The sequence below is a fragment of the Brassica napus genome, chromosome C9 (assembly GCF_020379485.1).
Source record: "Brassica napus cultivar Da-Ae chromosome C9, Da-Ae, whole genome shotgun sequence".
NCBI classification, from domain to species: Eukaryota; Viridiplantae; Streptophyta; class Magnoliopsida; order Brassicales; family Brassicaceae; genus Brassica; species Brassica napus.
The window spans coordinates 43,723,275-43,795,363 of NC_063452.1; the positions used below are offsets into that span (position 1 = coordinate 43,723,275).

Genomic DNA, 72,089 nt, shown 5'->3' on the forward strand with positions numbered 1-72,089 from the left:
TAATAACTAAATTATGTACAAAAATAATAATAAAAATATTAGTGAGGTACTCTACTTGCTATTTTACCACTAATGATGCCCTAACAATGTGATCTTAGAATTCTATTCATTATTTTTTTTATAATATAGTTTTCAATCCACCATGATTTTTAAATGCTTCATAAAATTAATATAAATTTATATAAAAAGTTTTTATTATTAACTTTTCGTCCGTAGGGCGGACCGATCCTAGTATATATGTATAACATAAAATAATTGTAAATATAAAACTTAATTTAATTTAAAATAAATTTTCATATGACATCATTTATTTTAAATAAAATATAAAATAAACATTAAAGATAACAAAATTATTTAACGAAAAATAGCAAACTTAATAAATATTATAATTTTTCATAATTTGAAAATAGAAACTATAGTTTTAATTTTAGTTAATTATAAGATTAGTCAAATAATAATGAAAATTTGAAATATTAAAGGGAAATATCCTAGGACTAGGTGATTTGCCTGCACTTACGGGCTTGATAATCTTACAAATATTTGTAAATAGATATATTACAAAGTTTTTATGTAGGATAAATTTTTTTTTTATTTTAATAAAATATATTTTATTATCTAAAATAAATTTGAAAACATTCATATATATATATATATATATATAAAACTATATACATGGATTTATATTTATTTTTAAAATATTACGATGTAAAGTATTATTGGATAACATAATATAGAATCTTTTTATTTTATGGAAATTATATATTTATTAAGGATACTGAAGATTTTAAACTCTTTAACTTTCAACGTGAGAGAAAAAAATCACTTCGTAAAAAATATATAAATATTTTCGAATCTTTGCCAACTTTTGTCAAAAAATATCAAAATCAAAAATATCAAAATGAGTGTTTGATTCTCCTAATAACTTTATCTTAAAAGATAGATAATTCATTCAATCTTACATGATATATATACTAAAATTAGAACCAATTTAATATTACTAAACCAAATATAATGTAAACATATATATAATATTTTAATATTATTAAAGTAAATATAATATAAATTTAACTATGAAATTATTGTTAAAAAAATTAATTATTTTGAAGATAATGATAAATTATGAGCTAAATTACAAAAACCATTTATTAAAATTAGTAATTGAGCATAAAATATAGAGAAATTCTCTAGGATAGACCTAAAAAATTTTTTATCACAAATATAGACCTTAAAAATAAAAATGACCAAAATAGACTTAAATGTTTTATCAAAAGAAGTAAATATACACTTATACCCTTAGGGTTAATTAATCTAGACATTAGTATTTAGAGTTAAGGGGTGGGGTTTAGGATTTAGGGTTTAGGGTTTAAGGTTTAAGGTTTAGAGTTGAGGAGTGGGGTTTAGGGGATAGGATTTCAAATTTTAAAAAAGAAATTTTTTTATAATTTTCAAAATAAAAAAAAAACTATTTTGGTCATTTTAGTTTTTAAGGTCTATTTTTATGATAAAAAATTAAAAAAAATCTATCCGAGAGAATTGCCCCAAAATATATCTAAACCCAATCCAATGTGTATATCCTCGTATCCAGCGAATGAGAAATATGTTTTCAAGCAACTAAATAGGTTTTAAAGAATTATTGGATTTCCACATTATTTTAAAATCATGAATCGGTAACCTATAAATTTCTTCTGCATGTCAATATGAAACTTTTTGATGGTCATCCAATCACTTTCATTCAATTCACTGGTATATTAAAACATGAGCAAATTCCTTTTTAATATCATCATCAATATTCCTTTTTAATGCGTGATCTATCTTCTCACCGTGTACTATTAGAAAACAATCAATATTTCAAAACTTTATAATTGTTATAAACGTAAAAAGAATCAAACGTAAATATTTACGGCCGAAACTTTTGACATTATAAACGTTGTGGAACTCACTGTCACTATGCGTGCACAGTAACTTCACTTTTTCATTTCTGTATAAACGATCGTTCCGATCGTTTGTAACACACAATTCTTTCTACTTCTAATAACACATCTTCTCTTGTTATCAGTGTTATCTTCTCCTACGGGTATAAATTTTTGCCCTTATTTAAATTTCTCAATACTATAAAATCATAAGTTATTTTATAACACGTTATCAGCACGATCACTCTGCGATTCGGTAAAATTTATTTGTATCATTTATACCATGTTATAATGGTCGGTATACCGCCTCTACTATTATTTATATCATGTTATAATGGCCGGAATACCGCCTATATTATTTACTAGTAATTTAATTTATTTATTGGTCGGCCGAGCCGCCTTATATTCTGTTTATTATTTATTGGTCGGCCGAGCCGCCTTATATTCTGTTTATTATTAATTAGTCGGCCGAGCCACCGTATAATTTATTTATTACTCTGCATTGATCGGCTGAGCCGTCGCATGATTTGTTGTCATAACATAAATATTTCATTGCCATAATTTTTTTTTACTTTTATGAAATTTTATTGATTTGATTGACTGTTTAATACGATATTTTCAGACTGATTTTTGGTGCACTCGATTTAACACCAACGGTCACAAAGAAAATTTTTCCTTTCTCCAACGGTCATGAACAGTAATTTTCATCTATAAATACAACTCATTTTCACTCACTTTCTCCAACGGTCATGAACAGTAATTTTCATCTATAAATACAACTCATTTTCACTCCATTTCATCATCCAAAACATTTCATCTTCTCTCAAAAATTTCAAATCGCTCTCCTCCGATTTTTCATTTCAAGAAAGATGATTCGCGCACTTTTGTTTTTATGTGCCATTTTTATTTGTGTTTCTATTTATGGTTTATTCGTTGGAGAATTTACTCCGAGTGAATTTAAGATGAATATCGGTTTAATTTTCTTTACATCGCTTCTCCTTGTAATTGCTTGCATGATTAATGTAAACGGTTCTTTTTAATATGAATAATATTCTAATAATTTTTATTTATGTGGTTTAGAAATACAAATGGCAAACATCGAGAAACTCCAGTTCCCGGCTCTGAAAGTAACCGGCGAAAACTATGTCAGATGGGTCACAAATGTGAAACCTTATCTTGTAATAAAAAAGATGACCGAAGCGATAAAAGTCGGTAACAAATCGCCACCCGAGCATATAGCCGAAGCGATAATCTTCCTGAAGAAGCACTTAGATGAGAATCTAACTCATGACTATGGAGACGTTGAGGACCCAGCCGTACTATGGCAAGCCTTGAAAGACAGATTCGATAATCAAAAGGAAATCAATCTCCCTCACGCTCTTGAAGAGTGGAAAACCCTGAGGTTTCAGGATTTCCAAAGGGTTAGAGATTACAATTCCACTATCTTGAGGATAGTTGCACAATTAAAATATTGTGGTAACCCTGTCACCGAAGCAGAAATGCTTGACAAGACATACAATACTTTCCACAAAGAACACAACGTCTTATCCCGAATTTACAGAAAATATGGGTACACCAAATTTTCTGAATTAATGGTAACACTCATGTTGGCTGAAAAGAACGATGAGTTACTAATCAAAAACCATAATTTCCGACCTACGGGAGCCAAGGCATTTCCCGAAGTGAATGCTACGGCGGTAGAATATTCGGGAAGGAGAAATCAGACCAACCGAGGTCGTGGTCGGCATTTCAACAACAAACGTGGAAAGCCTTACTATCCTAAAAGTATTAGATCTAACAAATGGGTTAGATCTGAACAACCTCCTAAAGGCAAAGAAACCGAAGAGGATACCACAAAGAAAAGTGAGACTGTATGTTACAGATGTGGATGTAAAGGACATTGGTCCCGTACCTGTCGTACTCCCCCACATTTGTGCAAGTTATATCAAGAGTCCGTAAAAGGAAAGGCTAAAGAGGTGAATCTCACGGAAAACGTTGAAGGGACCTCATACCTTGAATCCTATGATTTCGCAAATGAGCTGGACTAGAATACTCTTGAAGAGTACATAAATGTTTCTAATAAGACTACTGAATAGTCCTCATTTGTAATGTATAATAATTATGTTTTTCAAAGAATAATGTTGTTTTAACAACAATATATGTATAATTATTGTGTGTTTTCTTTATATAATCAATGAATAAATTTCACGTTTCACTGTTGTTTAATGTTTATGATAATTTCAGAAATGGATCAAAACGCAATGGAACAAACTCTAAGAAAGAGATTAAAGAGATATGTATACTAGATAGTGGAACAACGCACACTATCTTGAGAAAAAATATATATTTCTCAGATATAAAACCAAAAAGAATTACTGTCAATACAATATCAGGTCCTGCAGACGTGATTGAAGGAAATGGTAAAGCAAACTTTACATTGCCAAATGGAACAAAAATTTCAATAAATAATGCACTATATGCTCCAAATTCCAGAAGAAATTTGTTAAGTTTTAAAGACATATATCGTCAAGGATATGATACTCAGTCTGTAACTGAAAATGGAAAGAAGTGTATATATATAACTTCTGATAAATTTGGCAAAAGACACATATTGGAAAAGTTTCCAGAACTTCCTTCGGGATTACACCATACTTATATCAATGCAATCGAATCAAATTTTATGGTAAAACAAAATCCAGAAGATTTTAATTTATGGCATGATCGCCTCGGTCACCCGGGCACCACAATGATGCGTAGAATCATAGAGAGCTCACATGGTCATTCACTGAAAATCCAGGAGATTTCTCAAGGGAATAAAATGACATGTGTTGCATGTTCTCTAGGAAAATTGATCGTAAGGCCATCGCCAACCAAAATCGATAAAGAATCACCAAAGTTCCTTGAAAGAATTCAAGGTGATATATGTGGACCGATACATCCACCATGTGGACCATTCCACTATTTTATGGTATTAATTGACGCATCCAGTAGATGGTCACACGTTTGTCTATTATCATCTCGAAACATGGCATTTGCGAGATTTCTAACTCAGATAATCAAACTGCGGACACAGTTCCCTGATTATAATATTAAAAAAGTTAGATTAGACAACGCTGGTGAATTCACATCCCAAGCATTCAATGATTATTGTATGGTAACGGGAATTGAAGTTGAACATTCTGTGGCTCATGTTCATACACAAAAATGGTTTGGCTGAATCTTTAATTAAGCGTCTGCAAGACCATTGATCATGAGATCAAAACTTCCAACCTTTGTATGGGGACATGCTATTTTGCACGCAGAAACACTCATTCGAATCAGACCGAGTGCACACCACAAATATTCCCCACTACAATTAGCGTTTGGTCGAGAACCAAATATTTCTCATTTAAGAATCTTTGGTTGTGCAGTATATGTGCCTGTAGCATTACCACAACGAACAAAGATGGGACCACAAAGAAGGTTGGGAATATATGTTGGTTGTGACTCTCCATCAATTATAAGATACCTAGAACCACAGACTGGTGACGTCTTTACAGCACGTTTTGCTGATTGTCATTTTGACGAAAATGTATTCCCAGTTCTAGGGGGAGAAAACAAAAATGTTGGAAGTGATATAAAATGGAGTGTACCATCATTGTTATATCTTGATCCTCCTACTAAAGAGTCAGAACTAGAAGTTCGACGAATTATGCATTTACAGAGTATAGCTAACCAGCTACCTGATGCATTTGCAGATACCAAGACGGTAACTAAATCTCATATACCAGCTGCAAATGCTCCTGCTCGTATCAAAATGCCAAATGAACAAGAAAAGGAGGATGACACACGAGAGCCAAAAACACGCCTGAAGCGTGGTAGACCTGTTGGTTCTAAGGATAAGAATCCTAGGAAACAGAAGAAAGCTGAAATATATGATGCACCCAAAATAGCAGAAAATATTTTGGAAGAAATAAATGATAAGGACTCTGATGAATCAGAGCATCATGAATCGAAAGATAATCATGAGATTTCTATTAATTACATCCATAATAAAAGGATATGGAAAAGGAATGAAAATGATGACATTGGTGATGTTTTCTCATATCTTATGTCAAATGAGGTAAATGGAGATACCGATGATCCAGAACCAAAATCCATATATGAATGTCAAAAGAGACATGATTGGAATAAATGGAAAGAAGCAATACAAATCGAACTTGATTCGCTTAACAAACGAAAAGTGTTTGGATCTATTGTACTCACACCTGAAGATGTGAGACCAGTTGGGTACAAATGGGTTTTCGTTCGAAAGCGAAATGAGAAAAATGAGGTTACGAGATACAAAGCTCGTCTAGTGGCTCAAGGTTTTTCTCAAAGACCTGGAATCGATTATGAAGAAACGTATTCTCCAGTTATGGATGCAATCACGTTTAGATTCCTGATGAGTCTAGCAGCTGATAAAAATCTAGAGATGCGTCTCATGGATGTTGTTACAGCTTATCTATATGGATCATTAGATATTGATATCTACATGAAAGTTCCTGATGGATTTAAAATGCCAGAAGCATTAAGTTCCAAACCTAAAGAATTATGTGCAATAAAATTGCAAAGTTCATTATATGGGTTAAAGCAATCTGGACGTATGTGGTACAATCGTCTTAGTGATCATTTAATAAAAGAAGGATACGTAAATGATCCTATATGCCCATGTGTTTTCATCAAGAAAACAATATCCGGATTTGTAATAATCGCGGTATATGTTGATGATCTTAACATTATCGGAACTCAAAAGGAAATACAAAAGGCATCAGACTATCTCAAAGGAGAATTTGAGATGAAAGATCTTGGACAGACACAATATTGTCTTGGCCTACAAATAGAACATTCACAAAATGGTATATTTGTGCATCAATCCACATACACTAAAAGAGTGTTGAAACGATTTAACATGGATAAATCAACTCCACTTAGCACCCCGATGGTCGTTAGGTCACTTAATATTGAAAGTGATCCATTTCGACCACCTGAGGAGAAAGAAGAGATACTTGGTCCGGAAGTACCATATCTAAGTGCAATTGGAGCACTGATGTACCTTGCAAATTGTACACGGCCTGATATATCATTTGCTGTGAATCTTTTGGCAAGATTCAGCTCATCCCCAACTCGAAGACATTGGAATGAGATTAAGCATGTTTTTCGTTATCTCCAAGGGACCATTGATTTATGCTTGTTTTATCCTAAAAGCTCAAAAGGTCAAATGGTTGGTTTTGCAGATGCAGGATATCTTTCAGATCCACACAAAGCTCGATCACAAACAGGATACGTTTTCACGATTGGAGGCAATGCTATATCTTGGCGTTCTCAGAAACAAACGCTCGTGGCTACTTCTTCAAATCATGTTGAGATCATTGCACTCCATGAAGCAAGTAGAGAATGTGTATGGCTAAGATCAATAAGCCGACACATCTGTTCAAGCAGTGGAATTGACGAAAATATAGAACCAACTATTTTATATGAAGATAATGCAGCATGTGTTGCTCAAACAAAGGACGGATATATCAAAAGCGATAGAACGAAGCATATTCATCCGAACTTCTTCTCATACACTCAAGAGCTCGTGAAGAAGAAAGAGATTGAAGTAAGATATGTCCAATCATGCGACAATGCAGCTGACCTCTTCACAAAATCACTTCCGACTTCAGTATTCAGAAAACATGTCCATAACATTGGAATGCGTCATCAGAAGGATCTGTGACTGCTCATTCGAGGGGGAGCTTACGTAGTTGTACTCTTTTTACCTTACTATGGTTTTTCCCATTGGGTTTTCCTAGAAAGGTTTTTAACGAGGCAACATAGACGTTAAGCAAGAAGCGATAGTGACACTGGTCTCCAAGGGGGAGTGTTATAAACGTAAAAAGAATCAAACGTCAATATTTACGGCCGAAATTTTTGACATTATAAACGTTGTGGAACCCACTATCACTATGCGTGCACAGTAACTTCACTTTTTCATTTCTATATAAACGATCGTTCCGATCGTTTGTAACACACAATTCCTTCTACTTCTAATAACACATCTTCTCTTGTTATCAGTGTTATCTTCTCCTACGGGTATAAATTTTTGCCTTTATTTAAATTTCTCAATACTATAAAATCATAAGTTATTTTATAATAATAATATAATAGTATAACTAACTATTAAACCTCAAGAGTCAATGAACATGTCAATTCGTATTACAAAATCAAGAGTTTCAAAATAGTAAATGAACATCAATACGTATAGCAAAATCAAAGATTTCATTATGTCCATCAATGAACAGAAATATGTATATACATATATCTACTGACGCTAACATCCACTAAAACAAAATCAAGGGTTTATAAACTTAACGTTAAATATTATATAATCGGTAAAGTCAAACATTATGCATTTAGTTTACAATAAATAAAATAATATCAAATATTTATATTGATGATGATTTTTAAGTTTTAAATAGTAATATAGATCGATTATTTAAACTAATGATTCAATTAAATTAATTAAAATATGACAAATAAGAAAATTATTAACTAAAATTTTTGAAAACATGACAAATAAACAAAATATCCTAAAATCATAGAAAACATGACAAGTAAGCTAAATCACTTTTTAAATAATAGTATAGATAACACTAAAAAAGTTTATGTCACAAATATAGACCCTAATGATCAAAATGACCAAAATGTTTTATTAAAGAAGTAAATATACACTTATACTCTTAGGGTTAACTAATCCAAACTTTAGGGTTTAGAGTTGAGGGGGTGGAGATTTGGGATTGAGATTTAAAATTTTATAAAATAAAAAATAAATATTAAAAATTTGAAAATAAAAATTTTAAAAATAGTTTCAGAAAGTATTTTCAAATTACAAAAAGAAAATTTGAAAAAATAAATAAATAAAAAATTTCGAAAAAAAATTAAAAAAAAAAATTTATAAAAAATTTCGAATTTGAAAACATATAATCTAAAGCTATAAAAAAAAATTATTTTTTTTTTACTTTTTTTATTTTATTATTATTTTTATATATCTAAGGTATTAGAGTCTTTTTACCTATTAAATGAAATATTTTGGTCATTTTTCTCCTTGTGGTCTATTTTTGTGATCAAAACTTGAAAATGATCTAAAGAATTACCCAATATTAAATGTGAATACATTAAAGTTTATAGACATTTATTAAATTTGAATAAATTCACTTATTTTGTTCTATTTTGGGCTTCTAGTTGTTTTAATGGTTTTTTTAAATAAGTTGGAGGCAGATTGATAAGATTTAATTGACTAATTTTCTAGGATCTGTTTATTGGTGCCAAACATACTGCTTATAATGAAAATTAGATATTCATGCTGTATGGTCGTACAAACGGACAAATCTGAGTTTAGTCAGAATCATATATTTAGTTCATAGTTGAATTTGGTCTAATTGCCATGTTGGTCTGATTTAAAAACACCGATTTTACCGTAACGCTGTGTAAATTGTGTAGATTTGGACTTGACTATGGAATTGTATAAAATTTGACTTTTTGGAAGAGTTGACTATGGAATTTTGTTCACTGCCATTACGCGGCATTAACTCATCCACGTTAACGAAAAGAAATAGTTACATTGTGGTTCACTTTTCATCTTTATAATAACATAATAAGTCACTTCCTTCTACCCAGACATTTTTTCTTGACTTCTTCACATTTCTTTTTAAGTTTTTCAAGTTAAAACAGAACTATCTAGAACTATCTAGAAAACAGTAGGACCTACTATCACCTCTCTCTTATTTTATTCATTATGAACTCTCTTTTATAAATTTTTTTTTATTGATGGGCTTCTACAGACTCTTTATTCAAAAGATGGCTCTGAGGTTTTCATCGATTATCTTTTTCAATTCTTTTTCAATAGATCGATGTGAGGTCTTGTCATTGGACGGCGTCATCAAGAAGGTGGCACTCAGCCGTGGCAATTTGGAACAAAACGTTCAGCAAATCAAAAACTAAAAAAAACTTTTGTTCGAAATTTTAAATTTAAAACCATGAATTAGGATTGAAATCTATCAGATCTGGACAAAATACATAAAAAAAACAAGTGTGGAATGTAAAGAATCGTGAAAAATAGGCGAGAAAAGCACTGATTAGGGTTTCTGGTCGACAATGGCAAAAGAAGAAGACGAGATTATTTCGTAATTTTCCTTCATTAATGAAATGTGTACAACAAAATCGAACACATCCATGTGTACACCCGATCTCGTGTACAACTATACATATTTCACAATTTCCTTATAATACACAAAGAAAAACATATTTCAAACACGCTTAGTTTTATTTACAATCAACAGTCATAGCTGCTACTTCTCGTTACATACCAAAAAAACATCCAAAAAGATCTTAGTGTCATACACTAGTGATAAGTCGCTGACATTTAAAATAGCTTCAATTCAAGCTTGAAACACACAACTTCTTCATTTGACATTCTTGTATTACCGGCTCATGCCTCCTACATCAACAAACCACAACATATACATGTCAAAACATTCATCTAGTATTGTGTACACATCACATATGTACACATTCCTAGTTGTACATATACATGATTGTACACATGTGCACAATCCAAGTCACATGTATACACGTGTTAATGTACACCATAACAAAGCTTTCCAAAACACCCAAATCCTCAATTTGAATGTGTTAATGTACACATGTGATATTTGGTCTGCCATAACTATTCTCAATTATCACATTTATTATATATTACGTGTTAGTGTACACATTTGTTTTTACGTAAGAAACTTGAGTTTATCCATGATAACGATATGTACATATATTCCATGACAGAACGATCAGGTGCTTGTACACGATGAGATTGGTGTACATATGGACATCAAAAAAGGTGGACACACCAACTAGTAAACACACACTACACTGTATCCTGCATCGCTGCCTCCAAGAGGTATAATTCAGCACAATATTTACATTTCAAAACATTCAATTACATTTCTGTACACACCATCACAACTAGCTGCACGATACCATAATATAATAGTGTACATACACGTTATTACCCATGTGTACTGGCATGAAAGTGTACATGCCTTTTTATTTATTTTTCAATTTTTTAATAAATGGCATTTTAGTAAATATGTCATCGTCTTCTCCAGATTTTTAGGGTTTTCTGCAACCATTTTTTGCGGCCGCCATTTATTTCTTTCACATAATCTTTTATTATTCCATGTTTTAGTTGTAGGTTACACTTCAAAATTGTAGTTTTATCATTTATAATTTGATTTTTTAACTTCAGATTTCAAAAATAGTAAGCTTTTTGTGATATTTGGCCATTGTTGTTCAAGCTTCACTGAGCAGCTAAAACGACGGCAACTGCGGCAGATTTCATGTATCACAACCACCACGAGCTACTTGTGTTGTGCCAAGGAAGATGAATTGCAGAGTACGACGTGGAGGAGGAATCTGTGTGTGTTGATTTCACGGGGAGGAGAAGTACTGCGACAGTTTCGTGATCGAACTCAGCTCGAGATCAGCTGAGGTTCACCGGCGGTCAGAAACTCATCCATCATTCTTGCAAAGGTGGTCTGAAACTCAGTTAGAAAAAATGATGAAGAAGATGAAATAAATGAGTGGATCCTACTGATATGATTCAGTTATGTTTTAGTTAGAAATGAATTGAAAAGGTTAAAGAAAGTGTCCAAGTAGTAACATGTGACCTATAGTGTAACACAAACTCAAAATATGACTTAGGATGTAAATGACTAGCGAAAATTCCTACACACTGTATTAATGGAGCAGAAGAAAGAAAAAATGTTGGTGGGGTCTTCCATATTTAACTGTTGATTTTCTCATGTTTCATTAAAATATATATATATATATATATATATTTTTTTTTTTTTTTTTTGACAGCAAACAATCACAGACTCATGTAGACTCTATAAACCAAATTGGTAACTCTGCATCCATGTGTACAACGAAAGACGATTGTTGCCGGGCACTGCGTGCTAAGCTATCCGCCTTTAGGTTCGCCGTCCTGGGTACATGAATGATTTCCGAGTTGAGAAAGCTTCTTCTTAAAAGCTTGATGTCTTCCATATAGGTTCCAAATGCTGGCCATTCTTCCGGTTCCGAAACCATCTTCACCAATTGAGAACAATCTGTTGCAAACGTAACATGAAACTGTCTTAAATTCCTCATACATTCCATTGCCCATATCAATGCCTCCACCTCTGAATGCAGAGATGATAGACATGCCCGTACATTTCTTGCCCCTAACAAACCATCAAAACCCGGTAAAGTACTAAACCAGCCTTGCCCTGAAAAAAGATCCTTATCTTTCCACGAGCCATCTATAAAACACCATCTTCCTGAGTTCGCTTGAATGGGGTTTCTCTGTACTTCCTGTACCAGCCGCTGATTTCTTAATACATGTGCCTCAGCCCAAAGTGTTGATTCCAATTCTGCTATTTTGAGGGTTTCCCTCGGATCAATATCAATATTGCTAAATACTTTGTTATTCCGACCTTTCCATTTATATCATAATATCCATGCGAACTGATAGTCATCCATTTTTGGATTAACTCTCCAAAAGAGATGATCCATATTGGCGAAGATGGAGCTCATAGGAAAGATATTTGGGTTCGATGGTATCTTAGATAGCGCCCACACTTGTCGTGCTGGAGGACATTCAAAGAACACATGGTTAATTGATTCCTCCTGATCTCCGCATCGTGTACAACATATATCTCCTTGTATTTCTCTTGCTTTTATATTTTTCATAACCGCTATACATCCTGATAGTAATTGCCATAAGAAATGCTTTATCTTCGGGGGACACTTCACTTTCCAGCAATAGGCTTTAAGTATATCCACCGTTGGTCCATAAAATTCCGGTGGTTTTTCCTTATCTGGATAGACTCGTTCCACTTGATACCCAGAATGTACTGTATATTTTCCGTTGTTAGTGAAATGCCATCCATTTCTATCTTCCATCTGATTTCTACTCAAAGGAATACTTGCAATGATTTGAACATCCTCAGGGTCCACCAAAGTCCTAATAGCCGATAAATTCCATGTACGGGATTCCGAATGAATAAGAGAATCCACTGTAATGTATGGGTTACTGTGAAGAAGGTTTTTGTTTGCTGGTCTCGGGCGAGTGGATGGGATCCAAGGGTCGTTCCACACAGAGATAGATGACCCCGTTCCTATCCGTTTAATTAGTCCTTTACAAACCAAAGATCTAACAGATATAATACTCCTCCAGCCATATGACGGGGAGTATGAACGGATCGGTTCCAGGGGTGAAGCATTCCTGTAGTACCGTCCTTTGAAAACTCGAGAAAAAAGAGTTTAATTTTTCTTTTTTTTTACAACAAAATATATTTTTCTGAAAGGGTTTAATTTTCATAAATTATAATTTACATCCTAACATTTACATTAACAATAATCACATTTTTTTAATGTTAAACTTTGCTTCAGAATTCTTTGACTTGCTTACTTTAAAAGTCAACTATTCAAACTGGAGATGGTTTATGAATTATGAGAGATACCCCCATCAAAATGGTAACGAACAAATATTTGACCTATCAGCCGAAATATGAGTTTTCTGTGGCGTATTGTCTGCCAAATCTTTATAAATCACTTCATAGACTCAGTTTCCTGTTTTAGTATTAATAAAATTTATTTTGACGGAAAAAATTATGGGCAGAAGAAGGGTGTTCATAGACTTATAAAAAAAACTGTAGAATGAATAAATTTGTAAATCAAAATTTTATCTCCTTTGTATTCTGTATCATTAGTTAGTTAGTAACCTATGTAAGTAATTTTCTTTTAATCAATAAAAATATTGGTGATAAAAATCCTGTATATAGTTCATTTTTCTGCATCTATTTCATTTTTTCCGGGTAAAGATCATAAAGTAAAAAACAATTTAGCGGTGATAAACTGATAAGCTAATCATTGTGGACTTGTTATCCCAAGCCCCATACTATTATTTCTCACCCAGGCCCTATACCAATTACAAAAGTGGATGTCAAAGCTTCAATCAAAACCAAGCTGGAATCCAATACGACCGTTGAATGTGGATGTTGAATGTGGATGTGAACCCCAAATCAGAAACCTCCGTTTTTGGATATCGCCATGGTCATCTTATCCCTCGTCTCTTGCTCTGTTTCCCTCTTCTCACCGCCCATTAGTCTCCGGCTTCATTTCCCCCCTGCGACATCTCTCTTTTCCCATGGAAGCTTCCCTGCTTCTACATTTAAGCCTGAGTTACGGCCGTTGTTTGTCTGCTGCTTACAACGTCGGGAAACCGCTCATATTCACCGATGTAACTGCCTTACTTGTACGATTGATGGGGAAACTCAAATAGGTAGGTGAATTTTCGTACTTCCTATGCATTTCCCTCTCTGAAGCATATTCGCGAACACTTGGTGTGCGTATTATAAGTCTCACCTTCTTCCTTTGCAGAATCTCTGTTTTCGCTTTTCCGAGATATTGGGTTTAAAGAGGAAGAAACGGAGATGATTCTGGCGAAGAACCCAGATGTAAAGTCGACGCCTTTGGATAAGATCAGCGCTCGTGTCGCTTCTCTTCAGTCTCTGAAACTCGATGGCTTCGCGCTTCAAGGTTTGATTGCAAAGTGCCCTTCTTTATTGACCTCAGAAGAGTTAGATCTCGTTATTACCTTCTTGGTTGGCGAGCTCGAAGGAAGGCTTGACCCTGAGCTAGTGGAACGCATACTCGCTGTGTCAGACACTTCTTTCTTGCTTAGTTTCAACCAGAAGGTGAGGCTGCTTATCCACCATGGGATACCTAAAGAAAAGATCTCTTACGTGTTGAGCAAAGTGTACCTGAATAAACTCATGTATCAGAAATCAGTTGAAGACATTGAGAGATTGATTAGTTACTTGGAACCTTTTGGTGGAATCGGTATCATTGCGAGGCGGCCAGTTATCCTCAACAGTGACTTGGATACTCAGTTGATTCCTAGGGTTGAGTTCATTAGGAATCTCAGCGGGGAAGACGACTTCGCCACTGGAACCGTGCTACGTAGACTACCTGCTATACTGAGTTACAGCGTTGACCATATGAACAGCCACGTTGAGTTCCTCAAGTCTTTTGCTGGCTTGACGAGCGAGCAAGTGTTTAAGATTGTTCATGTGTTCCCTAACGTGATCAGCACTAGTAAAGAGAGGAAACTGAGGCCGAGGATAGAGTTCCTTAAACAGTCTGGGTTTGATTCCCCCGGCATGTTCAAGTTCTTGAGTAAAGCGCCGTTGTTTCTAGCTCTATCAGAAGACAACCTCTCGCATAAACTAGGGTTTCTGGTGAAGATTGGATACAAGCATAGAACAAGGGAGCTGGCGTTTGCGATGGGGGCTGTGACCAGAACTAGCTCTGACAATATGCAGAGGGTGATTGGACTGTACTTGAGTTACGGTCTTTCGCTTGAAGACATTCTAGCTATGAGCACAAAGCATCCTCAAGTCCTGCAGTATAGTCTTACTTCTTTAGAGGAGAAACTGGAGTATTTGATCGAGTACATGGGTCGTGAAGTGGAGGAGCTTTTGGCTTTCCCTGCGTTTCTTGGGTACAAGCTTGATAGCAGGATCAAGCACCGGTATGAAGAAAAGCTGAAGAGCAGAGGTGAAAACATGTCTCTTAACAAGCTTTTGACAGTCTCAGCTGAAAGATTCTCTAAGACAGCGGATAATATTGAAGTGATTTGCTTGTGATTTGAGTGACAAAAGATTTTAGTGAACCGAGTTTGAGGTCATTGAAAACTTACAATAGTTTAAAAAGCTGAGAGTTTATATATCACAATTTCTCACTTGGATATCAAACATTCATTCCTTTACTTGCCTTGATTTTAATATAGTGTAGCTAAGCTTTTTTATGTATATGTTCCTTAAATGTTCTTTGCTCAGAGGTTGGTTAGTGTATCAGTTAATGAATTGGTGAACAATGCAAACAAATCTTTCACTACCTTTTATTAATATGAAAATTCTTGTTGTGTTTTGTTTTGTTCTCATGCTTCAACTCTGTTACTATACTTTTGCTAAACCAGATGATTTCTACAAAATTTGTTAATTAATTAGGACTATTTTGTGTAACTTTGAGTTTTGACACATATAGATAGGCGTTAAATACCTCCTGGGCCTTCACCCATCTATGGTCTTACAAAAGTATTGTTTTTCATCTGGATTAGCATCCCACATCGCTGCTTTGGCGAAGAAACTCGTAGTATATGTTAGGCTGAACGAGCGATGATGGTCACGACCTTACTTGAACAGGATCTGTTCTATAGGCCGTACCTCTGTGTTCTTGATCTCTAAAGAGACAAGCCCTTAACCCTGGTTGATGGTTCATGGCCGTGCGATTAGAGCGTGATTAACTGCTGCGACCATCGTAGGATGTGTTCGGTGCTGTAGAGGATCGTTACTCGGCTCGATTCTATCCTTGCCGGGGTGGTTGCACGGCAGTCTGACAGGCTATCCTTTTTGCTGTGTTTTTTTGTTCTTGCTAAGTTAGGTAAGTACGTTGGACACGAAAAGATATGCTGTCTATACGTTTTTATATACTTCTTCAAACTCTTTCAATTTCTTGCAAATGTTCAGTTTTTTTTGCAGTAGTCCTTCATGTTGTTTTGCGTTTAACAAAGACTTCTCTGCTCTGTGATTTGTTGCTAAGGTTTAAAGTCATATTTGACTCTGTATGTTATATATAACCAGAATCTAAACAAACCAACCATCCATATATGCATGTCTTATTGTGAATAAAGAAACTCTTGAATATTGGAGATAGAAGAATAAGCTTACTGGAGCGAACCCTGGTTCGAAACCGCTGGCCACACGGATATGAGCTATTGCTTTCGGCTCATTTGAATGCCCAGGAGAGGGTCTATCCGTGGGCTGTACCTCCACCCGGGGGTTAGGTCTGTGTCTTTAATAGACCCGGGTTTAACCCTTTTCATTTACAAAAAAAAAAGAATAAGCTTACTGGATTCAACGGAAACATGAATTAGTCTCAATGTTAAATCCAAGATTTTCTCAGTCCAATTTAGATATATGATCAAATTTAAAGATATGACTTGAAATACGCATTTGGAACTCCTAAATAAAGAAAATGATCAATTAGGGGTTTTTTTTTTTTTTTTTTTTGGATGAATCAATTAGGGGTTCTTAAATATCGAACATCTTAAATCAATTGTTATTTATCAAATTTATTTTTAAAAAGGGATTTATTTGGTTTGTCAACAAAATAGAATTAGCCAACACAAACTCAAAGTTGGTCAAGGCTTATTCGATCCTCGATGTTTCCTCTTTTGTTTGTTTCTCTTGGTGACTAAGCTTCAAAGACAGGAGTAGACTCAAATCAAGTTTTAGGCCAAGCCCACGAGCTTCTCGCTAACTTCCCAAACCCTACGAGCCTTCTCAACATCGCTGGCTTCTTGAGACAACTGATTCTCGAATGAAGCCGAGGTCTTGTTCCAGCTCCAGTACACTCCAGACTTCGTCAAGTTCGGATCACCTACCACCTTCAACAAATAAATACATTGGTTGACTTGACTACACTAACACTTCAATAATGTGAAAGAAAGTTTCTTGCGTGACAAGCAATATATAAACTTTTGATACCTGTGCAAGTCTTTTGCCAGCCTCAGCCTCGGGGACGTAACCTTTGGTGATGTATTTCTGGAAAAGAGGGAAGAGTGAACGGAAGAGAGTAATATGCTCTCTGAACAAACCTGTAGTAGCGATACAACCAGGGTAAAGGGAAGCGAAAGTGATGCCAGTTTCTTCACGAAAACGCCTATGAAACTCTTGCATCGTCAACATGTTGCATACTTTACTGTCTTTGTAAGCCTTTGCACCATTGAAATCTCCTCCATCTATCATCGCCGAGTTGTTTCGCCCGTTTAATCCACTAGCTAGTCCCCTTAAATCGCCAAGATTCGCCTTGGGAAGTACGTTACCAGCCAATGTATTAGTGTTTCCTGTTCAAGAAGAAACAAAACGGCTAGGAACTTGAATCTAGGGTTTAGATTATGTAGTCCGTACATAAAATCACTGGCTAATACTACCTCCGTTTTTAATACTTTTAACGTTTTAGAAAACTATACTATTCCAAATCATATGAAGTTTTCACTGTAAAATTTATTAACTTTTCTATGTTATATAACATTTAGTATTCTGTATTTTGTTTTTCTATTGGCTGAATTGTGATCAGGTAGAATCATGCATTATTGATGTTTTTGTTTAGAAATGTAAAAAATAAATGTTCTATTTACATGTACATAATCTTAAAACGTATATGACGAAAAAAATGGAGAGAGTACCAGTTATTGATCCAACAATGATGAGACGTTTTGATGGATAATCAGAGTTCTTCAAGTCATCAATCAATAATCTTGAGAGAAGAAAGTGCCCTAAATGGTTCGTCCCAACGCTAAGTTCAAACCCTTCAGCAGTGAAAGTAGGTTTATTAGCCATTGGCTGATAAATAGCGGCGTTGCAGACCAGCACATCGAGAGGCATCTCGGCTCGCCTGAAGTTATCAACGAACTGCCTCACGCTGTCCAACGATGCTAAGTCCAAAATGCATTACGGTGTAGCTGTCCTTAGGCATCCCCGCGGATTTAGCCGCTCTCTCGGCCTTGAGGAAGTCTCTGCACGCCATTATCACGTGCCATTTACCTGTCTCGGCTAATGCCTTTGCCGTTGCTTCACCTTAGCCCTGATGAAGCTCCAGTGACGACCACGTTTCCTTTTCTAAGGGTTTTCTTGCGGTCGAAGGTAGATCTTGTGACGGATGGGGTTGAAGTAACGATTGTTTGAGCTCGAATCTTTGCTCCTGTGGTCCTCAACCTTTGTTCCCTCTGCGAGCAGTCTTATCCTTCATTATATCTAACGAGAAAGGAATTTTAAAACTAATGAGATTATGTTAAATGTACCTTGCATCTCAAGGAGAAAGAGACAAGATCAGCTTTAATTTGGTCTGAAAGTGATGCACCAAAAAGACTAGACTCTTTCAATGATGATGAAGCATTTGATTTTCCCTGCAACCAAAATATATTAATTAGTCTATGAGACAGAAGATAGTTAAGGAGATGATTAGAAAAAGTAAAAGAAACGAATTATTACGTCTTTTCGGACAGAGGAGACCAAAGAAGCAGCTTGAAGGGCCATTGTCACGTTAGGTTAAAGAGTAAATGTGTGTACTTGTGTGCCTTTATATAGATTCACTTTACTAAACGAGTTGGGACATGTGAAAGGTGGTCCCCACAGGATGTTTTCCGCGGATATATAAGAATATTATCTATAGATGAAGTTTCAGCCACGTCATATTCTTACAGCCAACGAGAATACGAGAATTAGATTTCCTCCGAGTACCTCTTTACATTAATACTCTATAAATTAATATACATAAAAAATTTATATAAAATAATATAATTTTAAAATCTCAAATTAAATTTTTTGTTCAACTAGTATATCGATAAATTAATATCTCTATAAATTAATAAAAAATTATAGTTTTGGTGTAGTTTTAACATTATTAATGTATAGAGGTTTTATGGTACGTAGCTTTACTTATAAGTTGCATGGGTCTCCCATCTCTGTGTATGTGAGAAGAGCTGTGAAACAAAAATATGATATAATTTGTTATGGGCTATCTGCTCTGAGGATAAACTTGTTCATTGAAATGATGAACTGAAAAACAAATACTTTTACTCAAAATTATTTACATGTATAGATAATACAAAGTGTGAATTGCCATACGCCCATTTCTATTCCTGAGTCATATACATACAACTCAAACACTGCGGTATATGAATTTTCTTTTAAAATAATTATATATATATATATATATGGCTTGCTAGAGATGAATTTTAGAGAACAAATGTGAAAAAAATAATAAGGATGGTGAGAAAAGAGAGTTATTGGAAGAACCAACCTTCTCTCAATCTATACACTATTGACTAGAGAAGGTGTTTTTACTAAGTAATATTTTTTCACTTTGCCTTAGGCTTGCTGTTATGAAAAACTTTTTCCTTGCCTTCATAGACGAACCGGTAATCCAAAATTCTGAAATGTTCTGATCTCGCCTCGTAAACCGCCAGTCACAATCACCATAGACCAAGCCGAAGCACTCGGTTTTCTGTTAAGCGGTCCATTAGACATGTCCACGCTCACGCGAGGGCTAGTTCTAGCTCGGTTCTTTGCAGCCAGCAAAAGTTTTTCCTCTGGCCATGTCGCCGAGATTCTATCGAAGAAGTATCGGTTTGTGGCGCTCGAAATGATACCGTTGGTGACGGTCTTGTTGTTGATTGGATCGTTGACAGGTGTTGGAGGGTTATTGGCTGTGATAGGTGACTCGTCAGGGCTGTTGTTGTTGTTACTGATTTTGCCAGGCCAAGGTACGGCCACAGAGACGTCTCGACAGTAAAAGTGTTCGTACGAGTTTGTGACTGTGACACGTTTGCTTCTTCCGGCACGAGAGTCTGAGTCGTAGTTCCATACATATACATTAGAGTCTTCGCTTGCTGAGACTAGAAACTTCCCGTTTGATGTAAGTGAGGCTGAGATTTGGCTGTTTGTGTTGCGAAATCCTGCAAAGCCGAAATTTGCTAAACGCTTAGCTTCGTTTTAAGACCAAAGCGAGAACACACAAGAACTTTGAGCTTATCCACCTCCGCGTAAGAACGAAGAAGAAAGTTTTCTAGCTTAGTGTTTGTTTACCTTTAAACTTGTGAACAAGGTCAACACCGTCAACAACACGTGTACGTGAATCTGCAGATGTGACAAGTACTTCCGATGAACTTCCCGCCACAAACTGGTTCATGGGAATAGTACGAGCATCCGACATTAGTAAGTACAAATCAAAAGAACAGAAAAGCTTGTTGTTTTAAGCTTTACCTGAAAACCAGTGATTTTCTTGTGATTGGCTTTCTTTTTCCTGTTCTTCAGATTGATTTCCTTTCTCTGCTGCAATTTGTTATCTAAATAACCAACAAAAAGAAAGTAAGATCGAAAAGATGTTGAAGACTTCTAAGAAAGAGTTATGGTTAATGAGTTTATATACCTTGTGTATTGTATAAGTAACAAGTCCCCTTGTATGAACCAACCAATGCACCCTTTACAAACCAAAAGAGCTTCATTAAGGTACTTTGTGATTTTAATTTAACCCAAACTCACTCGTTATATAGAAATAATTCAATGGTGTACCTGACCATCCGGTGTATAGCAGGCAGCTGTGACCATCTCATGAAGATCATTCCAGTCAACAACTTGATGATCTGGAATGCTCCATATGCGAACTTTTGCATCTAACGAGCCACTGATGAAGTAATTGTCATCCACGGGATTAAACTGGATGCATGTCACTGTGTGAACAGGAAACAAGAACCAGATGAGAGAAAATCTTATGTAACATAACCAACGTATAGATTGTTATCTTTCTTCCTATGTTGAAGTGAAATGGAAGAGCCGCTTGAGACAAAAATTTCATATCACAAATATTTTGACAAACTAATCTTTCAAAACTAGAGTTAACACTTAATTAAAGCCGCTAATTTATTCTCCTTGCGTTGTATGCTTAGTTTCCTAGAAGAGAGTAGCAAAGTAAATCAGGGTCACTGATGGGGAAGAAGAGGGTAAGTATATTCACTCACCGTAGTCACTATGCGAGAAGACTTTCAAACATGACTTGCTAGATAAATCCCATAGACGAACAGTCTTGTCCATAGAAGAGGAAAGCAGGTTCTGAAGAAAAAAAAAACAATGGAAGTACAAAGTCTTGAGTAATGGTTGGCAATAGCAAAACAAAATGCTCAGGAATTATACCAACCAGAGATTTTGACCACGAAAGATCAAGTACATCATCCAAATGCCCTACAAACGTACACACAGGTTTCTCTGAAAGACCAAAGACTGTTTCCGGAACCAAAACATTGTCCAAGCTCACTGATTTTCTGCTAAAAGATGTTCTTCCTCTTCTCATTGGAGACATTGAAGCGGGTTCTGGAGATCCATTTGCCAAAAGGAACAAATTTATGCTTACATCGTCTTGCAGTTTATCCATCGACAAAAGCTCCCCCTTTCTTTCCGATTCAACAACTTTCCAAATCTGAATAACACAATCCTCTCCAGCAGTAGCAAGATACCTCCCGTCCAAACTGAACTTAATGCTCCAAATCGACCCTTTATGAGCTTGAATCTCTTGGCTCTTGAAAAGTGCAGTGAGTTCTTTACATGACTTTCCATACTGCCTAACCTTAACTCTCTCAGGGTCGTGAAAGGACATGTCTCTGCTATCATCAGTTGCAGAGCTAAACCTCTGACCTCCTCGCTCAGACAGTGAATCTCTATCATCGGTGCTTCGTCTCTCTTTGTACCCTGCCACACTACTAGCAACGTTCTTGATACTCTTTAGCCAGCTCCCTCTCCGTCTATGCTTAGTTACTCTGCTTCCACTTACACTAGTACTCAAATCCACAGAGTCTTTACTAACATCTTCAACATTCTGCCTCCTCATCAGCTCGAGAACGATGGGAGATGTCCCAACACACATCTCAAACTCCTCCAGAGTCAGTTGACGATCAGTGCCTACCTCCTTCAACTTCTCCAACACTCCGTCTTCTCTGACTTCATTCACCACAAACTCTTTGCCGTTATCAAGATTCCTAATGGTGCACATTTGCTCCTCCAGAACAACATCTCTGCCATTCAAGCTTTGCTTCTCTACAATGTCTGTTTCTATCGGTTCTTTGCTTATGAAACCAACAAGCGCATCGTTACGCGACTTATGATGATCACTGAGCTTATTTCCAGATCCGGTGTACTGTCGAAGCTTACCAGAATCGACATTCTCGCATTGGCCGCGATGCTTTGAGATCGAGACGTCTGATGAAACCGATCTGGCGAAATGAGAGCTGCACATTCCTTTTCTACGGCTCTTAGGCCGGTGATGGCTCGCCGGAGGGAGATCCGGCTCGTCGCTGAGTCCCAAACCGCGTAAGAGTCTGATTCGTCTCTCGGTAACAGATTCCGGCTCCGATTTCCACAGCTCGAAGCCGGAGGGGAGTGGAAACGGAGTCGGATCGTGGATCGGATCGGAGATGTTGGGGCTGTCGGAGTCGTAGTCTGAGTTGGAAGTTGAGCAAGAGCAGGAAGAGAGAACGCGATCGAGAGACTCGTAGAAACAATCGTCATTATCTTCGTCTACGACGTCGTTTCGTCCGTTCATCACCATCATTTTAATCATGACTGTTTTAGCAGCATCTTCTCACCATCCGCAACAGTTTGCGAGATTTGACTTTGCTCTGGCTTTGAGCGCTTCGAAGTTTAGAGGAATTAGGGTTTCCGAGAATCAAACAAGCTCGGCCAATGGGAGGTTGAGTAGAGAGAGAGAGAGTCAGATCGGAGTAATGGGAGAGAGGAGAGAGGAGAGAGGAGAGAGAAAGCTGTTTTAATGTTTATTGTACTACTACTGCCAAAGAGCGAGGAGGGAGAAGACGCACCGCAACGATTTTTAATTCAATTTAATGTTTTCTTTTCTTTTCATTTAATTTCGTTTTGTTTTACAAGATTTTTTTTTCTCACCCTTTTTTCCTTTTATGACGATCGTATATTTAATTCGTACCATTTATTACTCCACTAATCAAAACATCATTTGACGATTTATTTTAGTTAAAAAATTATGGTTACGGGATTTTAATTAATACATAAAAAATAATAAAAAGTTAGATTCAAAATAAAATAGTAATCAAGTAAATGAAGTCGATAATTGATATAAGCTGGTGTGAGTTCATGAAATTTTAAGAAATTATTTATAATTTTGTTTTAAGATTTTTTACCCAATTTTACCAGTTTGGTAAAAAGGTTTTAACATAAATACGATAATCTATTTAGGGATAGATAATTATTTAGTTGAATTTAATAACTAACTTTTTTTTTTTTTTTTTTTGTTCACGAATTTAATAACTAACTAGGATGTTACTTTCCTGTATCTAATATGCTTTGCTAGTCTTAATTATTGTAGAAATCGTGCCTAGTAACTAGTATAATGGAAAGCATATGCACATGCTGGTAGACAGTATTATTCTGAGGAGCGAAAATAGCTCTGTTGTTTCATACGCAGAGGCATAGAGCTTTCAATTGGATGGTACATATTATAAGAGGAAAACGATATATCAAAAGTTATCAATAAATTTTGACCTAAATTATTGTTATTAATGTGACTAGTACCATAATGAAAATTGAAATGAGTAAAATTTTATATATAAATAATTGAATTAAAAACTTTTCGTTTGTATTAATATTATATCTCAATCAAAATATTCAACCTTTCTAACATATAATTATTTAATCTTTTTTTTATATTTATAGATCGCGAAGTAATTTGGATCTTAAAGCCTGACTTATCTTCCATGATCAGATATAAGAGTCGGTTGCTTAATCTTTTTCTAGTGTAAATTGAACTCAGAAAACCGAATTTCCACAAAACCAGTGGACAACCACTATGTTTGTTATTTAATCTTGTTTTCAAATAAAGTTTAAATTCTTTTTTAACTTGAAAAATAAGAAATATGCGATGGAGTGTAATCAATAGATTTGGGATAAATTAAAATGAGAGACAAGATGAAAACTAAAATCGTAAACACTAATAAAATAATATTAAATAAATGTAACTTTTTTGGGTCAAAAAATAAAGTAAGTATAACTATTGGTCTTTTAGATATTGAAAAACATAATTTTCTTAGTTTTTTTCAAGTTTGTGTGATTACTTAAATGATGAATTAGTCAAATATACATAATGGATAAAAAAATTTATGAAACTAACCATATGCACTTTTTTGAAAAGTATAACATATGTTTAACCATTTCGGTTACTATTAGTTATTTTCAAAAAAAAAAATTAAAATTTAAATATCTTTGAATTACTTATAAAACAATGTTTAATGTTTATAACCAAATATTCTTTTCTAACTTATCTAAATCTCACCGTATGCCCCATATCTGATTAAAATATTTAAATTCTTATAACATTTGAAAAACAATTTCATGTTAAAAGAAATATTACTCAAACATATCAATAGATCAATATTTCTCGAAAATTTAGTATCAGACATGGGTCACTCTTTTTTATAGCACGTAAACTATTTGATTGTTGTGTTTATAAATATTTTAAAATATGATAAATATTTAAAATATAAACCAATAAATGCTTAAATAATATTCATTTATATAAAAAGTAAAAATAAATACCCGCGCGTCCAAGCTCTAGTTACATATTGTATATGGTGTATAAGTGTATTCAAATCATGACATTGTTATATAAATAATGTATAGACTGTCTATGCTACATATTAGGAACATAGTTTATAATATAGGGGATATAACTGCGAAAATTAAAAAGAGGAAAAAGACTAAACACATATAAAGAAACAAAAGAAAAAAAAGAGAAATATGGAGAGAAAGTTGGAGGGAGGGTGAGAGAGATTATAGAGAGAGAAAAAGGGGAAGGAGAGAGATATTGTAAAATTAAATTTCTATTCTATATTTTTTAAACAAAATAGAATAATATTTTTATCTTAAAACAGATTATATATTTTCGAGAAATATATATCCATTTCAGACAAAACAAATTATTCGGGTATATGTGAAAAAATGTAAAAAACAAATTTCAGTTTCATTAATTATTTGTAAAAAGATTAATTAAAGTGATTAAATATAAATGAATTGTTAGAGAAAAACAATTTTGTGACCAAATAAAAAATAAAAAAGAGAGAGAAGAGAAATATGTGGCTGAGATTGTCAAAGGTAAATATTGTAACTAGTACATAGTATACTCTCTATATTCTAGCCATGATATTGCAATGGCTATTTTCCTAATTAATTTTTTTAATGGTTATTGCTCCTAATTTCCCTTACTTAAACTAGGAATAAAAATATTCTTTCTTTTTTTTTTTGACAAAAACAAGAATATTTTTTTTTAATCTAAGAGCATTTCCATTTGCAAAGATATAATGTGATATCTCAAAACATAATTTAATTAAGAATGATAGTAAAAATTACTAAGATATTTCAAATTCAAAAATTAAAATTTAAGGGAAAATTATTAGATTGAATTTGTTAATTTTGAAATATCCAGCTAATATTTTGTAGTTATTTTTATATTATTCTCACCTTACAATCTATGTGCTCTGATAAAAAAAAGAAAAAAAAAATTAATATGAGTTGGATATACAATAATAGTATTTTCCAACACATTATTAATGCACGTTGGAAGCATATAGGGACAAAGCTTTTCTTAATTTTTGTCATCGAAGGAATAAAAAGAACGAAAATAATCATATGACAGTGCATATATTTTAAAGGCTATATTAAAAGTCGTCAAAGTTTAGTAGTAAAACATAACTGCTAGACGTGACCGACTGAGAGATAGAGAGTCGCGGTGGTTCCCTTCCGAACAGTGGGTATCGACTCTGTTTTGGTCTCGGAGACACCTAATCTACGGTGGTGTTCGTCCGCTTTGTCTCTGGGAAGGTGAGGCTTCCAGCTTCTACTTCGTCGGCTTACGTTTCCGGGAGGCGGTGGCTTTTTCAGCCCCGCTATCGTCGGCTTTGTCCTCGGGTTAATCCCGATTTCGTCGATCTACGAATTTGTGCTTCATCCGATACTCTGTCTCTCGATCTGATATTGATGTCGCATGTTGTATGTCGGTCATAGAGGATTGATGGTAGACGTTTTAATCTCTGGTGATTTCGTAGATCTGTGTGGTTCTGCCTTGGATCGGGTTTGCATGGCGTTATACGGCCGCAAGGTCCGGTCGAGGAGATGAGTCGATTTGTGGGTGGTTTGGTGGCTTGCAGTCTTGAGATGAGATCTCGATTGTCCGATGATGCTCTCCCAAGATGTTGAATCAAGCGAGGAAGATGATGGAGTTTGGTTGAAACCGGTGTGGTTTCATTGATCGTGGTTCAGATGTGTCGGTTCCGGTGAACGTCCGGCGGGTTGTCCCAAGCGGTGAAGGCGATGGGAGGCTCCGACACGTGTCCTCGGTGTCACTGTGGTTTCGACACGTAGCAGGACTGTCGAGTCTTGTTTCGGTTTGGGTTGGATGGGCCATTGTTTGGGCCTTTTTTAGTTTTAAAGTTGGGTTTGTATGTTTCGGTTTGGGTGTCCTTTAGTTTGTTGGGCTTTATGTTTATAAACCTTTTGATAAATAATATTATAGAGGGCAAAAAAAAAAAAAAACTGCTAAACGTGACCGACGATATTGACGTAACAGTATGTAAAGCCTCTCCTCTAAAGTCTAAATTAACCGAGACAAGAGCTATGACTCACCTCTCTAGACTCTAACAGCGAACGGCCTGCACCGGCCTTGAATGTGCCTGTACCTGCACCTCTTCAATTCATTCATATATATTCACATTCGATTAGTGTTACAAAAAAAAAATGTTACAAAAAAGATATTCACATTCGATTGAAGTTGCATATTCATTAGTGACTATAAAAATTCTCGTTAAAACTCGATTAAAAAACAATCCAAGTTTAGTGGTTTGTATACTAATATCGTCATTTTATCATAGTCAAAATTCAAATCTAATAATATGGATTTGTAAATTGTAAATGACTTTATAATTTGCGTAGTCTTATTCAGATGCTGCTTTTATAGTAAAAAAATATTTTATCAAACAGTATTGTAGTAGCAAATTACCAACATGACTTTATCAAGCTTTCCGTATACCAGTATGGCTAATAGGCTATATAAATACCTTATGATTATCACGGTCATTCATATTATAAGCTTCAATACACAGCGGTGCTACATAAAAAATATACTCCATTTTGTTTCACAAACAGTGTCCCTCTAGTTTTTTTTCTTTTCAAAAATGTCTTTCTACATTTTTCAATATAATTTTATACATTAAATATATTTTTACCTTTTTGAATATGTAATAGATTTTTATTTAATTAAGCGTACAATAAATAATGATATATTAGTCTATTATACAGTTTTTTTAATCTCTGTGAAATGTATCACTTTTTATGATACAAACCAATCCATTTATATCAATTATTTTCGTCAAGAAGATTATAAATGCTTCTCTGGTCTCCTTTAAAATTTGTTAAAGAGAAGAAAAAAGAATAGAACCATAGGTAATTATCGACTGACTAATAATAGAAAGAATTATGTATATGTAGAACAGGTTTCAATATAATAATCATAGACATACCACATGGGTTGATTCTTCTAACACAGCTGTTTAGTTAATTAAGCCTATGAAGACGATTAGTGTCCTAAACCATTGAATACCCCCCCCCCCCCCCCCAAAAAAAAAATATTTAAATGATGAATGATGTTAATATTATTATTACTTTTGTATATATGTGAGGCGCTGGTGATTATCTATACTATTAAAGCAGGATCCTATTGTCATAATTACCTTAGGGGCATGTTTCCTTCACTAACATTGCATGTTTCATTAAGGGCAATTAAGTAATATTAATAACAAATCTATATTGGGTCATTATTTTTGGATCCAGCCCAAATCAAATCTCTCTTGGGCCATTTGGGCCTATTAAAAAATCAGATTCAATTCTCACCTTTTTTTTTCCTTTGGACCATTGAGTCCAAGTTCAAATAATTTTTTTTCATCTATTCTTAATTATTATTTTTTTCTTTTCTTAATATAATTTAAGCATTCATAAAAATAATTGAATTTTTTTATTGAAAAGTATAAATCTTTATTAAAAGTATATAATTTTTTAATTAAAATATTAACCCCATAATAAAATTAATTTATCAGAGTTATACCAACTTAATTCATTAAAAAAATAAAGTTTAATTTTTTTAACATAAATAGTCATTTAAAATGAAATACGATAAATAAAAATAAAATTTTTAAGTCTTTTATAAAATAAAACACAAATATATGAAAATGTGACATTTACTAAATATTTGTCAATTGAAAAAAAAAACAAAAATAAATCCGCGATTTGAAAGCGCGGATCAAAATCTAGTTATTTAATTATATTTCAATCGTAAACTAAGTTGCCTTAACAGCACCCAACTCTACTGTCATGGCCATTTGCAAAATAAAATTTGTTATCGTATCTTTAGTTTCTTTAACTTTCTTGCTTTATCGTATCTTTACTCATTGAAAAAAAAAAAAAAATCTTTACTCATTGAAAAGATCGTGATGCTATAATTTGTTTTAACGTCGGTCGTCAAACCGTATTGCAATTTTGATAAATCCAGCTAAAAGAATCTTGTTAACCATTTACTTGGAACTAGGTGATGATCTGCACATCGCGCGAAGTGAAATCTGTTAAGAGAGATAAGCATTTTTAAACTATTGATATTAGAAATGTAAATGTTATTATAATATATAATATTACATATATATATATATATATTATTACGTAATTAAATATATAACTTTTGATATAGAAAACATTGTATTAAAACATGTTGGGTGTTCGATTTGCTTGGCTGTCCGAATTGCTTAACCATTGGTATAGAGAACAATGTTGGGTTCGTTCAAAGAAACAAAAAATAAGAGAACAATGTTGGGCTTATGTAAAAATATAACAAATTAAGAAATTGACTTATAAAGGCTACAATCATCTGCAATAACCATATCTCCTATATATTAATCCTACGTCATTACAACGTATTTTCGTATCCACATATCATTATTACGATGATTCTTAGGGAGTGTTATTGGTTGCATAAGTTTAAATCAAATCCATAAGACTTCAACTAGATAAGATTTAATTTTTTTGATTCAGTTTACAATTAAAGATACATGATTTTTCTACATGTTTTAAAATCCTTATCAATTTATTTATAAAATCAACATGTTTTTTTTTTGGGTCGAAAAAAAATCAACATGATATCATTTGATTTCTATAATAAAATTGAACTCCATTTTAAGTGGATTCTAATTTGAAATTTAATTCCATAGTTTAAAAACGAAATTTTATATAAACTGTAACTAAAATACCTTAAACACAAAAATTAATAGAAAATAAAATAGTATTTTATATAATTATTATTATGACGGTAAAAAGGAAATGATGTTATACCATGTGAATCAACAAGTCAGAAGTAAGGAGCATGTATGAATAGTCAAAAGAAGAGATTTACGTTTGGAAAATTTGATACACGAAAATCTGGGTTTAGTTCAAGAATGAAAATTATTTTTATGTTGGAGAATAGGTTAGATGAAAGAAAAGGGAGAGTAGACGTTCCTTTTTATTTTATATTTTGTTTTCTTTTGTTATTCGTTAGAAGTTTTGGTTTTATAAAATCTTGAGTAACATGGAAGATTTGGATTGAAAGATTTTACACATAAAAGTAAATCCAAATTCATTCAAAATATTTAAAGTCCAATGAATTGTAGAAATCTATCAAACATGAATAACACAAAATTTGAAATGTTGTATTCAAATCTCTAATCGAATAACAATGGATTTAAAATTCTTTCATTAAAAAGATTTTGAATACAAAAACTAATAACACTAAATTTTAAAATCATTTAGTAGAGATATTGTAAATATAATAACCAATAACACTATATTTGAAAATAAAAATTAAAATCGATCATTGAATAACACTAGATTATAAAACCTATAGATTTATGAGATGATTGGTTGTGGCTGTAGATGCTCTGGACAACCAAAATTTAGTCTAGACCTATATATGTCAACCCATCGAGTTTTTTTTTTTTTTTTTAAACTCACAGCAAAAAAAATTCTGCAAAATCAAAATATGACTGTAGAGAGCTTTATTTTCAGGACAAAAAATTAGTGATTTAGAAAGTTACAGCAATGAAAACTACAGCAAATAAATCCACAGATTAAATTCTACAGCAAAAATATAAAGCTACAGCCCTTACCAATCATCCCTTAAGGGCTTTTTGCAAATATGACTCAAAACTTGAAGTCAAACACAAAACTAACCCATGTTTTTTTTGGAACTTTGACTTGTCTCTTTCACCCCCAAAGTTCAGATTATTTACTAAAATGCCATCACTTTTTTTTTCTTTTTTTTTCGAAAATGCATATTTTACTCTATCACTCTCATCTTCCTCAAGTATTCACAATATTGTCATTGCCATCAATACACCAACCACCATGAACAACCAATTTGAAGCTCTTAATGCACCTAAAAATCGATTTACACTCCTTCTTTCTCAATTCTTATGAACTAAAAACAACATCTCTTTGATTTCTCTCCATATTCATCCAAAAACACCCAAGATTTTGATTCTAAAATTTTTATGTTTCATAGAGCCACTGAAGCTTACGATTCTTGGTGGGTCACTTTTGTTTGGGATTTTGGGTGCTTGGAGAAGACTTTTGTGTGGTAAACAAGTTATCTCACTGGTTGAAACTATGAAATTAGTTTTTTTTTCCAGATCTGTTCGTCCAGACGACTTCCGAGTAAGTCGTCTGGCTGTAGACGACTTACATGGAAGTCTTCTGGTCAATGCAGAAGTTAGTTTTGCAATTGACTTTTAAATGTGTTTTTCTAGACCACTTACATGGAAGTCGTTCATCTTTGTTTGTTAAAAAAAAATCGAGACGACTTCCATGTAAGTCGTCTAAGGTAAACGGGGTTAGTTTTGCATTTGACCGGATTGTGTCAGAAATTTGACTTGTCATGTAAGTCGTCCAGTAGAAAATTACAAAAATCAATATTTTGTTATATCTAGACGACTTCCATGTAAGTCGTCTCAGGTTAGTTTTGCAATTGAAAAATAAAACAAAAAAATTTATTTTTGTCTAGACGACTTACACGGAAGTCGTCCATCAGACGACTTACACGAAATTCGTCCATGATTTTATTCCGAGATTCTGGTCAAACCTTGCTTATCTTGGACGACTTCCATGTAAGTCGTCGGACGGACGACTTCCGTGTAAGTCGTCTAGAAAAAAATAATATTTTTTGTTTTATTTTTCAATTGCAAAACTAACCTGAGACGACTTACATGGAAGTCGTCTAGGTATAACAAAATATTGTTTTTTAATTTTTTAATGGACGATGAAAAGTCAAATTTCTGACACAATTCGGTCAAATGCAAAACTAACCTGTTTTCCCTAGATGACTTACATGGAAGTCGTCTCGAATTTTTTTTTTAACAAACAAAGATGGACGACTTCATGTAAGTCGTCTAGGTTAAAAATCAATTGCAAAACTAACCTAAATGGACGACTTCCTAGAAGTCTACCAGATGACCTCCGTGGAAGTCGTCTGAGACAATGTTTAATAAACTTTCATTTTCTCTAAAACTATAAAGAATTTTAATTTTTTTTTTAATTCATATATATTAGTCAATATTGGGGCTACTGAATGAAATTTATAACTTAATTGGTGATATTTACGAGGTCACCAACATTCATGCTTTGTAAAGTTTCTAGCTAATTGAGAAGACTTCCGTGGAAGTCTTCTACGTTAGTTTTTGTAAATTTGTTAAGTAATTTTAAGATATGTTTATTTAATTTTCAAAAGTGTTAAGTAACTTCAAGAATATCAAGTAACATGGTTTAATGTGTCTTCTCAGATCATAAGATATACTTTTTACTTATGTATCTAATGAAAGTGTTCTAGCTTTGAACTTATGTAATGTTTTATCTTTTGTGAATTTGTCTAAGTTTTCTTGAGAACTCTTCTCCCTTAGTTGTAATAAATTTGATTTTTTTTTTTTTTGTTATTGTGTTTTGCTATTGAAGTTGTATCAATAACTTCAATTAATGTCAAGTAATTTTGGCAAGATAATATTGTGGAAAATTAACATTTTACCAAACTTTTTCATTAATATCTCTTCAAATTTACAAAAAAAGTCACAACTAAAAGAGTACACATGCAAATCACAAAACAGACCACAAACAAAACTATTATAGATCATTCCTCTACAAAGACAAGCTTAGACTCCATTTGATATGGAAGAAGACCCCGTCAGAAGACTTCCTGGAAGTCATCTGGAAGACTTCCAAGAAGTCTTCTAGCGCATTATATTTTAGAAGACTTCCGAGAAAACTTCCCATAGGTCTTCCAAGATCTGATCCAGATCTGAAAAACATGTATATCAAACCCAGATCTGAAAAACTTGCATATCATATCAAAAAATGTTCAAATGGCTTAAAAACGGAGAAAATGAGTGTAAAATTAGATAGATATACTTTTATAGAACCACAAAGTACATATCCAAGTGGATGATGAGAACCATCTAATTAAAAACCTGCAACAAAAAGATAGATTAGTGAGAAAGACATGAGACAAAAAATGAAAAATTCATATAAAGTTTAGTGTTTTCAAGTCAAAGAGATTAGAGTGGGTTTGAAGAGTTTTAGTTTGGGAAAAAGTATGAACTTTATACAAGAGGAGATTACCAAATAAAGAAAAATCAGATATAAAAACTTACCAAAACGCTCAGATCTATTATGAAAGGGAGACATGGGAGAAGACTCGGTCAGAAGACTTCCTGGAAGTTGTCTGGAAGTCTTCTAGCCCAGAAGTCTTCCAGATCTGAAAAACCTTCATATCCAAATCCAGATCTGAAAAACCTGCATCTCCAAAAACGTTCAAATGGCTTAAAAACAGACAAAATGACTAGAAGATTAGATAAATCTACCTTTATAGAACACAAAAAAATGCATATCTAAAATCAATAAATCCACCTTTAAATGAGTGGAAGATGAGAACCATATGATGAAAAACCTGCAAAACAAGATAAACGAGTGAGAAAGACATGAGACAAAAATAATAAATTGATATAAAGTTTGGTGTTTGTAAGTTCATAGAGATTAGAGAGAGGGTGGATAGTTTTATAATGAGAAACATACCATTTTTGTTGCAGCCATTAGAGAGGAAGAGAGAGAATGTGTATTTTTTTTTTTATATATGGAGACAAAATTTCAATAAGGTCAAATATTTTCGATCAGAAGACTTACTAGACGACTTACTAGACAACTTACTTGTAAGTCGCCCAGAAGACTTCAATATTTTTAGTGGGAAACTAAAATATTTTTAGCGGGAGTTAGAAGACTTTCAGAGAAGTCTTCTAATCGCCAGACGACTTACATGTTAGTCGTCTAGACCCTAAACATAACCCCTAAACTAAATTAACTAACTAAACACTTCATAAAATCAAATTAAACTTAAAAGGTGTTTACTATATACAGAAATAATCACATGTAGGCAAAGATTTAATTTTTCAAAAAAACATTAAGCTTTCCAAAATCTAACCCTAAGAATACATATAATACTACAACATATGTTGTCAAACCCTAGACCAAAGAATATCATGATTCACTATTTTCACTCATCTATGTTGAAAACAATTCAATTTTATTATAACTTAATTTATATCACTTAAAACTGTTTATAATTACATGATTTTAATTTTTCGCTTATCAAAATATTTTTTACAAAATTTATAAATTATTTTTAAGATCAACTATACCAGACGACTTCCATGGACGTCGTCCAGAGACTTAACAGAATCTCAGAAGACTCAGAAGACTTAACGGGGCTATATTCCTAAAAATGAGTTCTGTTTTTTTGATTAAAAAATATATGACAATTAATGATTACGAATATACATATTTGATAACATTTTTTGTATTTTCTCTCTTTTTTTTTAATTTAATATTATTAAAAGAAATTAAACAATAACATTAAGCATATAATAACAAAATTTACATTTTTTCTTATATGTTATATTTTAAATTTTTTAAAATGACTATAACTGCTAAAAATGGTAAAAGTCTCACATTAAAATTTTTGTGATCAATGGTTTAACTTTTTTTTGTTCAAGCAAGATACAAATAATTATAAATCGTTTGAATATGAAATCTCATTAATATATATATATATATATATATATCATTTAAATTAAATTATACACTTTATAAAAATATAAAATATCTTAATTTCAATATTTTCAGTGAAAATTATTGAGATTTTAATATTTTAATTTTGAAAATTGTTTTGAAAAATCTCACTTTAACAGTTTTGTCATTAACAGTTTAAATTTTTGTTACATCAAAGATACAAATATTAATAAAATCATATGAGTAGCAAGTGTCTATAGTAAATATTTCTATATAAATGTACTATATATATATATATATATATATATATATCTATTTCAATATCACTAAAGTTTAATTATACACCGTATAAAGTAAATAAAATAATTGTTTTGATTTATCTACCCAAAACTTGATTGTAAATTAACAAAAAGTATTAGTTTTGATTTATGTGCTTACTCTAATGTATATACTTTTATATATACAAATTATTTTTTAAATAAGTGGTTTCCAATATGTTATATGATCCTAACAATCTAGAAATATACTTCTTCAAATCGAAGTAATTTTTAATATTGGAAGCACTATATATATTATTTCATTCAGATTAAATAATTTAGTCTTGATTTTTATTCCTAAATTTTTTTAATGAAATATCGTGAAAATATTTCAATCACCTCCTTTTGATTTTGTTCGAAGAATAAGAGATTTGATCATTCGTCTAACATTCGTTTCTTCCTAATACCCTATCTAGCTATTATAATTATAAGAATGAAATATTTGAGCTATTTATCATAATTGTTCTTGTTTATCATTTAATAAATCAAACATTCTTAGTTTATACATAATTTACATATACTAAAATGGTAAGGTATTATATATATATTTATCGGTATACTCTTAAGTAACTAAACCGTAGGTTAAAAAATAATTAATTTTTTTTTTTCTAGAATTAGATGACTTTTAGACCGAACTGGTGAATATATACTAGACATACATTTATATTTCGAGTCATCTCTTATATTCTATAACAGCTTGATATATTATATTTGAACACTAATCTGTGAATAGAGTTTGTCGGTGATTTTCTTCAAAATTTTGATTCTTAGATATGTATGTATCTGGAGTGGAACTAATTTTTAAAGATGTCCATCTTTTTAAATTGACACGTATGTAATTCACCGAATTTATAGAAGAAGTTAAAAAAAAAGAAACAAATTAAACTCATATCAATGAAACAAAATGTAGAACGAAAGCACAATTTTATAGAGGTAGAAAATGATATCACTTATGGAGAGTCAATAGTAAAAAAATCGAGAGCAAAAAACCTAATCCCCTTTCGTCATTTTACAATCAATGTTGCCTATCTAGTTTTGATGATTTGTGTGAGCAGCAAAACTTAATTTTCAATTGTGCATATGAAGTCTCAAAAATATTTCAAATGAGTTGTAATATATTAACTCTTTAACAATGATGATACATTTAAGAGACCAACATTTGGATTTGTCATTTTACAATCGATAAAGATTGTTGTGTTGCAAAATGTTAAAACCATTTAATGAAAAAAACATTAGTACAAGAAACTCACCCTGCGTGCGGGTTATCATCTAGTTTATTACGATTTGTAAGGCTAGATATATTCGGTAAACATATAGCATAACTTTCCAAAAAATACATATACCTTTCCAAATCTTTATTTTGACAAACCTCAAAACGCAGGTTATTACATGCTGACCACGCAATTGAATTTTTTCGTTAACATCAATGACAAATTTACCCCACAATACAACACAGCAAGTCTGTCCCAAAGTTCGCAAGCGGAGATGGTTCTAGAGTTCTATTTAGTCTCGTGCTGGTGTGATTGTTGTCCATAGCCCTATGAAGCTACTAGTGGTACTGCTTTCATTTCGTCATGGCTTCTCTTTCGGTTCCTCCGTCTGAAAGTGTCGGCTTTCTAATTCGATTTTGTCTCCTTGGGTTTTTTGTGGTTTACTCTTATTCCGTTGACACTGATTAGGGTTTCACAACCAAGTTAACGGTCTCCGGTTTTCAAAGGTCGCAAATGTTGAGTCAGTTCTCGAGAGTCATTGAGTGTCTCGGTGTCAGCATTTGGTCTCCTTCACTTCTCGGTGCCACAATAGATTTGTTGAAATCTTGTGGTGGTGTTTCTTGACTTTTCTTGCATATTCTGGAGACTTACTGATCTGGATGTGGCAAGGAGGTGATTGTACAGCTAGAGCTCTCGGTGTTTAGCTCAGGTGATATGTCCAGCTCTCTTTCAGTTTCAATTGTCAAGTTCTTAATAGATGGTGACAGTTATAAATTTGATAAGTTCATCGGTGACCAGCTATTCCGGGATTGAGAAGCCCCGACATTCAAGAAAACGAGATCAATCTCACATTCCAGAGGTTACGCTAAAGATTAAGAATAGTCACTAATTTCCTAGGATTTTTATTATGAGCTAGCAGAATGCTATGGGGTTGAAGGGTCGAGCGAATCTAGCTTAAAAACTGATATCTTGCATATTTCCATTGTGTTATCCATTCACCCATGTGCATTTTGATCATATACACTAGGATTTAGCCATGTTTAGGTTGCATTTTGCATGCACGAGTCTTTATTAGGTATTGGAGTACCACATGGAGTTCTTGGGGACATTTGGATGCGTTTGGAGCTCAAAAGAGGTGATTAAGGTGATCATTGGACGAGCAATGCATGGGAGCGACCCTACCGGAGCGACGCCATGAACTCGCTGTGCCCTACCTCTCAGAGCAACCTTACCAGAGCGACAACAAGAGGTCGCTCGCCATTTACGCTTCGGAGCGACCTCCTAGAGCGACAAGGCGAAGTCGCTCCAGCTCCAGAGCGACCTCACCACAGCGACACCCAGAGGTCGCTCGGGTTGTGTCGATTTGAGAGAGACGAACAATCCGGGAGCGATGTCCCATAGGGACTACCTGAGGTCGCTCCCAGCACCCAGAGCGACCTCCCGGAGCGACGTGCCGAGGTCGTTGCGCGTTGCCAATTTGGTCGAACTTATGATTTATCAAGGGCTTTTTGGTTATTTTGTTATGCATGTTTTACACTTTCTAAACCTATGTTTAAGTACCTTTTGTAAGCCATTGGAGGCAGGTTATCTTTTATCTTAAGAAAACCACCAAAAACCTCTTGGAAAGTTCATCTCTTTGATTCAATTGATTTTCTGTTATTGCAATCCTGTTGTTTTCATATCGATTCTCTGTATTTCTCTACATGATTAATCTGAAATCCAATATGGGTTTAAGAGGAATCATGGAGATTAGTGAGTAATCACTTTTTGAATTCATGGGTTAGAGATATTAAGGGTGATTAGGTTAGAGCTAGGATGTTTTAGTGTAGATCATTCTTAGTCCTTGCTAGTAGAGTATTCATAATGCATCTTCTGAGTTGGCCTCTCAAAAGTTGATCTTTAGGCATTTTCCACCCAAAAAGTGTTTGATGAAATGTCTGAGACAACTCTTCTAAGCTTTTAGCATACTTTGCCAAAGACATTTGTTGTTAGAGGTGCTAAGATAGCCATTAGACTTGTTAGTAATGATTGCTTTCATACTATTCAACCAAAGACATTTGATGTTTGAAATGTGTTAGTAGATGAACATTCATCTAGACATAGAGCTTGTTTAGAACTGTGTCTAAGCTTAAGATTGATAGTTTGATTGATCGTTTTCCATCCTTAGTTCGAAACTTGATCACCCAAGGTCTAATCCCTATGCCCATGAGTTCTCTCTTCCCTTAGTTAAGAAATTTACTTCATTTATCACTTTTATTATTTTGAAACTGCATTAGCATTAATCATTGGTTTAGAAATCTTTTAAATCACTGGTTGCACTTAGATTAAGTGAGTACTTGCATTCTCAGTGCTTTGAAATCCCTTAGAATTGGTTCGACAATCTTTTATACTACATCATTTGTCTTAAGAGCCTTGAAAACTCTTAACATCAAATTGGCGCCGTTGCCAAATTTTGAGTAGATTTGAACATTGAGATTTAGTCACTTGTTTGAGACTAAGTCATTTTTATTCTTTTCTTTTGTTACTGATTCTCCTTCATCACCTCCCTTTTATTTTTAGGTGTATGAACTTGAGGAGCAGGGGTCCATCAAACCTAGTTTCCAGAGTTGCAGACATCAGAGCTTTAGAGAGAGAGTGTGATAGAAAGAGAAGAGAAGAAGAGCAACAGCCTCACTTGCAGAGACTGGATATTCATATGGGAGACCAACCTCAAGATGATGCGAACGCCAATGGAGCCAACAACGTTCCACAACACCCACAGCGAGCAGCTCGACCCATTGGCACTTATGACCGCCCCAACATTCATGGTCATAGACTGGGAATCCGAGCACCGGCTGTGGCAGCTAACAACTTTGAGATCAAATCAGGACTCCTCAACGTGATCGAGAACAACAAGTATCATGGCTTGGATTTGGAGGACCCATTTGATCACTTGGACAGGTTCGACAGCTACTGTGGGTTGTCAAAAACCAATGGTGTGTCCGAGGATGCCTTAAATCTCAAGCTATTCCCTTTCTCTTTGGGGGATAAGGCACGTCAGTGGGAGAAGTCTCTACCCAGCGACTCGATCACCACCTGGGATGACTGCAAGAAAGCATTCTTGGAAAAGTTCTTCTCTACTTCAAGAACTGCTAAGCTGAGAAATGAGATTTCCAGTTTTCAACAGAAGAACTTGGAAGGATTCAGTGAAGCCTGGGAGAGATTCAAGGGCTACCAAGCTCAATGCCCACACCAGGTTTCTTTAAGGAAAGCTTGCTGAGCACATTCTACAGGGGTGCTCTTCCTAAGTACAGAGCCAAATTGGATACAGCTAGCAATGGGTTCTTCTTGGGAAGAACTAAGGAAGATGCAGAAGAGCTGGTTGACAACATGGTAAAGAGTGACGGAGTCTACAGTGGAGACCACGACAGAGGCAGTAGAACAGATGACAAGTAGACGAGGAGGGGGTTAAAGGCTCTCAGGATAAGATAGACATACTCATTGCTGATAAATTCACTCAAGAGCAGCTGAACTTTGTTGGTAACCCAAACCAAGAGACATCACCTGTTGTCCATGAGGTTGAGGGTTTGGAAGGTCAAGAAGAGTTGTGTTTCATTAACAACAATGGTAGCTAGTACAAAAAAGAGCCAAACTTTCAGTACAACAACTATCAACAGAAATCCTATTCCAACAACCAACAAAGTGGTTATCAGCCTAGGAACAACCAGCAAGGAAGCTATCAGCCTCAGCAAAACCCTTCTCCTGGTTTCAACAACAAAGGATACCATTCTTCCCAACAACAAGCTAATCCTTCTACCTCTACTCCTCAAGAAAGCAGCACTGATGCCCTACTGAAACAAATCTTGGAGTCTCAGACTAGAAGTGAGAAGCATGTTGGTTATGAGTTGAAGAACCTTCACTCAAAGATTGATGGGAGCTACAATGATCTCAACAACAAGTTCAAAGCTTTGGAGAACCAGTTTGCTGCCATGAACACTCACCAAAATCGCCAACAAGGTTCTTTACCTGGAAAATCTGAGCAAAACTCAAAAGAGACCATGAAAGCTATCACCCTCAGGAGTGGTAAGGAGTTACCTCATTGAGCTCTCACCAAGGATGCTGAGAAACAAAGTGAGGGGGTGGCCATCAACATAGATGATGAAGTGGTGATCGTTGATGAGAAGATCAATGATGAGATTTTGGAGAAGATTGTGGAAGCCAAAGGTAAAGGAAAAGTTGGGGAAGAGAAGAAAACAGTGAAAGATGATGAAGTTGTTGTCCACCAAGTGAGAATTCTTTTGTTCCTCCTCCCTATGAACCCAAACTTCCATTCCCTGGTAGATTCAAGAGGCAGCTGCTAGAGAAGTACAAAGCTCTATTTGAGAAGCAGATGAGTGAAGTTCAAGTCACAATGCCCGTTATTGATGCTTTCATGCTGATTCCTCAATATAGCAAGTTCCTGAAAGATGTTGTAGCTGCAAAGAAGAAAGAGATGGAGGGCATGGTGATTCTCACTCATGAGTGCAGTGTCATCATCCAGAGGCTTGTTGTTCCAAAGAAGCTTGAAGATCCAGGATGCTTCACATTACCCTGTGCGCTTGGACCTATGGTATTTGATAGATGTTTCTACGATTTGGGAGCTAGTGTCAGTTTGATGCCTTTATCTGTTGCTAAGAAGCTTGGTTTCACTCAGTACAAGAAGTGTAGACTTTCTCTGGTATTAGCTGATCGTTCAGTGAAGTACCCTGTGGGTATCTTGGAGGACCTCCCCGTGATGGTTGGAAACTATGAGATCCCTACAGACTTTGTGGTGCTTGAGATGGGTGAGGAAGCTCAAGATCCCTTAATCCTTGGGAGACCTTTCTTAGCTACAGCAGGAGCTATTGTTAATGTGAAAGCGGGCAAGATTGATCTCCACTTAGGAAAAGGGCACGTTCTCCACTTTGAGATCAAGGAGGTAATGAAGAAACCAACGGTTCAAGGGCAAGTCTTCTACATTGAAGAGATGGACGCCCTTGGTGATGCGCTCCTTGAAGAGTTGTCACTAGAAGACCCTCTACAACATGCTTTGACGATAGAGAGAGAGGTTGAAGTGATTGAGAACCTGGAGAGTACTGCCTATGGGATGATGCTGGATTCACACAAAGGGTTTGTTAGTAAGGATCAGTATGAGGAGCTGCCAAAACTGGTTCATCAAGAAGCCTCAGTCACTCAACAAGAGGACACCCAGCAAGATGACTGGAGCGATCTTAAGGCGCCTAAAGTGGAGTTTAAACCTCTCCCCCATGGTGTAAGGTATGCATTCCTTGGTCCTAATGAAACTTATCCTGTCATTGTGAGTAGTGAACTTACTGAAACTGAGCTATCTGAACTTTTGAAAACACCTAAAAGATTTAGAAAAGCAATAGGTTACTCACTTGATGACATCAAAGGAATATCACCCTCTTTGTGCATGCATATGATACATCTTGAGGATGAATCAATGACTTCTATCGAGCAACAAAGAAGGTTAAATCCTAACCTGAAGGATGTTGTAAAGAAAGAGATTCTTAAACTCTTAGATGCTGGTGTTATTTATCCTATTTCAGATTCTAAATGGGTATCTCCTGTGCATGTTGTACCAAAGAAAGGTGGTATCACTGTAATTAGAAATGACAAGGATGAATTGATACCAACAAGAACCATCACAGGTCATAGAATGTGCATTGATTACCGAAAGCTAAACTCTACATCTAGAAAAAATCATTTCCCATTACCATTTATTGATCAGATGCTTGAGAAACTTGCAAATCACCCATTCTATTGCTTTCTTGATGGATATTCAGGGTTCTTCCAAATCCCCATACATCTCAATGATCAAGAGAAAACGACATTCACATGTCCTTATGGTACCTTCGCATATCGAAGAATGCCATTTGGTCTATGTAATGCTCCAGCCACCTTTCAAAGGTGCATGATGTCAATCTTCTCTGATCTAATTGAGGATGTTGTGGAGGTGTTTATGGATGATTTCTCTGTCTACGGGTCTTCGTTTTCTGCTTGTTTGTCAAATTTGTGCAGGGTCCTACAGAGATGTGAAGACATCAACTTTGTGCTGAATTGGGAGAAGTGTCACTTCATGGTTAAGGAAGGGATTGTGCTGGGACACAAGATTTCAGAGAAGGGGATTGAGGTGGATAAAGCTAAGATCGATGTTATGGTTGGTTTGCTCCCACCAAAGACAGTGAAAGACATCAGAAGTTTTCTTGGTCATGCTGGGTTCTACAGAAGATTCATCAAGGACTTCTCCATGATCACTAGACCATTGACCAGGCTTCTGTGCAAAGAAGCCACTTTCAGCTTTGATGTGGAATGTCTAGGAGCCTTCAAGAAGCTGAAAGGTGAACTCATCAGTGCTCCAATTGTCCAGCCACCTGATTGGGATCTCCCTTTTGAGATCATGTGTGATGCTAGTGACTATGCTGTAGGAGCTGTTTTGGGGCAGAAGAAAGATGGCAAGACCCATGTGATCTACTACGCGAGCCAAACCCAGAATGATGCTCAGATGAGGTATGCCACAACAGAGAAAGAGATGTTAGCCATTGTCTTTGCCTTTGAGAAGTTCAGAAGCTACTTGGTGGGATCTAAAGTCATTGTCTACACAGATCATGCTACTTTGAGACACCTTTTGGCCAAGAAGGATGCAAAACCCAGGCTCTTGAGATGGATCCTTTTGCTTTAAGAGTTTGATTTAGAGATCAAAGACAAGCCATGAGTTGAGAATGGTGTAGCTGATCACTTGTCTAGGCTGAGAGTGAAGTGTGGCATTCCTATTGACGAAAGGCTTCCAGAGGAGCAGATCATGGCTATTGGAACAGTGATGGCAGTTTGTGAGACCGGTAGAAAGCTTGAAGAAGTCAAGGCAACAGAAGAGAAAGAACCTTGGTATGCTGATTTGGTGAACTACCTAGCAACAGGAAAAGAACCTTTGAACCTTGTGGGCTATGCCAAGAAAAAATTCTACAAGGATGTGAAGAGGTACTACTGGGATGAGCCCTACCTCTACATTCTCTGCAAGGATCAACTTTATAGGAGAGTGGTTGCTAATGAGGAGATTGATGGGATCCTTACACAATGTCATGGATCATCATATGGAGGCCACTTTGCTACTTTCAAGACTGTTGCAAAGGTGCTACAAGCTGGATTCTGGTGGCCACACATGTTTAAAGATACACAAGACTTTGTTTCAAAGTGTGATTCATGCCAAAGGAGAGAGAACATCACCAAAAGGAATGAGATGCCTCAAAATCCAATCCTTGAAGTTGAAGTGTTTGATGTGTGGGGTATTGACTTCATGAGACCATTTCCATCATCCTTTGGCAACAAATACATCCTTGTAGCTGTAGATTATGTCTCCAAATGGGTGGAAGCTATTGCAAGCCCCACCAATGATGCTAGAGTTGTAACCAAGATGTTCAGGAGCATCATCTTTCCAAGGTTTGGAGTTCCAAGAGTTGTGATCAGTGATAGAGGCTCTCATTTCATCAACAAACTGCTTGAGGGACTTCTCAAGAAGAACGGCGTAAAGCACAAGGTAGAAACTCCTTACCATCCTCAAACAAGTGGTCAAGTTGAGATTTCTAACAGAGAGATGAAGTCTATTTTGGAAACGATTGTGGGGATTACAAGGAAGGATTGGTCCATTAAGCTTGATGATGCGCTTTGGGCTTATAGGACAGCTTACAAGACACATCTGGGGACCACACCTTTCAACCTAGTGTACGGGAAAGCTTGCCATCTGCCAGTGGAGCTTGAGTACAAGGCACTATGGGCAGTAACGTTGCTGAACCTTGACATCAAGAGTGCCAAGGAGAAAAGACTTCTACAGCTACATGAGCTTGATGAGATAAGAATGGATGCTTTTGAAAACTCAAGGATCTACAAAGAGAAGACTAAAGCTTTCCATGACAAAAATATCCTGAAGAGAGAGTTTAAAGAAGGACATCAAGTTCTTCTCTACAACTCTAGGCTGAAGTTATTTCCAGGAAAGCTTAAGTCAAGGTGGTTCGGTCCTTTCAAGGTCAAGGAGGTTAGGCCATATGGGGCAATAGTTTTGTGGAGTACTGATGGAAGAGACTTCACAGTCAATGGGCAAAGGGTTAAGCTCTACATGGCGACTGCACCAGAGGAAGATGGAGTTTCAACTCCACTTTCTGATCCTACCCCGGCCTAATCTAAAAGGAGGCAAAGTCAAGCTAGAGACTTAAAACAAGCTCACTTGGGAGGAAGTCCCATGTATATCCTTGTACATATTGCATTAGTATTTTCATTTTTATCATGTTTCTAAAAAAAAAAAAATTTGAAGTTGTATGCAGGTGCTTGATCGAGCCAGTTACAGCAAAGAATCAGTGCGTGGGAGCGAGGACCTAGAGCGACAACGTTAAGTCGTTCCAGCTCCAGAGCGACCTCACCACAGCGAGACCCCGAGGTCGCTCGGGTTTGTCGAGCTGGGAACGACGTCACCACAGCGAGACCCAGAGGTCGCTCGGTTTTGTCGAGCTGAGAGCGACGTCACCACAACGACACCCCGAGGTCGCTCGGGTAGTGTCGATCTGGGAGCGACGTCTCGGAGCGACATGCCGAGGTCGCTCCACGACCGGTTCAGGTAAGTGATTTTCGATCTAATCCTGGTTTCAATTTAATTGGACCGGTCCCTTCCCACCTAAACCGAACCGGACGACCCTAAACCTAGCCCACTACCCACGATTTTCATCTTCCCTCACAAACACTCATACCCTCTCAAACTCACCCACGCCAAAAATCCCATAACTCTCTCAATTCTCAACCAAATCACCTAGTTATTGCTTCTAAATCCAAGTTTTCACCCCTGTAGTCTATTCCCCATCACCCATTCACCATTTCCTTTCATCCAAAGCAAGGTACCAATGGTTAAGAAAACAAAGGGAAAGCTTGATGCTGAGAAGCAAGAAGCTGAAAGAAAATAGTCTGCACTAAGAGGGAAAGCCTTAGCCTCCGAGCCAGCTGGCTCTGGGACACAGAGGACTTCTCGACAACAAACCTTGGCTGCAAAGAAATCAAAAGAGCAAGAGAAAAGGGCAGGGAAAAGTGTAGCAGTTCCCACTAATGAGGAAAGTAACGATGAAAGTGAAGATGAGCATGCTCCTACAAAGAAAGCCAAGATGTCAAAAGGGAAGGCGGTTGCTGTTGACAGGGACAGGGAAAAAACTCCATATGTGGAAGAGCTGTATGATCACTTGCTGAATGGTGTCACTTGGACTCCAACAAGGTTCGCCGACCTTGATTTGCTGAAGGAGTTGGGTCTTGATTCTGATATTGAGGCGATGCTGGAACATTTGAAGCTGCCAAAACTCCTCACCATGGCTTACCCTGTCTACAAGGATGTCTCCTGTCAGTTCTTGTCTTCCCTTGAGGCCACTTACCATAACACTCCGCATGTGAGGCAAGGATGGGGCAAGATCAAGTTCAAGGTCAATGGGAGAGACTACAACATGAACTTCAAGGACATTGGGAGAGTCATGAGGTTCCAAGACTTGGAAGACTCCTCTCTTCCCAAATGCGAAAATCTCCCCACCGAGCTTTAGAAATTGATCACCGGAAACATGCATTCTACCGGGTCTGACAAGAACTCACATATCCGGCATCCGTCAGTGCGCTACCTCCTTAGGATGCTTGTCCATGCATTCTTTCCACGGAAGGAAGCAGGTAATGTCACCGAGGAAGATATGCGACTGGTTTGCCCGGCAATCCGACCCTACGCCGCCCCTAGAGTGCTGCCTCTTCTAAGCACTGACATCTATGCTACCTTTGGGATGGTCAGTTTCTTCGTGAGTCGTCTCGAGCACTACAAAAACTGGGTCTGGTACACCTCTGATTCGCGCCCGAAGGTTGGAATTGGCGGGTTGATCACACCACTGCTTCAATTTATGAATGTCCCCTTGGGAAAGGACACAGCAGGACCTAGTTTCATTGATGGCACTTACTTGAGGATTGCCACTTATTTCAGCGGGATGTATGGGAAAAACTACGTCTACCACTACTACTTGAAAGGCAAGCCTGTTGAGGTGGTTCTTCCAAACAAGAACCTGACGAGCTTAGAGAGACCTGGAGCTATCAGCTTCAACATTTCCCAGGAAAACTTTTTTGGAGAGCACGGGTCTCTCGATCCCATTGCTGCACCAAGGAAAAGGAGTGCTCCGACGAGACATGACGAACCTGCTGCAGAAGCATCTGAACCCGTCTATGGACCTCCGCGCTACTACTTCTAGCCATATGCTGGAGTTCTTCCTCCTGGTGCGCTTCGTGATGCTTATGAACATATTGGTCGACTTCAGCGATGGAACAAAGCACAAGACAGGACGATAGAAAATCTGAAAGACAAGTGCAAGGCGCTTAGCAAGACTGTGAAGAAGCAAGCAAAGACTTCAGTCAAGTTCATGAAGAAAGTAGCTGATGTCTTGACCAGGGGAGGAATAGCTGGATGTAGCTCTGCAGACTTCGCCTTCGCGAACAGATCAGTCCCCCAGCCTCAACCTCAGCCTGCGGATCTTGGTTTCTCCCTCACTGCTAGACAGCTCCAGCGCAAGTGGAGGAACCCACCCATTGAACCCTCCGCCTCAGGAAACAAGTCCCCATCCCTAGCCTCTTCTGATAATGAGGTCGAGATTGACGAGGTTCAGAGCCAGCCATGGTTTGGAGGCTACAGCTCGGCAACAGGTGGTTACTACACCACATTCCCACCTGACGACGACGATGCTGGGGAATCTACCCCTACTCACTATCCGTAGAAGGTATTTCACTACTTTCCCTTGTATATACCATTTCATTTTCTGCATAATAGTTTTCTTTTGAGTATCTCTCTCTACTTGACAACACAGAGACTGTGTAACTTAAGTTTGGGAGAGGTACCAAGTATTTGATCATGTTTTCTTTGATGATTTGAGTCTCATGCATTGCATTGTGCATACATATATGCATAGAAAAAAACAAAAAAAGTCAAAAAAAAAATTGAAAAATTTGAAAAACAAAAAAAGAAACATGTAGTTGCATCATTTGCACTTTTAAGATTGAGTCTAGAGCATATATGTTACTTTCACTTGCATTGGGAACAATGATTTAAAATGCCTTGCGAAAAACTCTTGTCTAGAACTCAAAATGACACCCTAGTTAAACATATCAAGTAGCTTAAGCATCTCTTGAAAGCCTTGCACGCTTCGAGCCTTGAAAACTCTTCTTGAAACTTGTTTGCTTGCTTGATGTTAGCATTGTCCTTAAGATCAGCTCCAATTTGAACTTGGCTTGAATGAACTTAATCTCTCTTGCATATGGGCATTTGCATACTTGATCATGGATCTCATACACATTTGGGTTATCTTATTCCTTTATACCTATCTTTGTTAACCCAAATGACACTCCTTACCCTAAAACCTTAACCATTCTTTGAGATCAAACATTGAATTGCATGAGTGAGGCCCCTTTTGATAGCTTGTCATGTGCAAAATCTTGAGAGTATTGGAGGCGACATAGGTTTATTCTCATCTCTTGCTAGCACAATGAGTTAGCATTTGGGGATGGTGAGAGGAGTTTGTGTGTTCTAAATTTCAATATCTTGGGTTTGGGGAGTGAGAAAGATGAGAGAGATGAGCAAAAGAGTATAAATAGAAAAGAAAACTCTAGAGACAAAAATGAAAGTATAAAGCTCTAGATTATGTAACAAAGAACCTTTCACCCATATATATAAAAAAAAAGAGAAAAAGAATCAAAGAAAAGGTGGGGAAGGAAATGAGAAAGAGTTAGAGCATGTAAAAAATGAATTAAAGTCCCTAGTAGTTGAGTCAAAAGAAAAGGAGAGTTGTTCATTGGGTGAGTGATGTGAGGGGTTTATTTTGATTTTGAGATGATGATAAAAAGGGGAGAACTTGTGATCACTTATAACAAAAGGGGGTAGAATGATGAGAATTAATATATGTATGCATGAGTTACTTCTAATCTTAGATAAATTTTGTATAATGATCAAGCTCCTTGTTTTGAGTGATAACCACCTTTAAATGAAAACATTTGAACCCCTCTCTTCATTCATATTAGACCATTGCTTACCTAGCCAAATGATTGAGATCAATTGCCCATTTGTGAGAATTCACTTTGTGTGTGTGTGTGTGAATCAATGTGAGAGCTGGTTGAAGGGACTTGTTAGTTGATGAGTATTGCGACTTGTGTAGAGGCATAAGAGTATGGATAGGCCTAGAGAAGCTAGAGTATAATAAGAGAGTTTCTCATGCTATTTGCTATGTTTCTTTAGGATGTTAAGTTGAGTGCTAGGAAGTGTTACTTTTGGCTATGAGTTCCCACCTTCAAACCTCTCTCCTATATGAGTTCTTGCATGTTCACTTGAGGACAAGTAAAGAACAAGTTTGGGGGAGTTGATATCTTGCATATTTCCATTGTGTTATCCATTCACCCATGTGCATTTTGATCATATAGACTAGGATTTAGCCATGTTTAGGTTGCATTTTGCATGCACGAGTCTTTATTAGGTATTGGAGTACCACATGGAGTTCTTGGGGATATTTGGGTGCGTTTGGAGCTCAAAAGAGGTGATTAAGGTTATCATTGGACGAACAGTGCATGGGAGCGACCCTACCGGAGCGACGCCATGAACTCGTTGTGTCCTACCTCTCAGAGCAACCTTACCAGAGCGACAACACAAGGTCACTCGCCATTTACGCTTCGGAGCGACCTCCTAGAGTGACAAGGCAAAGTCGCTCCAGCTCCAGAGCGACCTCACCACAGTGACACCCAGAGGTCGCTCGGGTTGTGTCGATTTGAGAGAGATGAACAAGCCGAGAGCGACGTCCCACAGCGACTACCTGAGGTCGCTCCCAGCACCCAGAGCGACCTCCCGGAGCGACGTGCCGAGGTCGCTGCGCGTTGCCAATTTGGTCGAACTTATGATTTATCAAGGGCTTTTTGGTCATTTTGTTTTGCACGTTTTACACTTTCTAAACCTATGTTTAAGTACCTTTTGTAAGCCATTGGAGGCAGATTATCTTTTATCTTAAGAAAACCACCAAAAACCTTTTGGAAAGTTCATCTCTTTGATTCAATTGATTTTCTGTTATTGCAATCCTGTTGTTTTCATATCGATTCTTTGTATTTCTCTACATGATTAATCTGAAATCCAATATGAGTTTAAGAGGAATCATGGAGATTAGTGAGTAATCACCTTTGAATTCATGGGTTAGGGAGATTAAGGGTGATTAGGTTAGAGCTAGGATGTTTTAGTGTAGATCATTCTTAGTCCTTGCTAGTAGATTATTCATAATGCATCTTCTGAGTTGGCCTTTCAAAAGTTGATCTTTAGGCATTTTCCACCCAAAAGGTGTTTGATGAAATGCCTGAGACAACTCTTCTAAGCTTTTAGCATACTTTGCCAAAGACATTTGTTGTTAGAGGTGCTAAGATAGCCATTAGACTTGTTAGTAATGATTGCTTTCATACTATTCAACCAAAGACATTTGATATTTGAAATGTATTAGTAAATGAACATTTATCTAGACATAGAGCGTGTTTAGAACTGTGTCTAAGCTTAAGGTTGATAGTTTGATTGATCGTTTGCCATCCTTAGTTCGAAACTTGATCACCCAAGGTCTAATCCCTATGCCCATGAGTTTTCTCTTCCCTTAGTTAAAAAAGTTACTTCATTTATCACTTTTATTATTCTGAAACTGCATTAGCATTAATCATTAGTTTAAAAATCTTTTAAATCACCGGTTGCAGTTAGATTAAATTAGTACTTGCATTCTCAGTGCTTTGAAATCCCTTAGAATTGGTTCGACAATCTTTTATACTACATCATTTGTTTTAAGAGCCTTCAAAATACTTAACAACAAAAACCATAAAATTGGGTTATTTTGTTCAAGTTGATTTGTAACCGTATCTTTATTTCCCGTTTCCGAGTTGATTTATAAAATTTGAATTAAAAAAATAGCCAAGACACTAAACGATTTCTCATGAGTGCATGTTTGCATGAATGATAACAACCACGTTCGATAATGCTTCAGAAAAATCCACAGTCGATAACAATATTTAATTAACAATTTGATGGATTCATCCTCCTTCTACAGTGAATACAACAAATTTTATACTGGCCTAACTTAGACACCCATATATATCATTATGATCAATAGCTTATTTTATTAGGTACATAAAGCAATGTGTGGGGGTTTGCACTCATGTATGCATGTTTATTTTTTCTAATTTGTCAATAAAATTCTTTTTCGAAATAATTTACAGTTTTTTGCAATTAAATACATCTTATCCTATAAACTATATATATATATATATATATATATATATTTTTTTTTTTTCATAGATTTTACATAGACCAATTTTGTGAGTATATGCAGAACCATGGAGCTCACAGGAGATCACTTAATCTATGCAACACGGAAGAGCCCCATCATGTACTCAATTTTGCTACCGATGCTTTGTTAATAATGAGTGATGATAGGGGTTCACTAGAAGAAAATAGGAGAGTTTCCGACGAAAAAATCATCGAGAATTTTCGAGGAATTCCCGACTAAATTTTGTTAAAATTTAAATCGGGAAAATCATCAGAAAACTACTAAAAATTCTCGATGAAATACATATGTTAGAAAAGTTTCTGACAAAATCCCAAGAAGAACTATTCGTTGAATAATTACTCTAATTTCCAAATCCCGACAAATTTTGAAGCCATTAGAAGTCATTTCAAAAGTTTAAAATTCCCGACATATTTGAGACAGACTTTTTTTTATCGGGGATTTGACGGGAATTTTCTCAGATTTATCTTGAATACTATATCCCCTTCGTTCATTCACAAATTGCAACAAATTAAACAAAATAAATGTTTTCTAATTCTTTTCATTTTTGGATAGATAAATCTCATATGGATTCAAATACAAATTCACTTGCGAATAAATACGTACATGATCATATTAGCGAATTCATGTCGATGTCTCAACGAAAACCGGAAGCAACAACATGTAAGTTAAAATGTCGCTACTATATTTGTAAGAATAATAGGAACATTATAAAGAGAAATGTTTGGAACCATTTATATTCAAAAAGATTTATGTCAGATTACAAAATTGGGTATCTTCATAAAAAATGATCGGATTATAGCAGTAGTAACAAATGAGAAAACCAAACTCACATACAAGGTGGTTAACCATGCCCCCTATAAAAGGATAGGAAGATCAAAAACGAATGACAAGCCCAAAACGATCAGGACATTTAACTTTCAAACAGGAAAATTAAGTAACCCTCGCGCATATAGTTAACTTGGAAATCTATCATACGATGTAGGACAGAGACAAGCCCCACTTTTTTATGATATAACTATACATGAGAGCCACTATCACAAACATACAACTATATATATATATATATATATATATGGATTCCGATTCTTAGACGAGATTCCTTGTTAAATTCACACACACTTGTCGAATACAATGAAGAATCTTACATGGTACGCCGGAAAATCTTCGAGAGATCCAGATTTCCACTTTGAAAGCCTTTGAAGTCGTTTCACATGAGCAACATAACAAATTTCCAAGAATAGTTTTTGTTTCTTTCACATCAATAGTATATATTTTTATTTGATAAAAACTATGATAAACTATGTTTTGTATGTTTTATTTACAAATAATTAAATAATAATAATTTTAAAATATTTGTTTTTGTTGCTTATGATTTTTAAGTAATTTTATAATTTATATTTATGATAAATAAATAAATAAATAATTGCATTAAGTATCATTATATTCTATGGAGGGATATTGATATTTACACATTTATTTATAAATTTCAAGTCATTTTTATTTATATTATAAAAATAAATAAATACTATATTATCATTATGTTCTCGTATTAATTACATATGTGGTTCTATGTATAATAATTTAGATTGGTTCTCTTCTTTTGAATCCCAAAAATACTGTATTTTTGCTGACAAAAAAAAATACTGTATTTTTTTGATTAATATGTGAATTTCATTAACAATGTAATGAGCAATCTGATACAAACAATTTGCATCCCAGTCTGCTAGAGACTAGCGAGAATAAGGAACCAATAAAGACCCCCAAAAAGATTTTTTTTAAAAAGATCAACTGGCACAAATGCGTGAGAAAATTTTGTGGGGGCAAAGATGTTTGAACGTTTATAAGCTGCATGCATTGAAATTATCTTATAGGGGGCAGCTGCCTCCGTGCTACTACACGTATATCCGCCACTGAGTCCGAGTACTAACGCAACACGAACTAGTAGGATGACAATGTCATGGACAATTGACTCAAATCTGATCTTTCGAGTTTATTAATTTGCATCAAAACTAATATGTTTCGTTGAGAGCATCGAACTAAGTAAAACATATCGGAAACACTATGTTCGTCACTTGTCAGCATTTTAAAAGGTCATATGATTTAATAAACCAAATATGAATGAACTCAAAAGGGCAAATGTAATAGGTTCCGAACTTTTGTTTACTTTTTTGTCAAATCTCATCAGGCAATTGAAAACTCTGCGTACCAAAAATTTGAAGAGATGCGTTCTGAAGAAAAACAGCGACTCCACATTTAGCACTGTTGAACCCATCCCATACCGTGAAATGAGCCGTTTCCGAGACCGTTTTCTTGGCCGCTAAATCTTTAACGGTACATAACTTTTCTAGCTTTCTTACAACGTAGTCATTGGCCAAGACTCTTCCAGAGTTCTCTCCTCGAGGGCAATCAGTCACTAGTCCGTTCTCGTATAGCGCCACCATTATATCGATCCCGGTCGAGTCCACTTTCATCCTCAAAGCTCCTGTTAGAGACACTTGAAGGGTTTCTGAGGTTGGTCTTTGAAATGTAGCCTGGTAATAAGAGAAACCAATAAAAATTTCACTGACCTTGATTACAATGTAGTTAAAAGCAAATCTAAAAGGGTACTATGTAGATCTTATAACCAATTATGTTTTTACTTCATATATACAAAAGCGTTCAACTACTCCTCTTCTCTATCTATGGTGAGTCGAAACTTTTCTCCAAAAAACTAATAAGAAACTTTGATCACAATCAAATTTATATTTATGGTAAGAGAGATGCAATAAGAACATGTACCTTAAACGCACAAAGATCTAATGCTTTTGATACATAGAGTTATGTTACGGTACAAACACACATTGATCCGAAACCATTAACATTCATTAGTGACATAATCAAAATTTCTCCATGAACATCTTAAAGAAAAACTCCGTAGAAGCATATTCAATATAGTATAAAATGTGAGATTTAATCATAAACATTTATAATAATCGAGGATTCTAACATCTAAATTACTTATTCTAATGATGCCTCAACTTATAGATTAATCAACATGGCAATGTTATGTAAGTAGTCACCTGAAACGCCGGAGAAGGAAACCTAGGTGCTTCGACGATGGACTTGAGCAGAGTCTCTTCCTCATTGCCAAGGAACTGGACGCGACCTTGAACCACAAACTGCGGAGTAAACATCGTATCTTGATTCAACGCCTCGATGTAAGCCTTTTGCCTCACCGTCCATTGGCTCGATCCATACGGATCCTTCCACCCCATGTAATCCCAATAATCAACGTGGAAAACAAGAATCATCGCCGGAGAACCAGATCCACCTTCACGACGGATCTGACCGTCGAAATCTCCACGGCCAAGACGCGACACAAGCATCTCGGCCTCAGGAGAAGTCTTACATCCTTGAGACGAGAAGAGCTGAACGAGAACAGGTCCGTCACCGGCGGGAACATCCGCAGCCACGACGGCAGCGTTGTGTCCGGATATTCCTTTTCCGGTGGTGGAAGTTGAGGATCCTCTGACGCCGAAACAGGATAAAAGACGCGGCGCCATCGGAGGAAGAGTAAGTTCCCGTCGTCTCTTCAACAAACAAAAAGGGAGAAACAAGTCAAAAAAGATTAGAAATGTTTCCCCGAGAAAATGCGAGAATGTTCGGAGAAACAATGAAATATTGGAGGAGAAATGATATTACAGGCTAGAGGTGAAGAGACAAAGGCGGCAACAAGTGTCTTTAGCTAATTGTTCTCTGTTATTTAATAGAATAAATTAAATTATTTTAGGTCGTTTGGTGGCAAAAGCTGTAAAGTTTTAGGTTTCTGTCCTTTGGAGAATTTGTTAATTGCTTTGAAAGCAAGGAAGTGTTGGGTGACACGTCCCACATGAATCTATGACAGGTCAGCGAATCTTTCAGCTAACCCTCTTTTTCACCGGTTAGTCCACATCTCGGTACAGTACAGAGCTGAACCAGCGATCTAAGCTATTAACATTTTCTAATAGGCCCCACTCGGTAAAGAGATCATCGGTGTGCAGCCCTATCATTTTCTTGGAAACAAGTTAGTCTTATTTTTTAAAAATGGTTTCCATATAAAATAATGCAAAAGTCTATCTTTATTCATAACATAGAGGTTCTTTATATAAGAGATTACACCGTCATAGATAAATGAAAAGATTACAAATCATAATCTCTTGGTTATGAGCCATCCACAATCTGGTTCATAACACTCCCCCTTGGATGTCATAACCATTTAGAGCTTGTAATGTGCTTTAATGTTGCCTCATTAAAACCTTACCAGGAAAACCCAATTGGGACAAAACCATGGTGAAGGAAAAAGAGTACAACACACATTACTTCTCCTGATTTGGATATTACTGAATGTCCCTTGGACCTCTCCAATTTTCTGCAATCCGTGGGTGATGAAGATCTTGGGCAGAATATGCTTCGTCCTCGAACATGATAGTTGGTTCTTTTTTACCATCGGCCATGCCACAATCTGATCGAACATATTGAGTCATCGACCTCAAATACACACACACGAAATCTTGGATGATGTTGCTGTGATATGCGTGTACCACCATGTGTAAAACATAACCTATCTGAAAACAAATCAACAAAACCAAATAACCCTTCTTTGGGCTGGTTAGTATAAAATAAACCAAAATCAAAGGCTTCTTCATCGTCCTTCTTATGGACCAATCAGATCAGTGTCTAAAACAAGACTTCGGCATCGTCCATCTCAGGACTAAATGGACTTCTTTATCGTCCACCTTTGGACTGAATGGATCAGTGTCCAAAACAAGTGATCTCACGCCCATGTACTAGATAATGGGTGAGACTGGTCCATATTAAATCTCTTGAGTACCATTTTCTGTATATACTATTTGATGCACAAGGATTTCATTGTTAATGTACTCAAGCTGTAATCCCAAACAAAATTTTGTTTTCCAAGATCTTCCATCTCAAACTCTTTCTTGAGATATTCAACTGTTTGGGAAATTGTATCCAGAGGTTCCTAGGATATTCAGATCATATACTTTGATGATTATCAATATTGTTCTCGAGAACTTGTTGTACTTTCAGCTCAATACCCTCTAGTACTTTCATTATCCAGTGGACCATATAAATATGCAGTCACTACATCAACTTGCTGCAAGACTAATTTTCTCTCTTATATAGCCAGACGTATGAGAAATCTAAAAGTAGTTACATCCACCACATGGGAGTATGTCTCCTCATAATCTATTACTGGTCTTTGTGAGAATCCTTGTGCAACATCAGCTTTATATCTCATGATTTCTATTCCTCACAAGACCCATTTATATCCACTAGTTTTAACATCATATGGCGTCTTAATCATATGGCCAAATACGTCTTTCTTCCTTAAACTATTTAACCCCACGTTTCCATTCAATCCAATTTGTTCTACGAGTGCACACTCTTATATTGACGTGGGTTCATGATCCTCGCTTATATTCATAAATTCAAGTGCTACCTTGTATGCAAATAAATCATCTTATGTCGACATTCCTTATTGGTTCCATTATGTTCCAGACATGATATAATCGATTGAGATTCATTATTATCAGGACTTTTAATACTTTGCAGCTTGGTGTCCCAAGCTACATTGTTTGGTACATGTACCTTAGAGCCGGCCGGCCTTATCTCCATGTCTGGGATGGTTTCCTTAGTAACCTCGAATTTAGATTTTGATTATCATTCTCTGCACCTTTCTTTTATTTCCGAGGATTCTTATCTTTTGGAACCTATTTGGTCTACCACGTTTCATACGTTGTCTAGACTCTGTAGCAACTTGACTGTGTCTCTTCTTGGATATTAAATTCGTTGGTGCTTTACAAGCTGGTTTATATTCTTTTTCGGGTCAGCAAATGTGTCTGGCATTTGATTAGCTAGCTTTGTAAATGTATAATCTTTGAACGTCTATTTCACATTCTTTAGTCCGAGGATCTTGTCAAGACATTGATGGTTGATTCCATTTTATTTCTTTTACCATTCTTTTACCAGCTTTATTATTTTTTTCTCCTTCTGGTCTTAAAATAATCCGTGTACCTGGCCTCAAATCTAATCACCCATAGTTGGCTCAAAGTACTTTATTATTGTGGGAGAATCATATCCAACATATATCCACATCCTCCTTTTGAGGTCCCATCTTAGTTCTCTGTGGTGGAGCAATTAGTAAATAGACAGCGCATCCAAATGTCTTATGATGTGGTATGTCTGGCTCTTGACCCGTTAATAATTGTGATAGGGGATATCTATGCTCACTAAATGGCGTGATGCGGATTAACTTAGGTGCATGTAAATTTCGTGTGGCCCAAGCTGTGAATGGGAGTTTTGACCTCATAAGTTATGGTCTATCAATCAGCTATTTGCGTTTTAAAAGATTTCGGCCAAGCCGTTCTTGGTATGGACATGTATCACAGAATTGTTCACACTTACCCCCATGGACATACCATAATCATTTAAACGCTTGGGACATGTATTCACCAGTATTATCTAGAAATATAGTCTTTATTATGAAAAAGGGGCTCGTAGCCGTTTTACTGGTGATGGCCTAATGAGTTTCCCTTGTGTTCATGCTACACACGTGAGATTCTTTTGGATAACTCTTCTTATTTTTTAATGTGTGCCTTTTGAATATCAATTTTCGCATCATGTTTGGACCAGGATGGCCAATCCGGTCGTGTCATAAAGTGTATATTTTCGCAGGCTTTTAGCCTCTATCATACTGATCTATGCATAGTCTAGGTCAGTAGAGAATGCAGGTATAGTCTTTAGGACTTATTATGGCCTTGGACGATTTTATACATATATCTGAAGGAACTCTTTGTTTCCTTCGCCCATTGTTTCAATATGGAAACCATTCATTCTTATATCTTTAAAACTCAATAGGCTGCTCTTGCGCTTAGAGCTGGGTGAATATAAGGCATCACTGATTTCTAGATGCATACCCTTAGGCAATAATATATTAGCCTAGCCATAGTCTTCTTTCAGACTGGCGATACCTGCTTTAGTACTTATATTGGCATTTTTCAGTGTACTCATATAGAAAAATCATTCATTCATTTAATCTAAGCAGACAATGTAATAGAAATAAATTCAAGGAGATAAAAATCAGAGAAAGCATACAAGCAAAGCAATCACACAAGTTTGATGTCGAAATCAGATTATCAACTTGATTCTTTTAGGCAATCATAAGTCTCATATTCCATAAGATCATCTTGATCATGTTCAAAATTATTTTCACCGTCTTTATAGACCAAGTGGGTTTCATGATTCTTCCCTTTCAGACTCTCTTTGATAGAGGTCACAAAAATGTTTGGGAGTCCTTCATATCTTAGCCCAATGGTTCCCCATTCCACATCTATGGCACACTGATTTGGTCGAGCTTTGTGGTTTAAAGGATATACCACGGCCACTGCCTTGACCATGGCTCAAATTGGGTTGATACCCACGGCCTCTGCCATAGTGATTTCCACGGCCAAATGTGTTATAGTGGCCATGGCCACGTCCTTTCCACCCTCCACGGCCATGACCGTGTGGTCTATCATTCTGGACGTGGTTACCTTTTTTTTTTCTTCTGCGGCTTTATTGGTATCAGGTAATGGGGTTAATCCAGGAGGTCTCAATTCATTGTTTCTCATCAGTAATCCATTATTTTACCCAGCTAGCAATAGACTCATCTACAGACTTTTAGTCCTGGATTCTGGGATTTCTCCAATCAAATAGGGCCTTTGGTAATAACACCGTTCTTTGGTGATCATATCTCAATTTTTAACTTTGTCCAAAGGTCTAGAGGATTCTCTATAGTCAGATACTGATCTTTGAGACTCTTAATAAGATGATGGCTAATAATTAATATTGTCATGTATCAATCTTTCTCATTGGCATTATTACCTTCCATGATACATTCACCAAGTCTTTTTGACTTTAGGATAATCTTTGTATCCAATGCCCACCATAAATAATTATCTCCAGAGAGATTTAGGGCAGCAAAATCCAGGTTGATTTTCGACATCTCAAATCATATATCACTCAATATTTAGGCATAATTTTCATGCGGCCTTACTCTTAAAAACAATCAATTCGGATTTCAATCTTGTGAGGACAATGAAACTATCAATCTTAAAGGCATTTAATCAATCAGTCAATTTCTAGCAAGTCTCAGCAATACTATTTCTATGTGCTCATAATATTATGGTTTATCAAGACTAGGAAAAACAGATTCAATTAATCATGCAATTAGAGTTTAACAATCAATGGATTTTAGCAAGACTAGTAAAAAGATTTATTAATCACTCAATCAGTTTCAAGGCTGATTTTAGCAACACTAGAATATAGATTTCAAGCATGAATTTCAATGAATCAGTTTCAAGGCTGATTGGTATTTAGCATAAACTGTGTGTAAATAATCTATCTAGTATCTGAATTTATCAAACCTCAAAAACATATAATCAGATCAATCAATTTAATCGAACTTAGCATAGAATCTTAAACCTCAAGACATTAGATTTTATCATGAATCTATCAACCTAGCATACAGATTCTCTATTATCAAAGACATCCAAACCAGATCAATATAACCTATCATACGGATTATTTAGGGTTTCTATTTAAAACAAATCATATTACAAAACTATCAATCCTAGCAGATGATATTAAACCTCAAGAATCATGCAATCAGATCATTCGAATTTTAAACAAGTAATCCTCAATCAATCTATCAACCTATCGGATTATATAAGCAAAGCAAGCTAGCAACCTATCGGATTCAATCAATATTTTAACAGGCTGGTCGGTTTAAACAATTTTAAATCAGATGAACAATTAACCAAGCAGGATGAGGAAATAAATCTATCAATTTAACGGTCAAACAATTCTAGCAACATAGCATCAGATTCAATCAGATTTAAAACCTCAATGATCAAAACCGAAAAACAATTTTGATTTCAAAATATTCGATTAGGTTTTTAATATGTGATTTGATAATTATAGTATAATTAATTCTGATACTTATATTATTTAGGGTTTATAGATATAGGGTTAGGGTTTATCGGATTTTAACTTGTAAAAACCGATTTGAGGTTTTAATCATGTAGGAACATGATTTAGGGTTTGGGGTATCGAACTTTTAGAGCTTCGATTTACTCAATTAGGATTTTTGATCTATTACCCTATGGTTTTGATTCATAAAGATTAGGGTTTTAGGGTTTCATTCTTAATCAATCAATTCATGTTCGATTATGGGTTCTTAGGTTTTGAATTACCTTTTAACCTTAGATGATTGTTGAATCGGACCACCAAAGGAGTTGAGCCGAGAGCTGGACACGAACGGGACACGAGCTGGAATGGATCGAGTAGCTTCTATCGGGTCGCAGGCGTCCTTTGTTGCTTGATTGGGAACGCCTTGATCGTCGGACGCGAGCTGTCTGATGCTGTCGCGAATGAGGAAGAGGTCGCGTGCTGGATCTGCTCTCGAGTCGCGAACGTCTGAGTTAGGATCAGGAACGCCTTGGGCTGAAGCAGATCGGGGACGCGAGCTGGAACAGATGCGGGAACAAGAGACGCGATCGAGGTTTATGGTTCGTCGGATCGCCGGCTAGGGTTAGGGTTTTAGGGTTTTTCGATTTGGGTATTAGCTTAGGGATTTAGAGTTTCGTGCTGATTACGTGTTATAAAAGTAATAGAAAAGTCTATCTTTATTCATAACATAGAGGTTCCTTATATATGAGATTACACCGTCATAGATAAATGGAAAGATTACAAATCATAATCTCTTGGTTATGAGCCATCCACAATCTGGTTCATAACATTTCTCATTTTAAACAGTAAAGGTTACGGTCTATATATCATCTATTTTATATTAGACTAAATGCTATCAATTAAAATAATATAATACGCTGAACGATACTAAAAAATATTATCATTTTATATGATAGTATAATAATTGTAGATCGATGTAATTTAAATAAGTATTAACTAATAATCATCGAAATCGTCAGGGTTGGGTTTAGGAGAGGTTAAGATTGCTGTGTAGAGCCTCAATTTATCTTCTCCAAGTGATGCACATCTCGACAATGGTCTCCTCGGCCTTATAAACGACAGTGACGTCAACGTTAACCTATGCTTGTACCTATCACATTAACAAGAACATATGTAAATCAATTCACACCTAATTCCAGTTTAAACCCAAAAAGTCAGAAATGTTTTGAATTCGTAATATTGTTTTTAAGCTATTTATTTATTCTTAATTTACTACTAGACCCTGATCCGCTCGCCAGCGCGGATATGAATTTTCGGTTTATGGTTATTTATTTAACTAAATGATGTATTTGTAATATTTGATGTATTATATTCACCAAGTAAATAATTTTTTTGGCATCGTAAACCATCTATTTATGATGAATATTCGATACCATATACAAAATTGAACAAATAGACGTAATTAGAGAATTGTAGACGATATATAAAAACAATGGTTATTAATGTAAAATATGAAGAAATATTATATCATGACTTAGTATGGCATAAAAGATTATAAATTGGTTATACATGTTTAAAGAAAATAAAATGATTTTTAAACTTCTATGAAAAATTTAACATATAAAAAAGAGTGATGAATTAGTCATCAAATTGTAAATAATTTCATACTTTTGTTAATAATAAATTATTTATAGTCTTTGTTTTTCGTCAAGATAATTATTAAATGTCCACAACATTAATATGATAAAATGTCATATTATGAAAGCCCATGTTGTAACCGTTTTTTTTCCGGGAAGTGTAACAAAAAAAATTACCTTTAACTCTTCGTTTTGTTTAAGTTCTGTGTCGGTAAAAGATTAAAAAAAAATCTCTCTATCCTTTTCAATGTTCAATTTGAAACTTATTATGCGAAAATCATACGCAAATATAGACAATTGGTTGGAATCTCTATATCTTTATATTCTTATAAATTTTAAATTTATTGTTTCCTCTTCTGCAAGCAAATCAATTACCGAAGTAATAGATCAATTGTTTGGAATCAAATCTATTTTTATAATTAGTGTAATTATGGTTACAGTTTCTATATTTAATTGGTACATTAAAGATACGACTTTGAAGATATTATGTTTTGATTAATAGAAGATATTGGATTTTGAGTTTGTATTTATTGATTTGTTTTTTTTATAAAGCTTAGAAAATCAGTGGGATGATTGGTTGGTTGATACATCCTATAAAGAAAACGAAAACTATAGGTGGTTTGACTATTGTACATCGATCGATGCATGATGTAAGTTGACTATATAAAACTTGAGCATGATCATTTCAAACTAAAGTATAGGTAGATTATATGCATTTGTTATATTGTAGTTAATATATTTTAAATATTACATAAGTCAAGTGATTCACGTTTTCGTAAAAATAAAATTCAAGTTCATTATTGGGCCGTACTCGTCCGTAATAAGCTACGTTAAATATGATGTATTTTTAGGTTCATTTAATGACATTAAATTTAAATTTCATTAAGAAAAACTCATTAATTTAACTGGAAAAGACAATCATTAAAATAGGTAGGTTCATTTAATGATATTAAATTTAAATTTGATTAAGGAAAACTCATTAATTTAACTGGAAAAAACAAACATTAAAATAGGTAGTTTAATTTAATTCTCAGTGGCATGGAAGTGAAAATAAGTTAGAAAACTTAGGGGTATTTTTTAATGGATACTTCTCTTTTAATAATATAGATAGATGATTCTTCCCAAATCCTCACTCCAAAAGTTGAAAAAAACACATTTCAGATGTTATAAAGTTGAAAAAGGGAAATTCATATATTCAAGAAATGAGACGTACCTCCTCCAAGCAAGCTGAATCGCAACCGCGGCCCAAGTTCGCCACCCAGGAGAATAATAGCGGGCACTACGTTTGACTTTCTCGTTGACAAAAGTGTAACGGAAATGTTGAGTCACGTACTTAACATCTTCAGCGTCCAGTCCAAACGCTTCGGTTGTCTCGAGCGTCACGAGCGTTGACGTAGACGGCGGTAGCCTCTCCACGAAGGGTCGTCGGAGACACCACGAGAGAAGCTCGTCACCGCTAAAATTACCCGGACCTAACATGCAACAGCTTCTGACGCCATCTCTTAGTAACTGACTACTCTGAAGATGGCCTCTCACTACGAACAACATTCTCTGAACTGCATCTCCTTCTTTTTGGATCTGCACTTTCAAACATTTTTACTTTGAGTTCATCGTTGAGAGTTTTCTTGGATCCCACGTTACCAACAGTTGGATAATTTTTTTATTTTTAAAGGCTTAGCTGGATAATTTTTGGGGGTAAAAACTTAAACGATTCAGCATTTTTTCTTAGCATTTGTTTTCCTTCTAATAATAATATTGGGATTTTATGTTGGTATCATGCTACATTGCTACGAAGAGTCATATTATCTGTGCATTGTTTTCCTAACTATATAGATGGGCTTCACGACACTGAAATATATAAGATCATCTCCAAAAAAGATTTTTTATTTTAGAGTTTGCAAAATTCTATATTTGAAGTTTCAAAGTATTATTCTCCCAAATTAAAAATTCAAACTCAACTTCAAAATTGTTTGTAATTTATTCTATAGTCCTTATATTTGTCATAATTAATGTAAATCCATAAAATTCCTATAAATAACTATAACATATATAAAACATATTACAACAATACTAATTAATAAAATCTTACACTACAATATAAAATTCTAAATATAAATCATATTTACATATTAAAACACAAGAAAATACCACATTGTTCCTTAAAAAATTATTTCTGTAATGCTCTATCTTTGGTTACACAAAATTTGTTTGGACAATATTTTAGAAATTTTGGAAGTTCCGGAGAAAATTTACCAGACCATTAGCGTTGTTGTAATATTTAAAGTGTGTAATTTTTTTTGTCTTCATGTACCTTTTAACAAAGTTTTTTTATTAAGTTTCTTTTGTAATATTCTTGTTATCTAATTCTAGTTTTAAAATAATATAAATTTTATTTTTAATTTTTTTATTTAATTTTTTTTGTAAAATTTGAATTTATAAAAATAAATCTGAAATAATTATGAGATATAAAAAAACTAAAGATTAAAACGATAAACGAAAAAAAAACTTAAAAATCATAAATGTAATGTGTAATTAATTGTAAGTGCCAAAATGCAAATAAAAGATGAAACTTCATATTTAAATTTTTGAGTAGTGAAACTTCAAATATGAAATTTATCTCCTCAAAATTCTAAATTTGAAGTTTTGACGTTTCTTTTTGAAAAACATAAAATTATATATTTAAATTTATAGAGTTTCTTTTACAGATGCTATGATCTGTAAAATGGGGTTAAAGTTACTTACGGTTTCTCCTTTGGTGAAAATAAGTGACTTCACACGATCGCATATATTCTCGAGTACCAAATCATCCATATGCTGAAACAATGGAACCTAGAAGAATGCAAATACTCATCGACATCAATTATCTCTATATCTATATATATATATATATATATATATTATTTTCTCTTAAATTATTGATTAATTGTAATGACCAATCTGACCTGCCGGACTAAGTCTAAACAAAGATGGTACTTGATGTCTCTCCTAAGACCTTCTGGAAGGTTTTGAACCATCTCACACTCGTCTACACCGCGCATAGCAGCCCATCTCTGCCGCTCATAGTTGCGGACTCGTTGCTTATACCCTAGTGGTAATTGTCTCTTCTTCATCCACCACTCTATGTTCCTCATTTTCAGGTGCATTGCTTGCTTCTTTGAAGTTGTTGCATGCAGAAACACCTACATTTGTATATTGGAGACAAACTCTAATTCCTTAAGTAATGATATTTTAAAATAAATGGTAAGAAAACAAGCTACTGCCATTACCTTTATGTTACCGATCAACATGGTAACGAGAAGAAGACCACTTGTTAGAACTATTATATTGAAGACAACTTCAGACCACTCTGTTGTGCTCTCCAAATTCCCAAATGTGCTGATTAATTATATTGATCAAAAAATCAATTGAACGTTTCTTATATATTCAGAATATTGGTAGTTCTATATACATACATACATAAGGAAAGGGTTATGTAAGTGGAATATGTGAACTGTGAAATACCTGAGAGTCATGAGACCCCAAAATATAGGGAAAAGAATTTTCTCCAACCGGCTTTCATTGCTCACAAGTTGAATGGTCCATTTATAAGCACCATAAGTGTAGTTAGTGTTGATATCTAAGCAAATGGATCGTGCTTGGTTGTTTTGTGCCCAAGCCAGCCTAGCTCTGTCAAGGACCATCTCGGTCGTGCCATAGTACACCGGTTCCTTACATGACAACATTCTTAGGTCGCATCCCATTGTGCTTTCACATTGTTCTTTAAGACATTTCGCTGATCTTTGGACCCCTAGCAAGTACCAACATGCTCCTGCTGCCTGTAGTTCAGACATATATATGAGTGATATATGATTACTATTGTTAATTGACGAACCAATAGATTTTCTTGCGGATTTTAGTTGATTACTAATTACAATTTATACGGTTTATGATTGATTTAGAAAAACTAAGAAATTATCATACGATGTTAGCTAAAAGGTGCTGATGAGTCATTGAGAGACAACTAATTGAGGGACAACTAAAAGTGAAAACGTGAATATGTATTATGAAAAAGAAGCTAATGATTGCATAATTTATTATTAGTTAATCCTACGTAAAAACCAATGCAACTTGTGTCTAAGTTCATTAAATAATTTGATTGCGACTTGTGTGATTCAGAGAATCATACCTTCTTCCTAACAAATCTTTTCTTATTTTGGCATTTTCTGGTATATTTAGAAGACTCCCACAGCAATGGAAAAGGTCCATGTGAAAATATTATAGGTAACATCTTAAATAATCTCACAACCAAAACCGTATAACATAAAACTAGAGCTTAATCCGCCCATCTGCACGGATGTTAGTTTTTTTATAAATGAATATTTATTTGTATAAGTGATAATATATATTTTAAAATTTACCTGTTTAAATTTTTTTTAATATGACATTTCTAAATACAATAATTTTATAATTTATATTGAGTAGTTTTATTTTATCATGTAAACCTTTAATTATCTCATCCATTTATTTAGAATATGACCTGTAAAGTCACACAAATGTATTTTCATTTTTATGGATCAAAATTTTATGATAATATATAATAAAATTGTTGTATAAACTATTTTTCTGGATCAAATTTTTATGATTATGTATAATAAAATTATTGTATACTATTTATTATGTATATGTGGAATTAGTAAAATAATTACCATATAATGTATGTAATTACGAAATGTATATATGGAATTAATTATTTTCAAACACACATATGTATAATAAAATAGGAAAAAACAAAAAATACTAAAAGTTAGGTTTATTAATTATTGTTGCCATAATTTTTAGTTAGAATTTGATTTTGGAAATGTATTAATTAAAGAAGAAAAGACAAAAAATCCTAAAAAGTAAGTTAATTAATAACTTCAGTGGCATGCCATTGTAAATAAGTTGAAAAACTAAGGGCTATTTTATTTTTGTAATTTTCTTTTAATAATATAGATTACGTGGCACCTAAAAATTAATTATTTCACATATCTTAATTAGTACTTTACTTTACAGAATCTAACCGCAAACACACACACACAAATATATGCAAAACAAAATTTCGTAAACATGCATTATTACATGACTGAAACTTGTAATCTATTGATGAACAAAGTGAATACAAAGTATATAGTTCGATTTATTAACAACTGCTCACAATATTTAGATGGAAAATAATTTTTGACAATACATATTGACAGGATTTGTTAAAGTATAGTTGAATTTTGTATCTTAATTGTTGCGATTTTAGTAAGCAATAGTTCATGTTTTATCAAAAAACTTACATGAGCAGCGACGAAATAAGCGATCATGTTGAGTGCGATTCCCCACCAGACGGTGCCGAAAATGTAACCTGATAAGGTAGCGTTTTGACGGAGATGGCGAACGGAGTGATAGATCTTCGGTAGATATTGGAAGAGGAATGTTACAAGCAAAACTGACACCACTAAAGTCACCGAGCCTCTCTTTAGAAGAGAAGGTATGACCACCCACAACACCACCTGCTCTCATTTTCAAAATAATTTATAAGTAAATTATTTAAACAAAAAAAAAAACAAAAATGTACCAAACGAAAAGATAGGATGAAAACGAATATGTATTATTTCATTTGGTCCACACACGAACATGATTAGGTTAGACTAAGTTTGAGTTCTTTCAGACCATATAATTAATTATCCAAGTTTTTTTTTCCTAGATTAGTAGTCAATTTCAGACCATATAATACAATTTTTTTTTCCTAAATTAGTCAATTTTATTTGAGTTCTAGATTTGATTACTATGTTTGTGCCTTTAAACCAAAGTTGGTAACTGTCTCAATTATTAACTCACAAGAAATCTCTTTTACTTAGTTAATGTAGAAGTATTGTTAAATGATAGTCGCTTTGTATCGTACTTTGCATTTGCAGCGACTGAAGTGTCTATATAAAATTAAACATCAGCCTTGAGTCATTGACTAACGTATATATAACAAAAGTGTCTCAGAGTACAACTACTTGATTATGATTATTACTGCATATTAAGTAATTACATAAGATGATGAGATTAATATCTCGTAGAAACAAAGAAAATAATAATATATCGTTGTTGGTAAATAAAAAGAATAAAAATATTGGTCAACTAACCTGAGGTAATGGTAAAATGACGAAGAGATCGAAGAAGAACGTCCCTTTCTTCTTAACGTAAGGCGGAGCAACTCTTCTACTCGTACGGAGACGTGTCTCATCTCCTTTATTAGTATCGCCGTCGCTATCTCCGCCGGGGTAAGGCCACCGGCGAGCAATCTTGAACTGAATCCAAATGTTCCATAAGTGCAAAAGATCGGTCATGGAGCGCACGGCAGTGATGGTGAGAGCGAGCCAACCATCGACAAGGAGACACATACATGCATCGTTCACCGATATGGTGTAGAGAAAAAGTGGGTCTACGAAAAGGCCCGTCGCGCACACAAGGAGAAAGACTTTGTTCCATTCTTGAACCAATTTGGATCTCGGGTCAAGTATTCGACCCAACATCATCCATTTATTATAGCTACTCGATGACCCGTTTCTTCTTCTTATTCCGCACGTGACCCCCACATGTGTCTCTTCTTCTTCCTCCTCCTCTTCCTCTTGTTCTTCCATCTCTTCTTCTTCGTCCTCCTCTTCCTCCGTCGTGTAGTCTTCGTCTGAGTAATATCCTATGCTGCTTGAGGCGCGTGAGACGCGTGATGCACGTGTGAATTCTTGCTCGGTTGCCATGGGAAGTACTAACGCATGCAAGAGAGATAGAGAGAGAGAGAGGTGATAAATTAATAGAATGTGAAGTTCTACAATGAAAATAAGTTTTTGAGAGAGATACGTTGTCTTAGAAAAAAAAGATATTCTTATTTTTTACTTAACTTACCCTAGTACCCTCGTGATTTTCTTCTTGTTGTTTTTTTTTTGACAAAATGCTTTTCTTGTTGTTTCTGTTATATTTTACTTAAGATTTTTCTTTTGACTGAATTTTATTTAAGCATGTTATTTATGGATTATACACTTACTTATAACATTAAAAACAACTAAATAGAAGATAAAAATATATCAAACATGAGTTTTTGATTTTTAGATACCATAAAAATAATTTACTAAGAGCATGTTTATTGGTAAACCCCACTTAAGGGCTCTTAGTGTATTTTTAACTCTTAAAAATGAGTTAAGAGACATTGTTAAGAGACAACTAATTTTAGTGGTTTATTGGTAGTTCCTTAACAAATTTTTTTAACAATTAAAAAAATTAAATTTTATTTTAAACATAAAATTTTAAACAAAGATAAAATTTATTTAATAAAAACAAAGTTAAACATAACATTTTAAACATAGATTTTAAAATAAAAACATAAAATAATAAAAACAAAGATTACTAAAATAAACGAAAAATAATCTCAAAGAGGCTTCGAAGGTCAGTTGTTGTCTCCAAATTTATCTCATATATGTTCAACCAAATCAGCTTTCAGTCGTTGATGCACTTGTCCATCACGAATGTCAGTTCGAACACCCATTTGATTGGCGATACTTGAAGGCATTTTTGGTGAGAAAGCTAGATCGACATGTGAACTTCAGCTGCTTTCTCCCTGTTGGAAATCCGAAAGATTGTATTGAGTGCTTTCATCCCGTTTGTTTTCTACTATCATATTATGTAGTATGATACATGCTCTCATAATCTTCCCAATCTTGACTTTATCCCAACAAAGTGCCAGATTTTTAACGATGGCAAATCGAGCTTGCAAGACTCCGAAAGCACGCTCGACATCTTTCCGGACACCTTCTTGACCTGTAGCAAATAAAACTGCTTTCGGCCCTTGTGGAAGTGAAATAGATTGGATAAAAGTTGCCAATTTTGGATAAATACCATTGGTGAGATAGTAAGCCAAACGATAGTTTCTTCCGTTGACCGAGAAATTCACTCGCGGAGCTATACCATTTATTATGTCATCAAAAACAGGTGAGCGATCAAGAACATTGCTATCATTTAAGGTACCTGGAGGTCCAAAAAACGCATGCCAAATCCAGAGATCATATGAAGCTACCGCCTCTAAAACGATTGTCGGTTTTCCGGAACTACGAGAATATTGCCCTTTCCAAACGGTGGGACAATTCTTCCACTCCCAATGCATACAATCAATGCTTCCTATCATCCCGGGAAATCCACGAAGCTCTCCAATATGAAGTAGACGTTGAAGATCATCCCGTGTTGGTCTTCTTAGGTACTCATCGCCGAACAAATTTATTATTGCTTCTACAAAATTTTCCACACATAATCGAGCAGTGGTTGCACCGAGCCTGAGGTATTCGTCGACCGCATCAAGCGCAGAACCATATGCCAACACGCGAATAGCTGCTGTACATTTTTGAAGTGCAGAGAGACCACATATTCCGGTAACGTCTTTCTTTTGACGAAAGAAGGAGACTTCATTGGAGAGGCGATCAACAATAAACATGAACAATGACTTGTTCATCCTAAATCGTCGTCGGAATAGATTTTCAGGATACGTCGTAACGTCACTAAAATAATCATTCCATAACCGGAGATGGCCTTCTTCACGGTGTCTTTCGATAAAAACTCTTTTTTTCTTGTCTTCCTTTCGTTTTCTAACTGATCACCAATATGATTGTACACCGTGTCAAATGCTTGCTCGAAATGATGATCAAAAATTTCATCCATTGATCCCTCGAAATTGTTATTAGAAGAAGATGCCATGAGAATTTGTTTTAGTTTTTTATAAATGTGTTTGTGATGAGAATTGTGAGAATAGAGAGAATAGATTTCTGATGAGTTTGTTTGTGAATAGAATGTGAAGACATAATTGCTAGACGTTGAGAATGAGATGAGAAAATGAGATTGCTAGACGATGAGAGAATTACACTTGTGAATTATATAACAAGAGAATGAATGTCTCGTGATACAAACTCTCTCTCACTCTCGTGATACAAACTCTTTCTCACTCTCACTCTCGTGACTACAACTCCCGTGACACAAGACAACAAACTCTGACTCTCCAGTACAATACAGACAATTATACAGACAAAAGACTACAAACTCCCGTGACCTCTCCAATAACAAGCCAATGGTCGACTCCCCTGACCTGTCCACTCTCGTGACCTGTCCAACACCAAGACAAGACCTGCATTACAAGATAAAACAAACTGTGAACTACAATCTTTGAACATTTAAAACATTACGGATTGAAACATTATGTCAATTTAAACCAAACTTTCAACTACATTTCATACAAACATTTGACCTTAAAACAAACTTTGAAACATGACTTAAACATGAAACACGATCTTAAACTTTAAAACAACAGACAGAACTTAAACATGAAACACGATCTTAAACTTTAAAACAACAGACATAACTTAAACATGAAACTAATCTGACAACAAGTCAGTTATGAGCTTGTTCTTGAGGGTTTCTTCAAACTTAGTTAGAGATTCCTTTCTTCCAATAAGAATCTCAAGGAGACTCATCTTAGACAACTTTTCTTTCGAGGCCAACTCCTTCTCTTTGATTGTCCACATACACTTAAAATCATTAAGAGTTTTCTCGTCTAACACCGGCTTCTTACCACTCAACTTTGCCGCTTTCACTCCAGGGGGACGCTTGTTCTCAATTGGTTGAGAGCTTGAGGTAACTGCACCAACTTCACACTTCCTCTTCTTTAAGCTCCCTTCAGTTGTTGCAGTACCAAGGTCGCACCACTTCTGGTCGTGTCGCAACTCCTTCCACGCGTGTTCAAGTGTAGATTTCTTCTTGTAGTTGTTGTAGTATATTTGATGAGCAAGCTTCAGAACGTCGTTCTCATACTGGCCGCTAGTCCTCTCTCTAGTAGCAGCTTCATATGATCCACTGAACTTAGACACTAGGTCATTGATCCTGTGCCATCGTTGCTTGCAGTGACTTGGCTCCCTCTCCTCGAAGCCAGCAACCAGAGGACTTGCCGCGAAGTACGCAGCAATCCTTTTCCAAAAACCGGAGGATTTTTGCTCGTTGCCAACCACAGGATCCTTGCTCGTGTTGAGCCACGAACTGATCAGGACAACATCATCCGTTGGTGTCCACTTCCGTCGTTCTCTACGCTCAGGAGCATTGCCTCCTTCAAAGTTTGAAGCTCCGGTTCCCTGGCTGCCTAGAAATGGAACTTGGGATGAAGAAAGTTGAACACTTTCTTCATAGTTACCAAAGGAAACAGTTTGTTGACTATTTAATAGTTCAACAAACTTTGAAGTTCCAGAAGGAATAGAATCCATCGCTGAAGCGAGGCAGAAAGAGGCAATAAAAGAAGAAAACTGAGGAAGTGGAAAGAGGAGAACACGTTTGAAAAAATTTCAAAAAAGATGTGAAGGCAAGTTTTTTTATAGATTAATGAATCCTATCACTGCATTGATTTCTATCTAACACAATGAACACAACACACCATTGATTTCTATCTACTGCATTGATCACAACCAAGCTGTCCGATTGGACATTTTATCTAACACAATCAACACCAAGACCATTGATTTCTATCTACCAAAAACTAAAGCAATTTATTACCCAAGCCAACCGTAATCTAACAATAACCAAAGTAATTTATTACATAACCTAACACTAACCACCAACAAGTACAATGCTTTATCACACTTAAACAGAGTAAAGATATAGGTTTTACCTGTGTGAATAATCGTAGGCCCTCTATGTGAAGAACCTGTGTGATGCTTTATCACACCTAAACACAAAAAAACGAGACAAATCAGAATAGAAATTGTGAATTTTCATATTCAAAATTGATGGAG

At 35.2% G+C, this 72,089-nt stretch overlaps 5 protein-coding genes, 2 non-coding genes and 1 pseudogene across 7 annotated transcripts; 2 read left to right on the forward strand and 6 right to left on the reverse strand.

Annotated features, from left to right (window-relative positions):
* The first annotated feature begins 13,913 nt into the window (after positions 1–13,913).
* On the forward strand, positions 13,914–15,820 carry BNAC09G30580D (transcription termination factor MTERF8, chloroplastic). Its single transcript, XM_013833727.3, has 2 exons — positions 13,914–14,289; positions 14,388–15,820. Exons 1-2 carry the CDS (start codon positions 14,058–14,060, stop codon positions 15,653–15,655), a joined length of 1,500 nt encoding a protein of 499 aa, XP_013689181.1. The 5' UTR covers positions 13,914–14,057; the 3' UTR covers positions 15,656–15,820.
* Positions 15,821–16,195: 375 nt separating this feature from the next.
* On the forward strand, positions 16,196–16,413 carry LOC125593776. The gene has a single exon (XR_007329668.1). It is a non-coding gene; the product is annotated as a small nucleolar RNA U3 (small nucleolar RNA).
* Positions 16,414–17,117: 704 nt separating this feature from the next.
* Positions 17,118–19,409, reverse strand: LOC106434503 (annotated as a pseudogene).
* Positions 19,410–19,821: 412 nt separating this feature from the next.
* LOC106392971 (WD repeat-containing protein 44) lies at positions 19,822–23,432 on the reverse strand. The gene is made up of 7 exons (XM_013833732.3): positions 21,768–23,432; positions 21,592–21,682; positions 21,146–21,303; positions 21,003–21,054; positions 20,837–20,919; positions 20,660–20,753; positions 19,822–20,529 (listed from the first exon to the last, which is right to left on the reverse strand). Exons 1-7 carry the CDS (start codon positions 23,181–23,183, stop codon positions 19,979–19,981), a joined length of 2,445 nt encoding a protein of 814 aa, XP_013689186.2. The 5' UTR covers positions 23,184–23,432; the 3' UTR covers positions 19,822–19,978.
* Positions 23,433–39,429: 15,997 nt separating this feature from the next.
* LOC125593612 lies at positions 39,430–39,535 on the reverse strand. Its single transcript, XR_007329512.1, has one exon. It is a non-coding gene; the product is annotated as a small nucleolar RNA R71 (small nucleolar RNA).
* Positions 39,536–52,760: 13,225 nt separating this feature from the next.
* BNAA10G07320D lies at positions 52,761–54,586 on the reverse strand. Its single transcript, XM_013875379.3, has 3 exons — positions 54,338–54,586; positions 53,716–54,225; positions 52,761–53,187 (listed from the first exon to the last, which is right to left on the reverse strand). The coding sequence occupies exons 2-3, from the start codon at positions 54,196–54,198 to the stop codon at positions 52,828–52,830; spliced, it is 843 nt and encodes a 280-aa protein (XP_013730833.2). The 5' UTR covers positions 54,199–54,225; positions 54,338–54,586; the 3' UTR covers positions 52,761–52,827.
* A 5,983-nt stretch (positions 54,587–60,569) lies between these two features.
* LOC111205393 (cyclic nucleotide-gated ion channel 4-like) lies at positions 60,570–68,606 on the reverse strand. The gene is made up of 8 exons (XM_022701135.2): positions 67,419–68,606; positions 66,582–66,797; positions 64,783–65,096; positions 64,548–64,656; positions 64,224–64,460; positions 64,024–64,110; positions 62,495–62,859; positions 60,570–60,794 (listed from the first exon to the last, which is right to left on the reverse strand). The coding sequence occupies exons 1-8, from the start codon at positions 68,031–68,033 to the stop codon at positions 60,641–60,643; spliced, it is 2,097 nt and encodes a 698-aa protein (XP_022556856.1). The 5' UTR covers positions 68,034–68,606; the 3' UTR covers positions 60,570–60,640.
* Positions 68,607–70,230: 1,624 nt separating this feature from the next.
* LOC111205221 (glutathione S-transferase T3-like) lies at positions 70,231–71,564 on the reverse strand. The gene is made up of 2 exons (XM_048768021.1): positions 70,696–71,564; positions 70,231–70,438 (listed from the first exon to the last, which is right to left on the reverse strand). Exons 1-2 carry the CDS (start codon positions 71,562–71,564, stop codon positions 70,231–70,233), a joined length of 1,077 nt encoding a protein of 358 aa, XP_048623978.1.
* Positions 71,565–72,089: the final 525 nt, after the last annotated feature.

Coding starts and splice junctions, on each gene's coding strand:
- BNAA10G07320D (XM_013875379.3), bottom strand. CDS start 54,198: ATGGCGCCGCGTCTTTTATCCTGTTTCGGCGTCAGAGGATCCTCAACT. Junction 53,188..53,715: donor TTCCTTCTCCGGCGTTTCAG/GTGACTACTTAC, acceptor TCTTATTACCAG/GCTACATTTCAAAGACCAAC.
- LOC111205393 (XM_022701135.2), bottom strand. CDS start 68,033: ATGGCAACCGAGCAAGAATTCACACGTGCATCACGCGTCTCACGCGCC. Junction 66,798..67,418: donor TCATTTTACCATTACCTCAG/GTTAGTTGACCA, acceptor AAATGAGAGCAG/GTGGTGTTGTGGGTGGTCAT. Junction 64,111..64,223: donor GTTTAGACTTAGTCCGGCAG/GTCAGATTGGTC, acceptor GCATTCTTCTAG/GTTCCATTGTTTCAGCATAT.
- LOC106392971 (XM_013833732.3), bottom strand. CDS start 23,183: ATGATTAAAATGATGGTGATGAACGGACGAAACGACGTCGTAGACGAA. Junction 21,304..21,591: donor CTTCTCGCATAGTGACTACG/GTGAGTGAATAT, acceptor CTGTTCACACAG/TGACATGCATCCAGTTTAAT. Junction 20,920..21,002: donor TTACTTATACAATACACAAG/GTATATAAACTC, acceptor TTGGTTATTTAG/ATAACAAATTGCAGCAGAGA.
- LOC111205221 (XM_048768021.1), bottom strand. CDS start 71,564: ATGGATTCTATTCCTTCTGGAACTTCAAAGTTTGTTGAACTATTAAAT. Junction 70,439..70,695: donor AAGCTCATAACTGACTTGTT/GTCAGATTAGTT, acceptor CTTGTAATGCAG/GTCTTGTCTTGGTGTTGGAC.
- BNAC09G30580D (XM_013833727.3), top strand. CDS start 14,058: ATGGTCATCTTATCCCTCGTCTCTTGCTCTGTTTCCCTCTTCTCACCG. Junction 14,290..14,387: donor TGATGGGGAAACTCAAATAG/GTAGGTGAATTT, acceptor CTTCCTTTGCAG/AATCTCTGTTTTCGCTTTTC.